This window comes from Silurus aristotelis (genome assembly GCF_946808225.1).
Source record: "Silurus aristotelis genome assembly, chromosome: 6".
Classification (NCBI taxonomy): Eukaryota; Metazoa; Chordata; class Actinopteri; order Siluriformes; family Siluridae; genus Silurus; species Silurus aristotelis.
In genome coordinates this window covers 6,232,654-6,293,601 of record NC_139579.1, presented here as the reverse complement: position 1 = coordinate 6,293,601, position 60,948 = coordinate 6,232,654, and the positions used below count along the sequence as shown (strand labels likewise).

General features: G+C 39.5%; 5 protein-coding genes across 8 annotated transcripts in view; all 5 read left to right on the top strand.

Moving 5' to 3' along the window:
* Positions 1 to 352: 352 nt before the first annotated feature.
* On the top strand, positions 353 to 15,564 carry clk2a (CDC-like kinase 2a). Of its 2 annotated transcripts, XM_083544336.1 has the most exons (13): positions 353 to 599; positions 4,908 to 5,101; positions 6,225 to 6,459; positions 7,325 to 7,415; positions 8,168 to 8,234; positions 10,034 to 10,150; positions 10,452 to 10,618; positions 10,707 to 10,801; positions 10,893 to 11,022; positions 12,410 to 12,492; positions 12,777 to 12,856; positions 13,642 to 13,732; positions 14,293 to 15,564. In XM_083544336.1, the coding sequence occupies exons 2-13, from the start codon at positions 4,908 to 4,910 to the stop codon at positions 14,482 to 14,484; spliced, it is 1,542 nt and encodes a 513-aa protein (XP_083400462.1). In that variant the 5' UTR covers positions 353 to 599; the 3' UTR covers positions 14,485 to 15,564. The 2 variants fall into 2 exon arrangements, with proteins under 2 accessions (XP_083400462.1, XP_083400463.1); XM_083544337.1 differs by lacking the exon at positions 7,325 to 7,415 and having other exon boundaries at positions 410 to 599.
* A 1,820-nt stretch (positions 15,565 to 17,384) lies between these two features.
* Positions 17,385 to 20,853, top strand: LOC310727763 (uncharacterized protein). Of its 2 annotated transcripts, none has more exons than XM_083544503.1 (4): positions 17,385 to 18,205; positions 19,410 to 19,647; positions 20,433 to 20,520; positions 20,634 to 20,853. In XM_083544503.1, the coding sequence occupies exons 2-4, from the start codon at positions 19,439 to 19,441 to the stop codon at positions 20,784 to 20,786; spliced, it is 450 nt and encodes a 149-aa protein (XP_083400629.1). In that variant the 5' UTR covers positions 17,385 to 18,205; positions 19,410 to 19,438; the 3' UTR covers positions 20,787 to 20,853. The 2 variants fall into 2 exon arrangements, with proteins under 2 accessions (XP_083400629.1, XP_083400628.1); XM_083544502.1 differs by having other exon boundaries at positions 17,385 to 18,212.
* A 3,241-nt stretch (positions 20,854 to 24,094) lies between these two features.
* hcn3 (hyperpolarization activated cyclic nucleotide-gated potassium channel 3) lies at positions 24,095 to 38,949 on the top strand. The gene is made up of 7 exons (XM_083544283.1): positions 24,095 to 24,702; positions 34,553 to 34,985; positions 35,148 to 35,309; positions 35,910 to 36,128; positions 36,311 to 36,457; positions 37,596 to 37,836; positions 37,924 to 38,949. Exons 1-7 carry the CDS (start codon positions 24,218 to 24,220, stop codon positions 38,172 to 38,174), a joined length of 1,938 nt encoding a protein of 645 aa, XP_083400409.1. The 5' UTR covers positions 24,095 to 24,217; the 3' UTR covers positions 38,175 to 38,949.
* Positions 38,950 to 41,309: 2,360 nt separating this feature from the next.
* Positions 41,310 to 52,955, top strand: ndufv1 (NADH:ubiquinone oxidoreductase core subunit V1). Its single transcript, XM_083544344.1, has 11 exons — positions 41,310 to 41,433; positions 44,008 to 44,173; positions 44,789 to 44,871; positions 45,852 to 46,022; positions 46,157 to 46,340; positions 47,138 to 47,327; positions 49,691 to 49,903; positions 50,170 to 50,336; positions 52,218 to 52,299; positions 52,501 to 52,646; positions 52,740 to 52,955. Exons 2-11 carry the CDS (start codon positions 44,015 to 44,017, stop codon positions 52,815 to 52,817), a joined length of 1,473 nt encoding a protein of 490 aa, XP_083400470.1. The 5' UTR covers positions 41,310 to 41,433; positions 44,008 to 44,014; the 3' UTR covers positions 52,818 to 52,955.
* A 2,299-nt stretch (positions 52,956 to 55,254) lies between these two features.
* kmt2ba (lysine (K)-specific methyltransferase 2Ba) overlaps positions 55,255 to 60,948 on the top strand; it is a 38,654-nt gene continuing 32,960 nt past the window's right edge. For both annotated transcript variants that reach the window (XM_083544226.1, XM_083544225.1), the window contains exon 1: positions 55,255 to 55,798. In XM_083544226.1, coding sequence (XP_083400352.1) covers positions 55,286 to 55,798 — 513 coding nt within the window. In that variant the 5' untranslated portion in view covers positions 55,255 to 55,285. The remainder of the gene's footprint in view (positions 55,799 to 60,948) is intronic.

The window sequence follows — 60,948 nt, the reverse complement described above, 5'->3', positions numbered from 1 at the left end:
AAGAAGAAGAAGAAGAAGATGAAGAAGAAGAAGAAGAAGAAAAAGAAGAAGAAGAAAAAGAAAGAAGAAGAAGAAGAAGAAGAATAAGAAGAGAAAGGGAAAAGGAAGAAAAAGAAGAAGAGAAAGAAGTAGAAGAAGAAAAGGAAGGTAAAAAAGAAGAAAATGAAAAAGAAGAAGAGGAAAGAAAAAATAGAAGAAAAAATAAGAAGAAAAGGAAAAAGAAGAAAAGGAGAATAGAAGAAGAAAAAGAATTAAAAAGAGGAAGAAAAATAAGTAGAAGAAGAAAAAGAAGAAAAAGAAGAAAAATAAGAAAAATAAGAAAAAGAAGAAGAGGAAAAGAAAAAAAAAAAAGGGGGGGGGGGGAGGGGGGGAGGAGATCGTACTTCCTGTGTAGTTGCACTAACTAGCCAGTAGGGCGCATTCTTCTGAGTCTGGATTTGGGACACGGCCTCCTGAGTGTTGGTGTTGCTGAAGAAGGAGGTGGACTCGCCGCTTTAGCTTTGCTAGTCGTCCAAAATTCAGCCGAGCGAGAAACCTTCCGCTTGAGCGCCAACACGGATTTTCTTTGGGATAAGCGCACAGGCCTCGCTGCTAAAACGGTAACAAAGCAAGTTTTAGTCTCACTTTAAAACCTTTGAGATTTATGACAGGTTTTTTTTTTTGGCTCCCAGCTCGGCTAAGCTAACAACCTCATCATGCTAAACCCTCCTCAAGATGGCGGCTCGATTGGAGATTAAATGTATCTACACAGGCTAACAGCTAAGCTAACACCACTATAGCACACTGCAGCTAACTGAACATATCTGTATTATAGTGACACCTCACAGAAAACGTCTCGAGCACTGTGACGGGTGAGGAATTAGTGAGTTATTAATGTTTAATATATGCAAATTTATGTGAAAAAAACCCTGATAAAAGTTTGTAGTACGGGGCATGTTAATGTTAGCAAGTCGGCTAGTTCAGGTTCGAGTTGGAGCTGTTTAGAGTAGGAAGGCCTGAAGAAGCACATCAGGGATGTGTGTGTGTGTGTGTGTGTGTGTGTGTGTGAGAGAGAGAGAGTGTGTGTGTGTAAATATATATACATACATAAATGTACCCTAAATAGTCATTAATAAAACCTATATATATATATATATATATAATATTTTACTATCTACATACATACATACAGAGAAAGATAAAGTGATCTTGACACACAGTAACTTACAAAAGTAATTGCACCCCTCAAATTTCAGCAACCTGTGTAGTATCATCTAAAGAACAATACTATAGAAATGAAACTTGGATATATTTTAGAGTAGTTAATGTGCAGGTTGTGTAGCAGTACAGATTTACTGTCTAACATACAGCGTTATTGTCAGAATAAATGGCAACAGAAGTGAGTACCACCATGTGTAAACGTGCAAAGCCTATTCATCGTGTTGATGTTTTCGTCAGGATTGTGCAAACGTGTGTATCTTGTATTAGAGAAGTTACAATTTGGTGCTTTGAGTACATTTCTCTCATACTGACCACTGGATGTTCAACATGGCACCCCATGGTAAAGACTCTCTGAGGATTTCAGAATTGTTGCTCTTCACAAAGAAGGCTATAAGAAGATCGGTGAACACCCTGAAACTGAGTTACAGTACAGTGACCAGGGTCATACAGAAATTTTCCAAGAGGATTTCACTCAGAACAGACCTCGCAAGGGTCAAACAAAGAAGTTGAGTCCTCGTGCTGTGCATCATGTGCTGAAGCTGCTTCAAAAACAGATGTATGAGTGTAGCAGCGTTACTTTAGATGTTGCAAATGGGGAAGGTCTTAAACCGGACGCCGTACACTGCAAGTCGGATCCTGGAACCATATCCTGCTGTCTGATGAGATTAAGATAAACTTGTTTGGCTCAGATGGTGTCCAGCATGTGTGGAGATGCTTCGGTGAGGCGCACCAAAAAATTAATTTGCCTACAGTTAAGCATGGTGGTGGTAGCATCATGGTCCGGGGCTGCATGAGTGCTGTTGGTACTGGGGAGCTGCGGTTTTATTGAGGAAAACACCTAATCCAACGTGAAATTCTGAAGCCGAATGACCTGAATCCTATTGAGCAAAATAATTGGGAGTATTGTGGACGGCTTCTCCAACCACCTGTTTTCATCTGCGCGTTCAAAGTGCTATTGCAGCGTTCTGACACCGATCCACAATAAACACCAAGAGCTGAGGCAATCCGTTCCACACCAAGAACAAACAAACAACAACAAAAAAAACCCCCACACACCAGAGTCTGATTTAAACAGACTGAACACTGCATGCATGAGAAAACACCCAGAGGGCACTAAGTGTGTGTGTGTGTGTGTGTGTGTGTGTATGTATGTGTGTGTGTGTGTGTGTGTGTGTGTGTGTGTGTGTATATATATATATATATATATATATATATATATATATATATATATATATATATATATATATATATATATAAAGGTAGATTTCTTGCTGCACATCAACAACTACAATGCAAAAAAAAAAAACACCACCACAGCTGAAAGCCATGGTTTCTTCATTAATTGACTGAAATGTGAAAAAAAAAAAGCACAGTTTATTACACAATAAAAAATTTTGTGTTTTGCATCTATCTACTATTTCACATTTTTCTGTTAGTGAACGAGCATAGCTTTATTATTCATCTGATGTTTCTGTTTATTTTATAGTATACTTTGTTTAAAAAAAAAAAAAGAATTAGCGATTAATTGATTTCAGTCATTGTTCTCGCTAAGCATTTTCATATACCGTATTTTCCGGACTATAAGCCGCTACTTTTTCCCCATGCTTTGAACCCCACGGCTTAAACAACGAAGTGGCTAATATATGGATTCCATGAGTTTTTCCCGGTTTCACAAACTTCAAGCCAAAAAACCAAATTATTTTGCACGCTGAAAACAACCGGGCATGAAAAACGCACTTCGCCTGTGTTCTGAGCTGCACAGCATCGGGAGAAAAGCTTCACCGATGCTGATTTTTAAACGCACGACGATGCCAAAAGATAAACTCTCGAGAGAAATAGTTGTGAAAGGAAGGAGGAAGGCAGCGAACAATGACTTTCTTGGTAGGCTACTGTTTAGATACAAGCCGTTGTAACGCATTGAGTCTGGGTGAAGGGAGAGCTCGCTAACTCCAGTTGCAACAGAAATCATATAAGCACAGACAGTTTTCCAAAACTAGTGCTTTTTTATTTTTCTTGGCAACAGCGTTACGGGTTAGTCAGAGAAACTTAGAAATGAGCATCAGAAAATTATATGGACATATTCCTCGGTCTTGCACACATGCAGTAATACCGGAAAAAATGCGGTGGCAGGCTATTCCCAAAATACCGCTCTGCTCTTAAAGGAGCCACAACATATTTCAACCCTTACACCGTGTAACAGACACTGTTTGTTAAAGCTTGTGTAAAGTTCATTAGTTTCAGTGTAGACACCTGCGGCTTATAGACAGGTGCGGCTTATTTATGTTCAAAGTAAAAATCTTTGTCAAATTCAGTGGCTTATATATGGGTGCGCTTAATAGTCCGGAAATTATGGTATATAAAATACATTTTCTTACCCTAGTGTTGAAATGTTTTCCATTAAGTATTTGCCAATACTTTTTTGTTTTTGTTGATCAGGTGCATTACTTAGTCACAATGTAGGCCATCCATGCTTTTCCCCAGGCTCGTGATCAGTTTTAAGGATTATAAAATATATTTCTTTTGTATGTAAAATGTTCTTTAATACCTGCCAAATGTCACAGTTGAATTACATTTGGATAGAATCACACACATTAAAATAGCTTTTGTGGTTTGTGCGTTAAATGTGAAAAGTACAAGTGAAATGTAATCTTTTTTTTTTTTTTTTTTGCTTTTCCGCTCGAGATATTCGAATGCAATGCATAAAATTCACATATTAATACTGTGTCTGCTGCTCTACCTTTTTAACCCTGTCTACAGAATGTTCTCAGAAACACATTTGAAGTTTTTTTCCTGCAGGTCGACCGATATTGTTTTTTCTCTGGCTGATGTCGAATGTTTAGAAATCAGGGCAGCCGATATATGATGTCAATTTGGTCGATTTTCAGCATAAAATCAAATTCTTCATTATTAACACGTGACACAGAAAATTGCTTAAATTAAATGTTTATTAAACAAGGAACATAATTTCACTTATTCTTGCTTACGTCTTGGCAACTTAAAAGACACGATTGAAGCTACACAAATCCGTTTAGAAATGATCACGGCAGGTGGAAACGCTGCTTGTTTTTCGCACTTCCTGTTTCCCTGTTTGGATGCCGAATATGGACTGCCGCCACCTACTGGTATGGGAGAGTTATGTTGTCCCACACAAGCACAGAAAGTACACGCACGGCTTGGTGTGTCAGATGCACCTGCCTAATAATCAGCCTAATTTTGTAGCACAATCGGCCAATGCAGAATCATTAAAAACTGCCCAAAACTCGGGCGACCTCTCTTTTTTTTGTTTTTTTTTTAGGGAAGATTAGTCATGTTTTTATCAATTAGTTCTCAAACAGTTCGGTGCTGTTGTTCATAAATCAAAGTGTATTAAAGTCGTGACTGCAACCAACCTCATCGCCGCCATCTTGGATGCTCCTTGGATATATTTAAATGGTTGTTATTTTTGGAAGCTCCATGCTCAGGTTGTATTATGGCCCATCGTGTCTGATTGACTGACAGGAACACGACCATACTTTAAGGACCAGACTGACTTTTCTCAGCGAAGTCGGACACTTTTGCTGCAGTTTTGGTTTAAACCTTGTTTTATATAGCTTTCAGGTTACTCAAACAACAAAAAAAGGAAAGGGTTGCCTTTTTTATTATGCATATTATAAGGTTCATTTCTTTCATAATTTAAATCCTTTTAAAATATCTGTGTTTGCGATCAGATGCCCCATTCTCGGCGGTATCCGTCGTCGGAGCGGGTCAGCCGCAGCAGCTATCAGGACCGCTATCGCGAGCGTGACCGAGATCGCGGGAGAAAGCCTCGACACCGGCGCTCACGATCCTTTTCCTCGATCAGCGACCGAGAAAGAAGGGGACGTGGACACAGGCAGGATGGAACCTATGCACGATCCAGGAGGTAAACAAGAAAACTCTATGATTGTGATTACCTGGGAAAGTTATATTCAATATTGAATAATAATATTATTGTGTTAACAAATAGCCGTGATAACGCTGTTTAACTTGGCATAAGTTTATTCAGAACAAAAGTATTCTATTTTTGTCTTCTGAGCGTTCGCTTTGAAAGCGCACAAACGCTTTTCCCCCCAGATGTAGTAAGTTGTGGAAGGGGTCAGCTCAGTGCGTAAGATGTTGGACTTCTGATCGGAAGGTCATGAGTTCAAATCCCAGCACCACAATGCTGCCATTGTTGGGGCCTGAAGGACGGCTCCTAACCCTTAATTTCTCAGCTGTATAATTGAGATAACTGTAAGTCTAAGTAATAACTGTTAGTATTTGATGTCTGATCAATGGTGTAAATGTAAATTGGAATAATATCAAATAGGGCTTGAGTAAGTCGAATACAAAAAAGCATTGAGGCAAATTATTTCCCTCGATGCTTCATTTAGTCCATTTAACTACACACAGAGCACTGTTTCCTTACGGACCATTATTACGGACGCACCACCCGCTTAACTCTGGACCGCTTCGACCAATTCAGACCAAAGAATACAACAGAAGGTTTCCAAAGTTTGGGATCATTTCAAACTAAAACATGAAAGAAAACACTGTTCATTGTGTTTACCTTTTTTTTTTAATTTATTTATTTTTTATTTAAGTCATTTGAGGAATTGATTTTTATATTTTTATTTAAGACTTTTAATGACTTTTTATTTATTTATTTATTTATTTATTTATTTGCATTTTGATGTAATATTGCAATTAAATGCACTAAAAGGGTTTAGTTTTCGCAGATTGCAATTTTATCAATAGAACTGTTAATTTTTCTTAAAAGGAAACAAACGACTTGTTAGTTTTTAAAGACGCGTCTTGTTTTCTCTTGTATTTTTAATATTGCTCTTCAATGAAGAAAAAGTACCGATTAATCGGTAGAATACACGATTACTAAGAAAATCGATAGCTGCTGCACTAATTCCAAAAAATAATTTGATCTTGAAGATTTATAAAAAGTGTATATCACTGGCCAGTTTTCTTTTTCTTTTTGAATAAAAATTTGTCTGTATACCTTTTTTTGTTTCCAGTTACGACAACCGTTCTATAGACCGGCGGCCGTTCGACAGGCGCTATGGCGAAGGCTATCGGCGGCAGGAGCACGAACGAGACCGTGAACGTGAGCGACTGTCCCCGGATGGCTACCACTCACGCGACCCTTCGACCAGTTACGACTACCGCCGCACACACCAGCGCCACAAAAGCAGCAGGCGTAAGCACAAACGAAGGCGGCGTAGAACCAGGTCCTATAGCCCATCCTCCTCGGTGAGTACTTCCCAGCCCAGGCCTCTCTCTCTCGCTCTCTCTCTTTCTCTCTCTCTTGCTCTCTTTCCCTCTCTCCCTTTCTCTCTCTTTTTTGCTCATTAACATTTTATTCTCGACAGCTCCAGGACTGGGTAAGTATGAACTCTCTTTTTGTGTTTTTTTTTTTTTGGTTGGTTGGTTGTTTTTTTGTTTGTTTGTTTGTTTTTTTTTTTTTTATCCCCTTTTGATTTGTTAGTATATATTTAAAAAAATAAATAAAACCTGCCCATTTTTCTAGATCTTAAGTTATCTTGCAGTCATCATATAACAATTATATAAAATGATTCGTTTTAATATACCGTTGTTTTTGTATACATACCACCTCTTTATTTCTTTATTTTCTTTCTTTTATCGCTTTAGAAAAAGTAAAAAGAGAGATTATTTAATTAAAAGTAGATCTGTGTAGATTGTTTTCCTCCATTGATTGCCTTATTTTTATTTTTTTTTCTCGTTTGGTATCAACTTGTGTAATGTCATGCTTATGTGTTGCTCTTCTATACAAAAAAATGTTTATGATGCAGGTTTTATTTTTGTCAGAGACACTAGACAGAAGGTTGAGGGGAGGGGAGAACATGTAGAAAGCAAGCAAAAGGGACAAAATGTGATCTTTGACTTGTTCCCTTGCACTATATCCCTATCGTTATATATCTTCTCACGTGGTGTCATACGAACCACCCCATGATCACCTACGTACACCACCACCACTGCTCCTCATCATCGCCGTGGCTACGGCTGCCCCTTCTACCCTCCCCTCTCGGCCCACGCCCCTCCTGCTTTGGCGGTCGTGTGGTGACTCGTGACCCTGGTCGGGGGGGCCGAAAAGCAGCGGAGTGCCAGCGGGACGCGGCCGCTATGTGTGAGGGACGACGAGGAGGGTCACCTGATCTGTCGGAGTGGCGACGTCCTGCAAGAGAGATGTACAAACTGCCACTACTACTCCTCTACTCTTATATCGTAACCTTTCTCCCTATCAGTAGGAGCACAGAGCATACACACTCACATGCGAGGGCAAGAGGTCATGGTGTTGTTGGCTTTGATTGTTAGAACAGACCAGAATGTTATACAGCACGATAGAAATGTTACGCTTTTTCATTATACTCGTACGCATTGGTATTTTATTTTTTTATAGCCGTGAACCAGCTGCATTACAGGGATGTTTAGAAAGCTTTACAGCTTTTTATATCCTTGTCCTTTAGATTTTCTTGATTTTAATGTCTATATGTAGCGACTCGGGGTCCTGTTTATTTTTCAGAGAACATATTATTAGATTTTAGTTTTGCTACCTATGCATTAGTCTCAATTAGACCATTTAGTTATTAATTTAGTTTGGGGTGGGATTGAGCAGCTCCCTGTTTATTGTTTTTAATCCATTTCCCAGCAAATTCAGCGATTTCGCAGAATGATGTTTCACTCCAGTAGTTTTTACAGTATTTTCAGGGTTGAATACTTTTACTTGTTTGCTTACCTTGTCGGATGGACGGTGTGTGAATCGGTTGAGCATTTTAGCCTAATTTGTAGTGACTAGTCGGGTTGAGTGATGCTAGGGCATTTATCGCCTGCCTATTTGGTTCTTTTGGTTCTACCGTTTTTGTTAATATTGTTTTCTTCCCTTTTTTTGTCTTTTTTATTTTTTTAAATCTCTCCTCCCCCTCCTTTATCTCGCTCTCAGATGAAATTGTCGGCACTTTAGGGGAGGGCACGTTTGGACGTGTGATGGAATGCATTGATCATCGGAGGTAAATTTGTAAATTTCTTCAGTTCTAGCGCTCTCTCGCTCTCTCTCTCTTGCATATATATATATATATATATATATATACACACACACACACACACACACACACACACACACACAGTGGTACCTTGACCTACGAGTTTAATTCGTTCGGTGGACGAGCTCGTATCTCAATTTGCTCGCACATTAAATCAGTTTTCCATATTGAAAATACTTAAAAGGACATTAATCCGTTCCAACCCTCAAAATGACACCCCGTTTTTATGTTTCATGTTATTAAATTGGAAAATACATTTCTAAATAACAAATCTTGTATAAAAACATAATAGAAAGAGTATGTAAAGATATAATACGGTTTTATTCAGTGTGTTTTCCTTGGAGATGAGACGACTAACGAAAGCGCCGGGTGTGTGTGGGTGTGTGTGGGTGTGTGTGTGGAGGCGGTGAGAAAACTAGTTTTTTACTATCACTCCTGTACTGTACGTATCCCTAAACCAGGGGTGGCCAACCCGCGGCTCGCGAGCCGCATGCGGCTCTTTGACTGGTTTTATGCGGCTCTTACGTTCATATCGAAGTTTGTGTTTGTTTGTTTTTTTTAATGTGCATGTTTGCTTCGCTTGAGTTCAATACGGTATTTTAAGACTTAAATGAGCTTGCCCCTACTGGGAAACTTTGCGGTATATCAGACGAAACACAATTGTAATGACACAATAGAAAAGCGCAACCAGCACACGGTTATCTGGATAAGAGCAACATGTCTGCGGTGTGCGAAGAGTGATTTGCAAAACATGCAATGCTGATATTTCAAGAGGAGGTGTATCTGCAAAGAGTTTCTCCAAGTCAGGTTTAATTTATCACCTGAAATCCAAACATCCCGATTGCCATTCTAAATATGAGAAGAACGCGGCGCAGAAAAGTAAAGTCAATCCGAGCATGCGCACTCCGTCTGTAGAGGACGTTTTTGAAAAGGCAGGAAAGTTTTCCAGTAATGGTGCCGAGGCAAAAGACATAACACAAAAAATTATGGATTTCATTGACTTTTGCATTTCGGTGCATCTCTAAAATATTAGCGTTGGTGTGGCCCTCTGACACAATTCAGGTTTCTCATGTGGCCCCTTGTAAAAATTTATCAATCAAATCAAAGCATCGATCTGTTCTGACTGACACACATGTGGAAGAATTGCTTCGAGTGGCAACAACGGAATACGAGGCAGATTTGAAGGGGATTGTTCAAGGCAAGGAATGCCAAAAGTCCCACTAAGTAACATGCATAGTAAAAGAAAAACACTATTGTAAATTATTAGATTTTTGTTTGTAGACTTGGTTAAACTAAGAGTTTGTGTGTGTGTGAGACAGTGCAATGTTCATTGTTGAAAATGACTGTCCTGTGGTCTTAGAACTGTAGAAATCAATTGCTGTCATTATGTTGGTGTGTGACATTTACAATAAATCTGGCTGTGCGTGTGTGTGTGTGTAAAAATCGAACGAGTGACCACTCCTCCCTCGGAAAACTCGTACATTAATGCACTCGTAGGTCAAGTTACCACGTGTGTGTGTGTATGTATATATATATATATATAATGAGTGCAATTTGCTTTATTCAGTTACCTCCAGATTTGGTTCTTTTTTTTATTAGACTATGAATTGTATTTTTGATTGGAAAAAAAAGTATATTGTTTTTTTATACACACAGCAAAAAAGTAAACCTTACTTTTACAGGGACAGCTGAATGAATTAGATGTTTTAGTTGGTTGTAAGATTTCCTTTTAACATTATTTTACTTTTTTGTTATTATTATTTAAGAGGTGGAGCCCATGTAGCTCTGAAAATCATCAAAAACGTTGAGAAGTACAAGGAGGCTGCACGACTGGAGATCAATGTACTGGAGAGGATCAAAGAGCGAGACCCTGAAAGCAAACAGTAAGGAGACTGTATTGTAAGATGGACCCAGGGGAAAAATATATATATTTTTTTGTAATGTTTGAATAATATCTGTATTTATTATGAAAGCAATTAAAATTGTTCTAAATACCAAAAAGAAACAATGTGGTGATGTTATATCCCATAACATACTTATGACCAGGTGTCTGCAAACATTTGGCAATATAGTGTACTAACATTTAGTTTAATTAGAGAATTAATGACACCAGTTGGGAGACACTCTGGTTATTTTACCTCCTGCCTGGCCTACAAAAAAAAATAAAAATGTCCTGTCTTGCAGTCTGTGTGTACGGATGTTCGACTGGTTTGATTACCACGGCCACATGTGTCTCAGCTTTGAGCTGTTAGCAGTCAGCACCTTTGACTTCCTGAAGGAGAACAATTACCTGCCTTATTCCATCAGTCAGGTCCGACACATGGCCTACCAGCTCTGCCTCGCTGTTAAGTGTGAGTACGGCAATAAAACCAAATCCTAAATCTATGAATGGAGTTTGTAAAAAGCATTGCCATTTATTTTTTTTTATCTTCTCTACAGTTCTGCATGACAACAAGCTGACACACACAGATTTAAAACCTGAGAATATTCTGTTTGTCAACTCGGATTTCAGCATAACGTACAACGTAGAAAAGGTGAGCGTGTGCCCCCTCGCATAAAATAAAATATACATCTGGATCGTTATAATGCTACGTTCATATGGGTGCATCGTGTTTTTTGGTTTAGAAGAGAGACGAGCGGATGGTGAAGAGCACTGCAGTAAGAGTAGTCGATTTTGGCAGTGCTACATTCGACCATGAGCACCACAGTACAATTGTCTCCACCAGGCACTACCGCGCACCTGAGGTGATTCTCGGTAAGTTCTTGTATTCAAGTCTCAAGCTCTGTTTCTCTCAAAATGTTCCTGCTGTTGTCGTGTTTGGTGTCATGAACCTCATCTCAAAATCCCAAAATTTGAGATGGACCAGAACGCAAAACAGCTCAGAGGTAAAACTTCGAACATTCATAGGAAATACTATGAAATCTGAGAGAGGAAAATTGTTTTCCTTTTTATTCCATCAGTTAGACATAAAATAGTTAAAAGATGTAAAGTTGCCCATGCGCAATTAATGTAAATGCATTCACATGTGATTCCCGGTGCATTTCAAAATACGGACGGTTTGCTTCTGTGCTTGCAGATGTGATTATTATGGTAATTTGTAACGAAATCCCTCCCCCCACCCCCACCCCCCCTTTCTTTTTCTAAATAAAGTTTGGGACCCCTGATTCAGTGACATAAACCAATTACCACTAGGTGGCTCTGTGCTTCTAGGAACTGCTTTGAATGGTCAGCATGTTTTACTCTAGTTTGTTTGTGATTGATTGATTGAAAAATGTTCTTTTGTGTAATTGCACAAAGCAGATCAAAATGTGACAACTTGTTGAGTTTCTTTTGCTTCGATTTCAACTGAGTTTTAAAATGTATGTAAATTAATGCATATTCAGGACAAGAGTAAACTAGATTTTACTGATGCCGATAGCTCGGTTGGATCATACTTGACGAAACCCGATCTGTTTTTAAAAGGCGCTCTCCATGCAGCGTGCAGTCTAGCGTATCAAAATAGCACGTTGTGTCAGTGATTTGCCTCTAGAGGCCGCTCTCGTACTGAATAATGACAGCAGACCTTTTCAGCCGCTCCAGCAACCGACGCAAACTGGAAAAACCATCCATTATGTAAATTTTTTTTCTCAACATAATCTATTAACATAGCTAATTATTAGCAGCTCATTATATTTTATTACCCAAAGCTTGTAAAATCTACTCGGATGTGTGCTCTGTGGTAAACAACAGTAGATCATTTTTGAAGTACGGGTTTCACTTTCTTAAATTAAATCTCATTTACGTTGTAAAAGAAAGCAATCATGTGAGCAGTGAAAGAGAAGGAAAAGATGTTTAGTGAGTGTAAGGTTTGAATTTGGTACCAATATGTTAATAGGAAAGTGTGTCACAAAACACAATCCTAAAGCTGTTTGTGCAGTGTATTCTGCCTGGGAATTACATTGTTCAGTATGATGATAGCATGGCGATTCCCAATACTGTCATTAATTGTCCCAGGCATCCTTGATATTGTATTTGTTTATTTATTTTCTTCTATTCATAGTTTGTTTTAAAATGCTCTTAGAATACAAGGTCATGCATGCATTGTTTTATGTATAGTCATGGGGTGTGTTATTGATGTATATGCGAATGTGTGTATTTGCAGAGATGGGATGGAATCAGCCTTGTGATGTGTGGAGTATTGGCTGCATCCTCTTCGAGTATTACCTTGGCTTCACACTCTTTCAGGTGTGCAACTGTTTTTTCTACTTTTTTTCATTCATTATTCAGTGCTGTAAAAGTATTTGCAGATTTTTTTCTCGAAGGTCTCAAAAAGTAAAAAAAAAAAGCACTGTATTTGCAAGTCATTGCAGCAGTAGCTATTCACCATGAGTACAATTTGGCTTGAGGTCAGATGTCGAATTAAAATTAATTTTTTGTATTGTAGAACAATGTAATCTTTTTCATTTAGTCCCTCTAATTGCTGCAAGTCGGTTCTTCTGTAACTGCTGGGACTGACTTTTCTTTTCCAGACTCATGATAACAGAGAGCACTTAGCCATGATGGAGAGAATATTGGGTCCTGTCCCTTCCAGGATGATTCGCAAAACGAGGTAAATCATTGATCATTTAAGCAAAACATGTTAATACCGTATTTTCCAGACTATAAGCAGCTACTTTTTCCCCACGCTTTGAACCCCGCGGCTTAAACAATGAAGCGGCTAATTTATGGATTTTTCCTGGGTTTTTTCCGGTTTCACAAACTTCATGCCAAAAAAACTGAGCCCCATAACATTAGACGTATGAAATTGCCGAACGGGTTCAGGTGAACCAATGAAATTCTTTATATTAAATCAGATGCACTCCCACTGAATCGGGCCGCACCACATCATAAATATGGATGATGTTCCTCGAAATTTGACCTGCAGCTCACTGGGACATGAACGCACTTCACCTGTGTTCTGAGCTGCACGGCATCGGGAGAAAAGTTTCACCGATGGTGATTTTTAAAGGCACAACGATGCCAAAAGATAAACTCCCGAGAGAAATAGTTGTGAAAGGAAGGAGGAAAACAGTGAACAATGATTTTCTTGGTAGGCTACTGTTTAGATACAAGCCGTGTAACAGACACTGTCTTTCATTAAATCCTGTGTAAAGTTAATTAGTTTCAGTGTAGACACCTGCGGCTTATAGACAGGTGCTGCGTTTCTCATGTTCAAAATAAAAATCTTTGTAAAATTCAGTGGGTGCAGCTTATATTTGGGTGCGCTTAATAGTCCGGAAATTACGGTAGTTGATTTTGCACATGCTCCATGAGTGAGTGTACAAACCGTTATTTTTGTGGTTGAAATGACAATAGAAACGGATTTAATGTGATTTGGAATTCTCATCTCAACAGAAAACAGAAGTACTTTTACCGTGGACGTCTCGACTGGGACGAAAACTCCTCAGCAGGAAGATATGTCCGAGAGAACTGCAAGCCCTTACGAGTGAGAGACTGCATTTATTCTTATTAATGCTGTTTTCATTATTATTATTATTATTTTGGATACAAGAATTTTTGCTAGATTTTGATTTAAATCTTTGATTCCGATTCTCTCAAATAACAAATCGTACCCAGGCAAATGACCTACAATGTTAAATATGAATTCGTACACATTCGTATTCATCAATGTGGATTTGAATAAAACTTGAATTAAATGTTCAGTGCAAAGGTCTATAGATTTCTGGAAAGCTCGTGGTGTGGCCATGGATAAGAGATGTCAAAAATAGCTGTTTTTGACAAACCAACAGGTTGATTGATTGGTGTGCTGTGTTGTTTCGCCTGTCTGTAACGGGACCTTTTAATCCTTAAAAGTGTTCAGCTAATACGTTTTCAGCAGGCGTTGCACACCAATACTGATCAGTATTTTCATGCATGTTCGCGTTATTGATCTAGATAAGTCCGGAAAATCTGCCCACATGGAGGCGTTATCTTTTCAGCGTGCCAAGACTTTTTTTGTTTGTTTGTTTTTGTCTCACTGATATCTGTTCTGTCCGTGTTGTTCAGCGGTACATCCTGTCTGAGGCTGAGGAGCATCACCAGCTGTTTGACCTGATCGAGGCCATGCTGGAGTACGAGCCACCGAAGCGCATCACTTTGTCCCAAGCACTTAGGCATCAGTTCTTCCAGAATCCCATCATTGCTAGCGAACAGACATCAGGAAAGCCTTGGGAGGCCAATCGCGACATTAGCCGGTGACATTAGTCTCTACCAGCCTTAGGTTTTTTTTTTTTCTCTTTTTTTTTTCCGCCACCCAAAAAAAAAAAACCCTACACATTTTTGAGTTGTGTTGGTGTGCAGCAAACGGGGATCACCTGGTGATATCAGTCCTTTTTTTTCTTTCAGGCAAAGCTCACTGACCCAGTAGTTTTAAGGTAAAACGTGTTGTCGGGTTACACTGCCATGTCTGGTTGAAAGTGTTTAAGGGTGACCGAGGACTTTGCGGAAACCGCTTACAGTAGTTTCCTGCTTACAGAGGCAGTTGGTAGAAACGTCCCAGGATAAAGTAACTCGGTTACTCGGACACAAAGTCTTCCACACATCAAGGACAAGACGGAAAGAACTTTATCCAGTTCTATAAAGCATGAAAAGAAGCTCAAAAGATTTGATGGTGGTGTTAAATATAAATCCATCTCTAATGTGGAAATGAGTTAAACTGGGAGAAATGGTTTGTCTTGTGGCGTAGAAAAGCCCCAGCAAGTGTTTTTTTTTTTTTTTTTTTTTTTTCTTGTTTGTTTGTTTTTTATTTCTTTTTTTTCCCATAGATTTTTTTTTTCCTAGATATTTTTTATTTCATTTTTTTTAAACATGAATGTAAACATGAAAAAAAATACCCAACTGGCTGTTTTGCATTGGATACCATCATAATTGGACAGAGTTTGATCCTCTATTACTCATTTTTTATTGGACAGCAGTAAACGAACAGATGTTTCGGCATGGACACACTCCTTCATTTTAGATCCGTCAGTCTCGTTGAAGCTACTGTTCTATGTAGCTCGGTATTTTTTTTTTTTTTTTTTTTTTTCTTTTTCTTTTCCTCTCCAATGTGAATGCTACATACACACGTTTCACATATTTTCTATCAAAGTCTTTTGTTTGTTATCAGGCACAGGCCTTTTGTGCTCTGTGTCCTTCCTGCCAGCACAGGTTTACAGTATTTATTTGACTCAGCATTATTTTTGGTTCCTCGTGTTTTTATATGAAGCTAAAGGTGTATATGTGTATATACAAATATCTATGTATCTATAACTGTATAGAATAAAGGCTCTGTCTGTCTGCCTGGTGTTTGTTGAAGTCGTGGAAGCTTCATTGGCAGAAAAAAAACCGGCAGCTATCTCGTCATGGAGTCAGTATCCAATGAGTGTGTTTTTCTCAATGTTTTTGCCCAGAAAAGAAACCGTACATATCATTTTAATAATTATTAATTAGCATTACAATTTCCCTTCATTTGGCCCAGGAGACTCAAACCTTTTCTAACATGTCAAAGTGCACAAAGCCTGCTCCATGAAAATATAATGATCTTGAGTTTAAGTGGATCTTAAGTGGCCTCCTATAGTGTTCTGACCTTCTTCTACACCTTCATTGAATAATTGGAACTGCACCCCAAGGCCTCCTCCACTCACCCACATCAGTACCTGACTTTACTAACACCCTTGTGGCTGAATGCTCACAAATCTCAAGTGCACTCCAAAATCTAGTGGAGCATCTTCCCAGAAGAGTGGAGGTTATTCTAACAGCATATGGAGATAATGTAGAATGGGATGTTCAGATGGCACAAAAATTGTATGGTCATATTTTTTTTTTTTTTATGAAAATCCCAATTTTGCTAAAATTTGGGGTAATTAAAAAAAATCATGGCAGCATTAGTGTTCTATTGGATATTGTGCTATAGTCCAGGAAGCCCCTCCACGTTCTCGTTTACCAAAACCTGAGTTGATCTCTTCACTGACATCTTAAAACAAACATTGCTGTTCGATGACCTTTTCAAATTGATCCAATAAGCTGCAGGAAGCCTTATCTAGTCCCCACATGGAAGGTGATGACATGGGGAAGATTTAACTCCACAGCACCGCCCTAATGCCGTGTTATATGTCGCTTTGACAGCAGCTGCACGCAAGAGACGACCACGTGGCCAATCGCATTAAGAGAAACACGTGACTTTGTACTTGGGTAGTAATACAAATACTACTCTGGTAAAAGTGCTCCTTCACATTTCTATTTGAGGAAGCATTTAGGTATCAAAAGTGAATCCAAGAATACTATATTTGAATAATTTGTGTATAAAATCAGTTTAATTTTCTTTATGCGTTATAGTGTTTTTATCCATTGTTACAGATGCACAGTAAGAAAACCTTTACTGCACTGTCTCTTGTTTAACGTGATTTATGTGAGAGGATCGGCATGTTTTGAAATCTAATGGAGTAAAAAGTCAGATATTGCAGGTTAAAATATAGTGAAGCAAAAAAAAGAAATGCATCCCTTCTTCACTCTAAAATCCTGTGTTTATCTCGTGATCTCATTTCTTTGGTTGAGCAGTTGTTCACCTTTAGCAGTTTAGCATTGCTTGTGTTTTGACTAACAGCCTTACAATTATTAGTAGATCAGTGTCTTAACCATAGAGCTAAATAGCCTGTCTTTCACATTTCCGCCACTAGGGTATTGTTTTCAATGGACAAAATGATTGGGTTACACTTTTTTAGCCGTATGTGGTTCTTCCCCAAACTGTTACCACAGAATTGAAGGTGCACAATTGTACAGGATGTATTTGTTTATGGTAGCATTAACATTTTCCTTCGCTCGAAGGAGGAGACCCAAACATGTTTTAGCACGACAATAGCCATGTTCTAAATAATCGGCTCCATGAAGAAATGCTTTACATCAGTTAGAGCGAAAGATTTGAGATTTATAAACCCTATTGAACACCTTTGGGATAAATGTGAACGCTGACAGCACCCCAGTACCTGCTTTTACTAACGCCCACAAGCACACTACAAAATCTAGTCAAACATGGGAATGTTCCAAAAGCACATACGATCCTTATAGCCAGGTGTCTGCAAACTTTGTCCATGTAGTTTGTTGTTATTAGTCCCTATAAAACCTCCACACATTGATGGACTGTATAACCATAATCATAGATCATGTTCATGATTTTATACCAAAGTTCACTGGCGGTTCTCCCAATCAAGTGCCTTCAATCATTTAAAAAAAGAATTAATGAATGAAATGAAATACATTGGTCTCATCAACCATCTAGAGATGTACCAGCACCATTTGTATTCCACCCCATGTAGAGTTTTGACATTGGACCTCCTTGAGTGTTCAAAGGCTCTGGCATGGAGAAGCTGGTGTTGGATCAATGATGATCGCAAATGTTGCGCTATTTTATAAGTTGCTCAGTAGCTCCTGGTCCACTGACTGTATTCGACTGTAGGAAGGACATTAATAATAATCTCACCCTCCAGTGTTCTGTATTGTTTAAAGAATATAATCACACTCTTGATGTCCTACAAATGAGGATGGGTTCCCCTTTTGAGTCTGGTTCCTCTCAAGGTTTCTTCCTCATAACATCTAAGGGAGTTTTTCCGTGCCACAGTCTCCACGGCTGCTCATTAGAGATAAATACACATCGTTCACCTTAACTCTTAATTTCTGTAAAGCTGCTTTGAGACAATGTTGTAAAAAGCGCTATAGAAATAAACTTAACTCATCAAGCACTTCCTTGTGATAAACATTGTTCAGTGCTCAGGAACTGAACTCGTTTTGATCCTCACTTGTTTACTTTTCTCTGCTCGGGCTAAAGAGATTACAGGGTATTATGTTGTTTAGGAATTAGTCATCGGCGTTCAAAAAACGTGACACTTAAGACTTTTGAAGCCTGGGGAAGCACTCTGGATGTGATTGTGACTAATACAGACAACAGGTACGAGGTAGGTAAATATTATGATCTGGAATTGTTCTAGTTTTTTGTAAAGAGCAGTTATTTGGGTGTTCTTGATAGACATTCAAACATGTCCTAATGACAATTTTTTCATCCCATAAAGCAGCCTCTGGTTATGAAGCTTCTTCAGTGCAAACTCTGGTGTCTGCTGTTCATGATAATGAGTGACTACTATCAGTCTGTGCAGTCAGTCTGGTTTTTTTATCTGTTTAAGGCTGTTCGGACACCAAGTGGAAATTCGTTCCACCACTTAGGTGCCAGCTGTGTCCACAGTAATGCAATAAATCTAATTTGTTTTTTTGCATACTAAAGTATTTCCATTTAGTTAGACTTTAACTTCTCTGCATTTCAAAATCGAATGTTTTACTTACTCCATTTTGCGAAATAAGCCGTTTCTTTTCATGTATTAGTGGATAAAAACGTAACTGGTTATTAATATCATTCTATTAATAGGTTGATGCATTAAGAGTATTTTAAAGCATAAACTTTTTGAGTTGATTAAGCGAAAGTCTTGTGAAAAAAATGACTAGAACATTATAGACATGATAAATCACAGTACTTTGGAGGCAAACACTTTTTTGTAATTTTGCTCAAGTAAAAGTTTAAAGAAAGTTATTTTACCTGGTTTATTTACTTCGTCCATCACTGGGTGCCAGAACAAAGAAGAGTCTGGAAGCATGTCTTCCTTGTACCTGGAGATATGGTGGGAGCATTTGAGCAGTGGTTGAGGATGAAGGACAGAGTGATGCAGTACAGGGTGAAATAAGTACTGAGGTAGACCAGTCCTGGGCCGTTTTTGGTTTTGTAGGTGAGCATCAAGGAAAAACTGGAGGAAGCATTGCAGTGAGATGGGAGAACTTAAGAAGGTTGGAAACAAGTCATGGGACTGCTGATCAAGCTAAGAAGTTAAATGTTTTTTTTTAGAGGTAGAGCTTTTAGGAGAAAGCTGCAAAAGGTCAGTGCTGAAGTGATCAGGGATGGAACAAGCACCTGAGCGGCATTAGAAACGGACAAATTCTTCTGATATTGTAAAGGAGAAAATGACACCCATATTTTAGAACTGCAATGTGAGGGAGAATGATCGCGACGTGGAGATAAATCACCTGAGAAATATGTGCAGTCTGCCAGTAGAACATGCCGTCTTTTGTCCTGAAGTGAAGTAGTTTGTTCTCATTGTGTTTTTCAGATCGTGATTTGAGCTTTAGCTTTATTTGCATGGACAGAAGAAAGAAAATCCCTGCCAGTGTTGAGAAAATGGACGCCATAGTTAAGAAATCTCTGGCCAGCTGTGTCTCAGGGTGGAAGGATGGATTTGGTGAAAAAGAGAAGGCTGTGAGGAGAAAGAGTGCACCTTGCTGTCACTCACACATCACTTACGACTCGTCCTGGATCAGAGCCTACCAAGCAGAGCTACACAGAGAAAGGCAAGTGTCGCTGAAAAGCTTTGAAGGATGACATCATGAACAGAGCAGAATGCGCATATAAACCACAAGCATCAGAGAAAATGCAAACATCACTGTTTTTTGTATGGCTTAATCTTTTTTTCCCTCTGTTTCTAAGTACCTTGTTATTAGTGATCCCTCAAACTCATCCATTACCACCTCCTTCCAAGTACATTCTCACAATAAACCACTTCTCCACCCGTTACACCATTAAAGAGGCTTTTGTATGTGCTTTTCTGAACATCTCCATTCCATATTTAATCCCCATTTGCTGTTATAATATCCTCCATTCTTTTGGGAAGATGCTCCACAAGATTATGGAGTGTGCTTGTCTTTTTTTCCCCCACACAATTATTGCCTTAAATATATTCATTCATTCATTTTCTCCCGCTTATCCGTAATTCGGGTCGCGGGGGCAGCAGTCTAAGCAGGCCCCCGCCTTCGACTGCTGCCCAATCCTCACAGCACCGTCCCTTACGGTCCCTCCTGCAGGGGGTGAGCCCACTTGATATTTCCCTCGTAAGGGACCCCCGGAGCATAGAGGGTTAAGGGCCTTGCTCAAGGGCCCAAGAGTGGCAGCTTGGCGATACCGGGGCTCGAACCCCAGACCTTCCGATCGGCAACCCAGCGCCTTAACCGCTGGAGCCACCACTCATCTATTATTATTATTATTGCCTTAAAGCTTAAAAAAAATGTTAACCCAGTCTTTGACAAGTTTTCCCATAAACCATGAACGTAATAATGCTCAGAGATGTATCTCCGTGCAGGAAACTGAGACAGGGCGTGTTAGCACAGAAGAAGGCAGAAAGAACTGTTTTGAAGGCCCATTTCAGGAACCCACAACATTACAGCAAGGTGAGAGTGCAGATGTTTCCTCCATGTGCTGATTGTAAGATAATTCTTTGAGCCTAATTTACAAAGAAACAAATAGGAACCTTCTTTCTCCCCTTTGTGCTTTTTTTTTCCAGACCCCACAGGACAGGAAGCACTTCAAAACCAAATCGTCCCAGAAAAAAGACAACTCGCTCTTTGGTGCCTTCCAAGGACTCAGTCTCGATATGGACGCCGTCCGGTATTTTAAACCCACAGCGCCAAGTGCAGAGCAGTGTAAAGTCATGTAATAAAAGCAGCAAAACATGTTCCTCCATAATATCCTGCACCTCTTACAGAAACAAAATGTATATGTGTCAGTCAAATCATTCATTCTGAAATAAATAAATAAATCAATGAAACTGGTTTTAAAACTAAAATGATTCCCCTTTTAAAGTGGACCTTTGGTAATGAGATGGGTTTAAGTTAAACTATTTATAGAAATAACATCCAGGCTAGTAAATAACCACTATAAAGAGATGACATGAAGCATAAGTAATTGGACACTACATGGTCGGGTTGAATCCCCCAGGGCGGACCGTGTGGACCCCAATCGTTTACCTCTTGTGTGGCCTGCTTTCTTAGGAGTTCATGACAAAAAGTCTGGAGTTCCAAGTGTTAATTATGCATTTGAATGCACCATCATTAGATTGGAAAAACTAAATCTGGAGGATGGAGGATCTTCATCGTGCTCTTGGACATAAGTTCCAGATTGTCCACTAGAGGGAGAACAAAACATGGGAGATGTTTCCGTCAGCAGAACAGGGAAGTCTTGTGATTGTCCTGTAGTTAGTGGGCTGCAAAACACTTTTATGATGTCCCAGAAATCTTGTTGTTGTCTTTAGTATCTGCATTTATTACAGCCTGTTGAGTCACTAGAAAACAGCACTTGATAGCCAAAGTTCTGGGTATTTCCCTGGATTTATCACTACATAAGTAGCAGTTCAACAATTTTGTAAGACACTATATATATATATATATATATATATATATATATATATATATATATATATATATATATATATATATATATATATTACAATATATTATAATACATAAGTATATATGTTTTAGTCAGTTGTGAAAATGCTGTAAAGTAACCCAGCCATTAGGGTTGCACAAGCCAGTGCACTCTTAGTGCCGGTCCCAAGCCCGGATAAATAGGGAGGGTTGAGTTAAGAAGGGCATCCAGTGTAAAACATGTGGCAAATCAAACATGCGGATCACAAATCAGACTTTTATACCGGATCGGTCGAGGCCCGGGTTACCAACGACCGCCACAGGTACTGTTAGCCAACAGGGCAAGACTGAGCACAGCAAGACACAAGGTAGTTCTACTGCATCAGCAAGGTCTCTCCCTGACAAAGATTTCAAAGCAGACTGGGGTCTCAAGATGTGCTGTTCAAGCTATTTTAAAGAAGCACGAAAAATGATGAGGACTGTTGTATTGGTCGAACAAGAAAACTGTAGGGAATAAAAAACAAATCATGTTTACTCCCCATCAACATTAAAGGATATCCAGCAGTGCCATTAGCAAAGAACCAGCAGAAACCAGAGGGACCCAGATACACCCAGTTAATCTATCTAGAAGTGGTCTTCTAGACATTAAACATAAACTAAGAGTAAACCTGATAAAGTGTGATTAATATGAGGTAGACGTGCAACGCGTAATGTAAGTACAAGGGTAAAGTAAAGTGCAATTGCACAGTCAGAGGTGATGACCGGACGTCTATTGTAAAGTCCCTGAGTGCAGATGTGTGTTAATGACCATTGAGTGACCATTAATGACCATATCTTTTTAGCAAAGCCTACACATAACACGTCTCACATCATAACCTTGTGCTCCAGAACATCTGATCACATGCACATTATCAACTTGTGCTGCTAATATCATGAACAGCAGCTACGCTAATTGCTCTCCACTGCTTCTCTTTCTCTCCCCATCCCGAGGCTTCCTGAGGTTTGGCCAGCTCCAGTCACGTCCCACCTCGTGAAGATTATGGACTTTAAAGAAGTAGATGCCGAACTCGCAAACATCCTGTACCATCTAGAGACGTACCAGTGCCAATTGGCTCCCACTACATGTGTGGAGTTTTGACATTGGACCTCCGGGAGTGTTTAAGGGCTCTGGCATGGAGAAGCTGTTGCTGGATCTGTGATGATCACAGATGTTGAGCTCAGTAGCTCCTAGTTTTATACCAAAGACTGTAGAAAAAACATTTACTTATAATCTTACACTCCAGTGCTCATGTTAGTTCTCTCTCTCCAGTGTTCTGTATTGTTCAAAGATTTATGATCAAACTCTTGATGTCACCCAAATGAGGATGGGTTCCCCTTTTGAGTCTGGTTCCTCTCAAGGTTTCTTCCTCATAACATCTAAGGGAGTTTTTCCTTGCCACAGTCGCCACGGCTGCTCATCAGTGATAAACGCACACCATTCACCTTAACTGTTGATTTCTGTAAAGCTGCTTTGAGACAATGTCTGTTGTGAAAAGCACTTTATAAACAAAAAAACCCTAATGTCCTCAGGAGGTGAAGGCAAGGTCATGGGTGGCACCGGGGAGTTCAGGGCTCTGACAGCTTGGGGGGCGAAGCTGTGGCAGAACCCTGTAGTGTGGATCCTGATATTTCGTACAGACTTTTGTAGGGGTAAAAGGGATCCTTCACAGTGGTAGAGGCTCTGCATGAAGGATCCCTGCATGAAGGTTAAGTGACTCAACTGCATGAAAACATAACACGGGTGCAGTAGCAGCAGGTGCTTTATTGTGGTGAGTCAAAATCTGAAATATGTGTCTGTAGCAGGAGGCAAGTTGTTTGCTGAAGGGCAGGAGAGTGGTACAATACAATCCTGAAAAATCATAAGCATTTATATATATATATATATATATATATATATATATATATATATATATATATATATATATATATATATATATATATATATATAAAAAAAAATTATTTATATTGTTTAATTAAAACATATAGTATAAAATGTTATAATGGTTCTATTTTTATTTATTTATTTATTTTTAGAACACTTTCTTGATCCCAAGGGGAAATTATATCTTCGCATATCGCAGAAAGATCGGCTGTAGGAAGCTGGGATTTTATTTAAGTATTAAACACAAATAAATAAAAGCCAATTCAAGAATTAAAATCGAGGTCATTTATAGAATGTGCTTGGCGAGCATTTCACAGAATCCATAATAACTACCAGATGGAAATCACCAGTGTACACACTCTACTACCATCTGGTTTAAAAGCGCAGGTGAGTCAGACGCTCATAATCTCAGTAGTGTGTCTTCTGGAGCAAACCATTTTTAAAAACTGGCTAGTAAAGTTCATAAATATTACAATTTCACAGGAAATACAGAATAAATCGCGTTGTAACATTTGAAAATGAGTTACACAGATAGAGAACAAACGTTTTAAAAGGTACCAAGAGCTACACAGAGACTGTGTCCTACACTGTCACTCACAGAGAGAAAGGTAACCTCTGACAAGCAGATTACACTTCACCCTGTGGATTTTCTCCTTCCTATTGTGTGCACTATGGAGAGGACGAGAAACTTATTTCTACTCAAGCAGTCTCTTTATCAATGATTTTAATCTCAACAGGCTCTTTTTTTTTTAGGTTTCTCTGTTGAGTTCTTGTTCAAACCAGGCTACAAAAACTATTGTAATGGAGAGCTCATGTGGAGCAGCAGGCAGTGAGAACTTTCCTCCTCCAAATGGGGACTCCAGAGCTCGTGGCAGGTTCTCCTTCTCTGCTTGGCGCTCCTTCTCTCTGGCCTCAGCAAACGCTCCTGGGGCTGGGGCTGGAGCTGGAGGAGATCTGAACCGGAGGCTACTAAGTCTTGTTAGTAATTACCACGAGAGAGCTGGCCCAGCCGAGTTTAACACGAAACCCACAGAGGTGACAGTGGAGGGCGAAGGCCTGACCACGGGCGTCCCGGCTCCAGGGACCTCCATGCTGGCTCCTAACATGGAAGAGTGCGAGTCCAGTGAGCAGTCTACTTTCCTCCACAAGCAACTGAGCTCTATGTTACAACCCGGAGTCAATAAGCATTCCCTGCGCATGTTCGGCAGCACCAAAGGAGTCGCAGCTGAGCAGGAGAGAGTGCGTTCGTTTGGAGTCTGGATCATCCACCCATACAGTGACTTCAGGTAAGGAACTTGCCATGGGATCTTTATATACCAAAAAAAAAACTGTAACGTTGTAATGTTACATTTACATTACATTAACATTTTTAAAGTTACATTATGATGTCATTGTTATGGTATTGTAATCACTTTGCAAATTCTCCTGATCTGGAAGTTGAAACACTGCATTTGAGTGATTGTCCCAAAGTGGAGTCAGAAAATGATGGAATAATGTCACTCCCAAAACTCACATATCTAAAAGTTTAATTTCGTTCAAAAAAGAGGGAGAGAGAGAGAGAGAAAACGAGGGATCAACAATGTTACAGTTTTGTTACATTATCAGATTCGATCCCTGTTACTTGATGGCACACAGCTTATAAACAGTTGCCTTAATTAAGTACAGCATTTTGTCTTGCTGCTTGTTTTTTGTTTTGTTTTTTAATTATGAAGCAAATACATCACAATAAATGTTTGAATATGCAATATGTGTTTGAGCATTTATTTAATAGAATTAAGAAAATGTAAAGTAGTTATATAAAGTAATAGTATGTTTTTGGAAAAGAGTAAGTTTTATGTATTAAACAAGCTTAAATCACAGTTCATCAGTTTACATAAGGTTAATTTAATGCATTCACGTTAACTGAAAGTGATGGTAAAGCTTAACTAAATCCTCAATTTTACATGATTTATGTGATTTAATTGAATGGAAATATTACATGTGGATAAAATACAAATTTTACTTTTGGGGTTAAATTCTTTTGTGTGTAGACATTTTAAAATGTATGAGCTGGATTACTCAGATTTTGTTATAGTATAAATGTAAATTTATAATCAAATTGAACAATTATTTGAAAGATAGATAGATAGATAGATAGATAGATAGATAGATAGATAGATAGATAGATAGATAGATAGATAGATAGATAAGAGCACCCGGAGTGTTAACGCGCATAGTTTACAGTATGTATTACAGTGCAGAACAGTGAAGAATATCAGCCCGCATAGAAGAGGGCACTGACCAATTTATTGGGAAAACCTGTATACTTGGTCAGTTATGAATAAAAATCACCACAATAAAATACATGAAGTTAAGAGCTTATCTTAGTGACTTGCTGATTCGATGTAACAATTCCCAATACAATTCCCACTCCACACCACCAGAGGGAGCCATCTCTCAAGTTCTAAACACTACTGGGTCAATGGTTACTTCCTGTGTTTACGCCTCATAAGCCATGCTAACGATATGCTATGATTTTAAATATTGTGTTTTTTTTAGCGCATTCCGAGCCGTTTCTCTATTGATGGTTAATTGCTTTATTGGGCACTGACCTCGCTATTGTTTATGACCACCGTTTTGTCTGCTATTTGTGATTTATCAGATTTGTTTGCCTCATGGATTGCCTTTTTATGTACTGAACTATTGCTCTGCCCATTGACCATGTTTTGGCCTTACATTTGGATTATCTGTGCTGTTTCTCTAATAAACCTCAAATGTATTTGACACAGCCTGGGTCTAAGCCTGCTGAGTATGCTGTAAAATTTCGGACACTCGCTGCTTAGATTGGTTGAAATAATATTGCCCTTCGTGTCATGTTCCCGCAAAGGCCTGAATCCCACCCCACAGGCTAAGATGGCCTGCAAGGAACCCATGCGACGTCTTAGTTCTAACTCTAGGTCAGTTATGTCTTCAACTCCAGCTATGCTTCTACTGTGGCCAAGCTTTTCGTGGAAAAGAGGGATGTGGGACTAAAGCCCTGCATTGACTACTGTGGCCTGAAAGCTGTTACAATACGGTAGACATACCCGCTTCTGCTAGTACCAGCTGCATTTGAACAGCTATGGGAGGCACGCTATTTCACCCGACTAGATCTCCACCACACATATAACCTGATCTGGATCAGTGAGGGGAATGAATGGAAAACTGTCTTCCATTCCACAAGGGGCCACTATGAGTACCAGATAATGCCATATGGCCTGACAAATGTGCCCAGCTGCGTTCCAAGCCCTCATGAATAAAATTTTTCGAACCTACTAAACTCTTGTTTTTGTATATATTGTTGACATCCTAGTATACTCCAAGGCCTATGACCTCCATGTCCATCAGGTATGCACAGTACTAGAAAGGCTGTTGTAGCACCAACTCGTAGTAAACGCAGAAAAGTGCAAGTTACACAAGAGTTCTACCACCTTCCTGGGGTATGTGATCAGCTGAGAGTGGGTGGAGATGAACAAAAGTAAAGTGGAAGCAGTCAGAGCACTGCCACAACCCTTGAGTTTTAACGAATTTCAATGGCTCCTAGGCTTTGCAAACTTTTATCGGTGATTTAGTAGGAACTATAGCACCGTGGCAGCCCCACTAACTGCCTTATAATATGGAAATCGAAGAAACTGCATTGGCCTCCTCACACTCAGAAAGCATTTGAAGAACTAAAACAATCCTGCAACACCCAGACCCTAGCATCCATGTAGAAGGGGTAGATGCCTCCAGCTGCAGTATTGAAGGCATACTGTCCCAACGTCATGGCAGCCCAGGAAAACTCTTCTCATGTGTGTACTTTTTTCAGAAGTTAACCCCAGTGGAAAGCAATTATGATGTGGGGAACTGGGAACTATTTTTATTAAGGAGGCACTGGAGGAGTGGAGACATTGGTTAGAGGGAGCCCAGCACCCATTCCAAGTAATCACCGACCATCGAAACATAGAGTACAACGGCAAAAGGGACTGAATTTCTGTCAAGCTCGTGGGCTTTATTTTTCTCCAGTTTCAACTTCACTGTAACCTACTGCCCAGGCAGCACCTAGGACGGCTAATAAACACTGATGCCTGAACCATCCTGCCATCCTCAGTAGCAAAGCAATCACAAGCAGATGAACCCGATCCACCGAACTGCCCACATGACAAGCAGTACGTCCCCGTTGAACTACGCCCCAGAGTCCTTGAATAGATCTACCCATCGCTTGACACTGGACACCCAGGGATCCACCACACTACTCGCCTTGTCCAAAATGCATTCTGGAGGCCGTCACTTATAAACAGGCGTGAGAAGATAGTCAACACTTGCCCATACCCCACACTAGCTACCATATGGCTTGTTGGAACCACTCCCAATCCCTCTCCGACCATGGTCCTACATTTCAGTAGGCTTCATCACAGGGACACACCGCCATACTGGGAGCAGTGGACCATTTAAAAAAAAAAAAAGCTTTTATACGCCTTAAGAGTCAGCCAGGCAACTCTTGAACCATGTGTTTAAAAACTATGGGCTACCCGAACACACAGTTTACCTCCCTAGTGTGGCAAGCTTTTTGTCACCCCCCACTATGCAAGATGGTTTAGCTATTCACACACAATATCAAACTAATGCTACCATGTAAAAAAGGTCACAACGTAAAAGAGAAGACTTCAATATTTGGTTGATTAGGAGGGATACGACCAAGAGGAGCAATGTTGGATCCTTCTCTGACCGAGGAATACCACCAAAACCCCTCCGATCAGCCAGCACCTTGGCTCAGGGGGCACCCAGAAAGAAGAACACCTGGAGGAGTTCCTAAGTAGTGGGGGTCCTGTAACAATTCCCAATACAATGTGAGGAGAATATTCAGAGATGATAATAAGGCTCTGTTATGTCTAATAGCACCAGATATGTAGTGATGAGCTACAGCAGCAGCACATAGATTGACTAATGCAAAGTATGTGGAACACGGTGTATAAAACATTTTAGAGGTCTTATTTATAACAAGATAATACAGTACTGTGCAAAAGTCTTTTTTTTTTTTTTTTTTAGAACATGTTTTGTTATAGATTATTTGTTATGTATATTTTTTTTTGGAATTTGGGATTCTTAATTCAAAAAACATTGAACATTGAAGTGCATTTTAAAGTAGAAATATTTGTCATTATTTTTTAATTTGTAACAATTATTCTTTACACCATTTCAAAAAGACTTAAGACTTTTTTCCACACTATAGTATAATATATGGAAATTGCGGAAGGGGTGCACAAGAAACAACCAGATGTGTGTATATGGATGTGAAAGGGTAAAGTGGATTAGAAAAAAATATTAAATGGCTATATCCATGTCGCTGAGCATTTCTCTGTCATGAGAAGCAGAACTGTTATCCATCCTAGGAACTTTTGCAGAACACATTTTTAAACAAAATCGTCAAAAATTTGTGATTTAAGCCAATTCTAATTTTAGTTATGTCCATTATATGGACAAAGGTTTGTGGACACGAAGATTTCGTCTTTGAGCATGCCATCCACATTTAGTCCCCATTTGCTGTTATAATAATCGCCACTCTTCTGGAAAGATGTACTAATAGATTTGGGCATGTGGCTATGGAGATTTATGCCCATTCAGCAACAAAATTGTTTGCAGGTACAGATGTAGGGTGAGGAGGCCTGGGGTGCAGTCAGCGTTCACATTAATTCATTGGATAAGATTGAGGTCAGAGCTCTATAGCAGGCCTTTCAAGATCTTCCACTCCAGCCAATGTATATCATGCTTTGCCCAAAGTCATCCACAAACTGTTGGGAAAGTCAGAATTCCCAATATTTTTTCCATGTGTATGTTGAAGAATAATGAAATAATCTGTAAACTTTGGTGGGCAGGTTGCATTGGCCTGAACTCTTTTGAAATTTTGAAATAAATAGAATTAAAATAAACAGAATAAATAACAGGTCCCTTACGAGGGAAATATCAAGGTCCGTGACGTCGGAGTGACGTGGGGCCGCCTTCCCGTGGGCTCACCACCTGCAGGAGGGACCGTAAGGGACGGTGCTGTGAGGATTGGGCAGCAGTCGGAGGCGGGGGCCTGCTTAGACTGCTGCCCCCGCAACCCGAATTACGGATAAGCGGGAGAAAATGAATGAATGAATGAATGAAGAATAAATAACACTCTAATGTAATCACCTTTCTGTACTGAGCTTACACAGGTTGATGTTCTGGGGTATTAGTGTGCAGGAAGTATAAGTAGAGATAAATGGATAAAGGGATTTGACACTGAGAGAGAGATGTACACTGCAAGAACTCGCTACTAATACAGTAGCAAGCATCCAATGCAGATTTGAAAGCTATAATTTTTTTAATGGATGCCTGGTATATTATACATGTAAGCACTTTGGTCAAGTTGTAAAATCTGTTTTTGCTGTTAAAATACTTGATGCTAGAATGATGTTAGAGTGATGTTAGAATAAGTTTTCGAATTTGTTCTAACTAGAGGTACGTAGTGGCATAGCAGGAAATGTATATATATATATATATATATATATATATATATATATATATATATATATATATATATATATATATATATACACGGGTGATTCAGATGCTGCCACAATCAACCACCTCTCCACCTGCATCTCGTCCAAATGTGGCCAATCCAGCCAGGCTGTCCATGAAGCTCACAAAGACATCAATTAATCATGACGACTACATGATGTGAAAATAAAAATGCGGCCTCTAATTGGTGCCTACTCAGGAGTTTGAGCAGACTTGTTTAGATCAGAACAGAAAATTTATTTATATGGAAGAAGGTTGTGAAGGTAAGAAATGTGCAGGCTGCCAACTTATAAATAGGTGTCCAATGATTCATAAATAAATATCTGGTTGCTGATTATTGTACCCTAATTGAAGTAGCTGTTTAGTAGGATCATGATTCAATTGCACGAATGTCTGGCTGACACATAATATATTATTATTATATTTATGATTAACAATCAAATTATTAATTTGTTAGATATTAGTTACTATGAATGCAGGTGCCATCAGTCGTCTTCTTATAAATGACTTGTTTGTCATTGAGTCAGTGTTACTGATGTAAAGTAGCCCTTCGTTACTAAACACCAGTGGTGGGCGGTCAGGGCGAGCAAAGCCTTCTCTGCTGGCCTAAACACTATCAGAAACACTGACCTACATTTACAACCTAAATTCCAATATTTGTTATATTTGTTATAATATTTTATTTTTAAATTAAATAATTTAATATTTTATATTAAAATACATTTTAATGTATCTTTGCCCAACCCTAGGCGCCATGATGAAGAGTTGTTCACTTCACCACTCATAATGTTGTAATGTTATAATGTTATGCCTTCTTCTTCTTCTTCTTTCGGCTTCTCCCATTAGGGGTCACCACAGTGGATCATCCGTCTCCATACCCCAATGTCCTCTACATCTGCCACTTTCAACCAACTACCTGCATGTCATCCCTCACCACATCCATAAACCTCCCCCTTGGTCTTACTCTTTTTCTCCTTCCTGGTGGCTCCATCCTCAGCATTCTCCTACTGATATACCCCATGTCCCTCCTCTGCACATATCCAAACCATCTCAGTCTTACCTTCCCATTACCTTGTCTACAAAATGTCCTACATGCGCTGTCCCTCTAATAAACTCATTTCTAATCCTGTCCATCGTCGTCACTCCCAACGAAAACCTCAACATCTTCAGCTCTGCTACCTCCAGCTCCACCTCTTTTACTTTTGTCTTTTACTCAGTGCCACTGTCTCTAAACCATACAACATCTCAGGTCTCACCACAGTCCTATAAACTTTCCCTTTCACTCTCACAGATACTCTTCTATCACAAATCACTCCTGCTACTCTTTACCACCCACTCTACCCTGCCTGCACTCTTTTTTTCATTTCTCTAACACACACTCCATTATTTTTTACTGTTGACTCCACCTCTTCTCCCTGCAACTGCACCACTTCACTGTCCTCCCTCTCATTCACACACATGTGCTCTGTCTTACTCCTACTGACTTTCATTCCCCTTCTCTCCAGCACATACCTCCACCTCACCAGGCTCTTCTCAACCTACTCCCTACTCTCACCACAACTTACAATATCACCCACAAACACCATAGTCCACGGAGGCTGCTGTCTAACCTCGTTCGTCAACCTGTCGATCACCACTGCAAACAGGAAAGGGCTCAGAGCCGATCCTTGATGCGGTCAAACTTCAACCTTGAACCAGTCTGTCGTTCCTACTGCACATTTCACTGGTGTCAATTCTACAATTCCTCTCTCGGCACCCTGTCGTATGCTATCTCTAAATCCACAAACACAAACTCCTTCTGACCTTCTCTATACTTCTTCATCAACATTCTTAAAGCATAATAATGTTATGCCTGATCGATGTAAATGTACTGTGTAATGTGTCAGGTTGGAAGTCCTGGTAATTTCATTGTCTCTGTAAATATATTCTTAAAGGACAGCTACTGTGAAGCAGAGGTGTAAAGAGCACATGAAAATCATACTTGAGTAAAAGTATAGATATCTTACTGCAAATCTTACTCCATTACAATATAACTAATCCAATATCACTAATTTCAATGTGACTTGAGGAAAAGTTTCAGAGTATCTGATTTTAACTGTACTTGACTCAAATTGAGCGTAGGCTCAAAGATACACTTGTCCTGCACTAAGACAGGTTAGTGAAAAGCCAAAAACACCTGATTTTCTTTCTTTATTATTTCCTAAAATACAAATCAAAATGTACACTTAAACATTGCATTAACCAACAACACACCAGCCTCTTCAACAGGCATCCGGCAAGATTTTAATTTGCCTTCATGTTGAGTAGCTTCATCTGGCGCAAAAAGAGAAATTTAATCTGGTACATTCAGTACTATGTTGATAGAGATGTCATCTCTTCTGCAGAATAAACGAGCCACGGCAGAAAAAGCTGTTGTACAAAATGTAATTGTAATGGTGGTTGTCAATTAAAATATAGTGGAGTAAAAGGTACATGTATTGTATCATAAATGTAGTCACATCGAGTAAAATTTGTTTATCTTTTTGACACGGTAAAACTAAAAAGAAGCCAAAAATGACTTAATTACTGTAATGAAGTACTTACATTATTGACATGGTTACACATTAGCAGAGACCATGTGTTTGATCAAAATATATTTGATTATACATTGAATCCACATATATTTAGATGTGTACAGCAACACTGTCCTAACATGTGACTGTGAATGACAAGTGTACGTACAGTGAGGAAAATAAGTATTCGAACACCCTGCTATTTTGCAAGTTTTCATACTTAGAAATCATGGAGGTGTCTGAAATTGTCATCGTAGGTGCATGTCCACTGTGAGAGACATAACCAAAAAAAATAAAAAATCCAGAAATCACAATATATGATTTTTAAACTATTTATTTGTATGATACAGCTGCAAATAAGTATTTGAACACCTGTCTATCAGCTAGAATTCTGACCCTCAAAGACCTGTGAGTCTGCCTTTAAAATGTCCACCTTCACTACATTTATTATCTTAAATTAGATGCACCTGTTTGAGGTTAGCTGCATAAAGACACCTGTCCACCCCATACAATCAGTAAGAATCCAACTACTAACATGGCCAAGACCAAAGAGCTGTCCAAAGACACTAGAGACAAAATTGTACACCTCCACAAGGCTGGAAAGGGCTACGGGGAAATTGCCAAGCAGCTTGGTGAAAAAAGGTCCACTGTTGGAGCAATCATTAGAAAATGGAAGAAGCTAAACATGACTGTCAATCTCCCTCGGACTGGGGCTCCATGCAAGATCTCACCTCGTGGGGTCTCAATAATCCTAAGGAAGGTGAGAAATCAGCCCAGAACAACACGGGAGGAGCTGGTCAATGACCTGAAAAGAGCTGGGACCACCGTTTCCAAGGTTACTGTTGGTAATACACTAAGACGTCATGGTTTGAAATCATGCATGGCACGGAAGGTTCCCCTGCTTAAACCAGCACATGTCCAGGCACATCTTAAGTTTGCTAATGACCATTTGGATGATCCAGAGGAGTCATGGGAGAAAGTCATGTGGTCAGATGAGACCAAAATAGAACTTTTGGGTCATAATTCCACTAAACGTATTTGGAGGAAGAAGAATGATGAGTATCATCCCAAGAACACCATCCCTACTGTGAAGCATGGGGGTGGTAGCATCATGCTTTGGGGGTGTTTTTCTGCACATGGGACAGGGCGACTGCACTGTATTAAGGAGAGGATGACCGGGGCCATGTATTGCGAGATTTTGGGGAACAACCTCAGTTAGAGCATTGAAGATGGGTCGAGGCTGGGTCCTCCAACATGACAATGACCCGAAGCACACAGCCAGGATAACCAAGGAGTGGCTCTGTAAGAAGCATATCAAGGTTCTGGCATGGCCTAGCCAGTCTCCAGACCTAAACCCAATAGAGAATCTTTGGAGGGAGCTCAAACTCCATTTTTTTTTAGCGACAGGCCAGAAACCTGACTGATCTAGAGAAGATCTTTGTGGAAGAGTGGGCCAAAATCCCTCCTGCAGTGTGTGTGCAAACCTGGTGAAAACTACAGGAAACGTTTGACCTCTGTAATTGCAAACAAAGGCTACTGTACCAAATATTAACATTGACTTTCTCAGGTGTTCAAATACTTATTTGCAGCTGTATCATACAAATAAATAGTTAAATCATCTAATGGAGTTTTTCCTTGCCACTGTCGCCACGGCTTGCTCATCAGGGACAAACGCACACCATTCACCTTCACTGTTGTTTTCTGTAAAGCTGCTTTGAGACAATGTCTGTTGTGAAAAGCGCTATACAAATAAACTTGACTTGACTTGACTTGACTTAAAAAATCATACATTGTGATTTCTGGATTTTTTTTTTAGATTATGTCTCTCACAGTGGACATGCACCTACGATGACAATTTCAGACCCCTCCATGATTTCTAAGTGAGAGAACTTGCAAAATAGCAGGGTGTTCAAATACTTATTTTCCTCACTGTATATACGTGTCATGAGTTAGAGAAACTAAATCTTTAACAGATAACAGTGTGAAAGACGGACAATAAAAAAATGTATGCCTACTGTTCTCTCTTTCTCACCTCAAGATTCTACTGGGACTTGGTAATGCTCTTTCTGATGATGAGCAACCTGGTCATCCTGCCATGGTGCATCACTTTCTTCGAGGATCAGGACACAGTGCCATGGATGATGTTCAACATGGCCTCCGATACCCTGTTCCTGACTGACCTGATCTTAAACTTCCGCACAGGAATCCTGGAGGACGATAACTCGCATATCATCCTCGACCCAAAGGTGATCCGACACCGCTATCTACAGGGCTGGTTTCTTGTGGATTTCATCTCTTCCATTCCAGTGGATTATATTTTCTTAGCTGTGGACCTGGAGGCTCGGCTGGAGTCAGCAGAAGTCTATCGCACCGCTAGGGCATTGAGAATCGTCCGTTTCACCAAGATCCTCAGTCTGCTTAGGTTACTTCGTCTGTCCAGGCTTATTCGCTACATTCACCAATGGGAAGAGGTATAAAAATGTATTATATCATATTATAGTTACAGCTTGTCAGACACCATGGGGTTAAAATTTCATTTGTATATCTGGTAGAAGATGCAAATGATGGCTATTTATTATATTCATAAGAAAGCAGAATCATTATTTAACTCTCATTTGGCCCCATTCTTTTAGATCTTTCACATGACATATGACCTGGCAAGTGCTGTGATCCGAATAGTCAACTTGATAGGGATGATGCTTCTTCTGTGTCACTGGGATGGCTGTCTTCAGTTCATGGTGCCCATGCTCCAGGATTTCCCCAGAGACTGCTGGGTCTCTAAAATCAACATGGTGGTGAGGAAGTTAACTGACTTTTACTTCATTTTCTCCAAAATGCAGACACAAATTTCAGTCGAATACCTAGTTTTCCCTCAACACAGCATAACCCACCAACTATGGAAAGGGCAGGGGATAGGATATACTATATCTGAGACAACTGAAACCAGATATTAGTATTGGTTAGTGTTGCTTTGACTGACAGGGAGAGCTTTTTATTAAATGAAACCATGATTCAAAGATTGCAGATGTTTGCTGTATGGAGATTTTGCATTGCTTGTCTCAAATTCGGTGTCTCCAAGAAGAGAAGAATTGAATCTGGTTCCTCTTACAGTTTTTTCTTTTTTCATGTTGTCTCACCTCTGTCTGACATATTATGGAAGCAAATAAGTCCATATATAGATTTCTGTCAAGCTCTTTAAAATTATTTTAAAGTATGAAAAACGAATTAAATAGAATCTTTTTTGAACTTCAATTATTGTTGTTTGGTTGTGCCACTTGGGATCCCCATGGGTTTGCAATACAGTGGAGGTTCTTTATTAGAAACAAAAAGCATCGCAGTTACTAACAATTTAATTTCTTAGCGATCACCATTTCCATTGTCGTTATTACTGTCAGAATGCCACTTGGGAGGAACAGTACTCATACGCTCTCTTCATGGCCATGAGCCATATGCTGTGCATTGGATACGGTGCCCAGGCTCCTGAGAGAATGACTGACGTCTGGCTCACCATGATGAGTATGATTGTAGGTGCCACTTGTTACGCCATGTTCCTGGGCCATGCGACCAACCTGGTGCATTCACTCGATGCCTCACATCGCCAGTACCAAGAAAAGGTACTTGTGTATATCTCTCTATATTCTTACTATGCCCTTGTTGTGTAATGTTAAACAACTTTAATGCCATACTAAGCTTATTAATCAACCTCAAATTGCTTGAAAATGAACACCTATGAAGCTATGGCTTCAGTTAGGTGTCTCTGTCTGTTATAATTTCCTCTCTTTGTCATCTTTCACAGTACAAGCAAGTGGAGCAATACATGTCCTTTCATAAGCTGCCTGCTGAAATGCGACAAAGAATTCATGACTATTATGAGCACCGGTTCCAGGGGAAGATCTTTGATGAGGACAGCATTCTGGGAGAGCTTAGTGACCCGCTTAAAGAGGTTGTTATGTCTAGATTATATTTTTACAAAAGGCTATAATTTTGGTTGGACATATCCAGTTTCACGAACATTGCCAAAATTGCCTCAATTTCACCAAACTTCCAAAAGGTGTATTCCTTCATTCATTCTTTTTCTGAACTTGTTTTATCTTGGACAGGGTCATAGTGGACCTGAAACCTTTGTACGTATATTCACACTAGAGTAGCAGCTGCCATGTTTTTTAAAGTTTACATTTTCACATCAGACCCCCAAAAGAATCCAGATAAATTTGCTGGTTCTTCTTGAGGCTAGAAATCCAGTTTGACAGATTGCAACAGTATAAAAAGAAGACACATAACAATATGACATTGTAACATAACGACTGTTGAAGTGATTAACACTGATTATCTCTTCATCATGGTACTGTTAGTAGGTGTGATATATTATGCAGAAAGTAAACATTGTGTCCTCATAGTTGACGTACTTGAGTTAGAGATTTACTCCGTGAAATATGACTCCAGTTAAAGTAAAAGTGCCCTGTTTAAACTTTCACTTGAGTAAAAGTACAAAAGTATTTGCCTTCAAATGTACTTAAGTATCCAAAGCACTATGATTTATTATGGCTATAATGTTCCTATTATCATTTTATCACAAGACTCTTTGCTTATTCAACTCAGTTTATGTAAAAAGACTCTAATATTAATCTTAACACACCAATCAATTAATTAGAATGATATTAATGAGACAAACACTGATTAATATCTATTAAAATGATCATGAACCCAGAAGCTTCTTTTCAAACGATTAAAAAAGGAAAATCACGCAAATAAGACCACAGTTGTTGTGGTGAGTTCGTCAGAAGTTTCTTCCATCATTTATTCTCTAAATGTTCTGCTTGATCTCCTGATTGGTGGGTTTTATCCACTCGTAAATAAAAAAGGAACGACCGATTTTGCAAAATGTAGTCGAAAAAAGAGTCAAATATTCGACTTCGAAATGTAGTGAATTTAAAGTAAAAAGGAAAATGGAAATACTTATTTAAGTAGCGAACAAGCTACTTAAGTACATTTACTTCGTTACTGTCCACCAGTGGGTTTTTTTTATTTTTAAATTAAAATCCTGACCTGGTTTCAATTTTCATCCTACACTTTCTTCACAGGATATAGTGAGCTTCAATTGCCATGAACTTGTAGCAAACATGCCACTGTTCGGCAACGGCGATCCACACTTCGTCACTGTGCTCCTGACTAAGTTGAGGTTCGAGGTCTTCTTGCCAGACGATGTCATTATCCGTGAGGGCACACTGGGCCGTAAAATGTACTTCATCCAGCATGGCTGTGTCACTGTCATCACCCGGAACAAGAAGGAAAAGAAGCTCAGCGATGGCTGCTACTTTGGAGGTGAGCACTGCTTTCACTTGTTTTGGGGAACATGTTTTTGCTCATGATTTGTTTATTCTTTATTGAAGAGTCCATTGCGTTTCTCAGAGATTTGTTTGCTGACCAGTGGACGTCGTACTGCCAGCGTCAAAGCCGACACCTACTGCAGACTCTATTCTCTCAGCGTGGACAGCTTTAATGAGGTATTAGAAGAGCACCCCATCATGAGGAGTGCTTTCGAGAGTGTTGCCATTAACCACCTTGACCAAGTAGAGAACAGCACTGCATATAACGACACAACTTCAGGAACAGGCGCAAAGGAACTAACGACGGAGAAAAAAGACAATAACCTTTTATAACATCTTGTTTCTTTTTTTTTTTCCTTTTTGTCATTCACAATGTTTAGTGTCATCACCATCCTTAGACACTTAGACATCTTAAGCCGAAAAGGATTTATTCCAAGGATCAACGGCCTGAAAGACTTTACTGGCTTATGCAAATATTATGTGCACATGGTAGTCAGATAGCAAGTACGTTTATTGCTGTTTACATAACAACATTAACCTCCCAAGGTTCCAGGCAAGTGAAGCAGTAGGTTGACTGACCTTTGCTAGGATGGATCACTTGCACAATTTAAGCTATGATTCCAAATCGAATCACATTCTAAACTCTCTGAAAACTGAAACTGGTACTCGTATATGTCTATCATGCTCTGGGAAGACTATGGGTACAAACATATTATTAGTTCCTTGTTTTAAAATAGCTTTGGCTATCCTGGAGAGCTTGTTGGCAAGTATTACACAGGGTGATTCATCTGCTTAAAGTGATTAAACCTGTCTTACTTCACAAGTGGAAACATGGACTTGTCAGGGTCAAGCAGGACAAAAAGTATTGGAATTCAGGCATGGTCAGGCATGTCCAAACTGGAGGATAAAGAAAAATGGCTGACCGAGGCACTAGGTACGTTAATGATGGCAAAAGTTGATGTGGAATTATATGGGAATTAAACCTAATTGTGTTTGAGTATTTCCAAATGCTCCACATTAGATTCATTTTCTAAAATATCCAATGAAATTGAATCACTAATAGGACTTTGGTCTTTAATTACTCGTCTGTATTTTACTTGTAAGAAAAAAAAAAAGTCAAGATGTATATTTTGTCCTGAATGAAGCAGTGTTTATAAAATGTGGTATCAGAAGTACAATGGAGAATTTTTATTACACACGCAAACCACAAAGGCAATTCCATGCGAAAGTCTAATCTTAATGCAGTGAAATTACGTTGTGGACAAAGGAATAAAGAAAAAGGTCCACTCATATCTGTTACTTCTATTTCAACCTTTTGAATGACTATTGAATGATTTATTTATATTTTATATTAATTATGCACAGTTTTTTTCTGGATGATGAATTCCCAAAACTGTTCAAGTCTCTTACATGGTACACATATAAATCTTTCTGACATACTTTTTAAAATATTTGTAGAGTTTTGTGGACAAAAGTATTTGTATATTACATTTCCAAAAGCAGTATTACTGCCATTAAAAAAACATCATGAGTTCAGATTCTGTAACTTGCTGTTGGCTTTTTAAAGTTATCCAGCAAATTACATCAAATCAACATGGCTGCTCCCAGTATGAATGAAGAGTAAACGAAGAAAGCATATCTTTATATATATACACATACATTCATTTTTTACTATCTATCTATCTATCTATCTATCTATCTATCTATCTATCTATCTATCTATCTATCTATCTATCTATCTATCTATCTATCTATCTATCTATCTATCTATCTATCTATCTTTCTTTCTTTCTTTCTTTCTTACATCAAGAGTGGTGGTAGCTTGAGCAGGGCCCTTAACCCTCTGTATTATGGCCGACCCTGCACTTTAAGTCCAGCTTCAAAGCAAGCTGGCATATGCAAAAACACATTTTACTGTGCTGTAATGTATATGTGACAAATAAAGGCTATTCTATTCTGTCTATCTATCTATACAGTATCTCCAAAAGTGAGTACACCCATTACATTTCTCAACGGACAATACTATAGAAATGAAACTAAAATATATTTTAGAGTAGTCACTCTGCAGTCTGTATAGCAGTACAGATTTACTGTCTCCTGAAAATAACTCAACATAGAGACATTAAGTAGTCTAAGTAGCTGCCAACAAAAGTGAGTACATGATAAGTGAACATGTCAAAACTGTGGTCAATGTGTTTGTATTTTGTGTGAGCACCATCGTTATCCAGCACTGCCTTAATCCTCCTGTGCTTGAAATTAACCAGAACTGCATAGGTTGTTGCTGGGAACCTCTTCCACTCCTCCATAATGAGATCACGGAGCTGCTGGATGTTAGACACATGGCGCTTCTCCACCTTTCACTTGAGGATGTCTGACAGGTGTTCAATGGGGTTCAGGTCTAGAGACATACTTGGCCACTTCATCACATTGACCTTCAGCAAGGTAGTTGTTATCTTGGCCGTGTGTTTAGGATCGTTATTATGTTGGAAAACTGCCGTTCAGCCCAGTTTCTGAAAGGAAGGGCATCATGTTCTGATTCGATGTGTCACAGTACGTGTTGGAATCCATGTTTTCCCTAATGAACCGCAGCTCCCCAGTACCAGCAGCACTCATGCAGCCCCAGACCATTAAGCTACCACCACCATGCTTGACTGTAGGAAAGACACAAGTTTCTTGGTTCTCCTCACCAGGGCGTCGCTACACATGCTGGACACCATCTGAGCCAAACAGGTTTAACTTAGTCTCATCAGACTACAGCACATGGATCCAGTAATTAATACTCTTGGACAGATTGTCTTCAGCAAACTGTTTGCTGGGTTTTTTGTGAGCAAGCTTCAGAAGAGGCTTCCTTCTGGGACAGACATGCAAATTGTTGTTATGGTGTATGGTCTGAGCACTGACAAGCAGACCTTCTGCTTCTGCACCCTCTTAAACAATGCTGTTATCACTAACGCATCTGTTTTTTAAAGCAGCTTTTGAACCTGATGCACAGCACGAGGACTCAACTTTTATGATCGACCCGTTCAAAGCCTTTTCTGAGTGGAACCCATATTGGAAAGCCTCTGTATGACCCTGGCCTCTGTACTGTAACTCAGTTTGAGTTTCATCCAAAACATTTCAACATGAGAATTTGTACAAAAACATTCCAAATCCACAGAAAAAAAACATAATGAATAGAAAAATGCAAAAGAAATTGCACTGAGGGTAATATTGATGCTTCCGCTAGAGATGATGTATGCAGGTAGAAGACTTGTTGAATCGTGTTCATTGTGCTATCAACGCTTGATAGTGCTTGGGCTTGAACCCCTAACCTTCTGATCAGTAACACAGAGCTTTAATCGTTGAGCTACCACTGTAATCAGTGCACATACATATTTAGTTTTGAAAATTTATATAAGACAGGAGGCATCCATGTTTTTCGCAACTTCCCAAATCCCTACATTATAGGTTCCACTAGATGGCGGTGTGCCCTCACGGGTTTTTTGCAGCAGCTGCCGAAGAAGAAGCGCAATGACGTATTTCCGGGTGCACTCGGTAATGTTTTCCGCTCTACATTTGCAGTAAGCTAAGATCCAGGGAGCGTTGTTTAAAGGTAATTATTTGCTGAGTTCTGGAATAAAGTTGACTTGGTTGCACTTCTGCAGCTGCTCTGGAAAGCTAACAGTTGGTGTACAGTGTGTGAGCAGCCGGAGAGCAGACATGCAGCGCATGTTATTGTAATGATTGTGGAGGTCACCGGGAGAAGCGTCTATAGTGTCGGTCCGGCTGAATTACAAATCACGCTGTAGTGGTTATGTGTAGTACACTACATAGCATTTATGTTCTACCCTGTGTAGTGTACATGTGTAGGGAGGAAGGTGATAATTTGGATTACGGCTTAGTTCGCTGGGTAAGGAACTGTAGCCGGAAAATTGGGCTTGAAATGATAGATAGATTGACTGATAGATTGACTGATAGATAGATTGATAGATAGACTGACTGGTAGGTAGATTGATAGATTGATAGATAGATAGATAGATAGATAGATAGATAGATAGATAGATAGATAGATAGATAGACTGACTGGTAGATAGATAGATAGATAGATAGACTGACTGGTAGATAGATAGATAGATAGATAGACTGACTGGTAGATAGATAGATAGATAGACTGATAGGCAGGCAGACAGATAGATATAGACAGACAGAGATAGATCTAGACAGACAGACAGCTAGATAGATATGATTCATATGTGAAAAATAATATTTAGAGAAAATATAATGTAAAGTTTGTGTAAGCATATGTGTAAGGTACAATATATGTACAGTCAGGTCCATAAATATTGGGACATCGACACAATTCTAACATTTTTGCCTCTATACACCACCACAATGGATTTAAAATGAAACAAACAAGTTGAACAGGATTTAATTTGAGGGCATTTCATTTTCATCTTCTCCCGCTTATCCGTAATTCGGGTCGCGGGGGCAGCAGTCTAAGCAGATTCCCCAGACACTTCTTCGTGTCCAGGGATCGGGCTGTCAAGGCCCCCGCCTTCGACTGCTGCCCAATCCTCTCAGCACCGGTCCCTTACAGTCCCTCCTGCAGGTGGTGAGCCCACGGGAAATAATTTGAGGGCATTTACATCCAAATCCGGTGAACAGTGAAGGAATTACAACAGTTTGCATATGTACCTCCCACTTGTTAAGGGACCAAAAGTAATGGGACAGAATAGTAATCATAAATCAAACTTTCACTTTTTTAATACTTGGTTGCAAATCCTTTACAGTCAATTACAGCCTGAAGTCTGGAACGCATAGACATCACCAGATGCTGGGTTTCATTCCTGGTGATGCTCTGCCAGGCCTCTACTGCAACTGTCTTTAGTTCCTGCATGTTCTTGGGGCGTTTTTGCAGTATGCTTTGGGTCATTGTCCATCTGCACTGTAAATCGCCGTCCAATGAGTTCTGAAGCATTTGGCTGAATATGAGCAGATAACATTGCCCGAAACACTTTAGAATTCATTCGGCTGCTTTTGTCAGCAGTCACATCATCAATAAATACAAGAGAACCAGTTTCATTGGCAGCCATACATGCCCACGCCATGACACTACCACCACCATGCTTCACTGATGAGGTGGTATGTTTAGAATCATGAGCAGTTCCTTTCTTTCTCCATACTCTTCTCTTCCCATCACTCTGGTACAAGTTGATCTTGGTCTCATCTGTCCATAGGATGTTGTTCAAGAAATGTGGAGGCTTTTTTTAGATGTTGTTTGGCAAACTCTGATCTGGCCTTCCTGTTTTTGAGGCTCACCAATGGTTTACATCTTGTGGCGAACCCTCTGTATTCATGCTGGTGAAGTCTTCTCTTGATTGTTGACTTTGACACACATACACCCACCCCCTGGAGAGTGTTCTTGATCTGGCCAGCTGTTGTGAAGGGTGTTTTCTTCACTAGGGAAAGAATTCTTCGGTCATCCACCACAGTTGTTTTCCGTGGTCTTCCGGGTCTTTTGGTGTTGCTAAACTCACCGGTGCGTTCCTTCTTTTTAAGAATGTTCCAAACAGTTGTTTTGGCCACGCCTAATGTTTTTGCTGTCTCTCTGATGGGTTTTTTGTTTTTTCAGCCTAATGATGGCTTGCTTCACTGTTAGTGACAGCTCTTTGGATCTCATCTTGGAGAGTTGACAGCAACAGATTCCAAACGCAAATATCACACTTGAAATGAACTCAGGACCTTTTATCTGCTCATTGTAATTGGTATAATAAGGGAATAACACACACCTGGCCATGGAACAGCTGAGAAGCCAATTGGCCCATTACGTTTGGTCCCTTAACAAGTGGGAGGTACATATGCAAACTGTTGTAATTCCTACAGCGTTCACCTGATTTGGATGTAAATGCCCTCAAATTAAAGCTGACAGTCTGCAGTTAAAGCACAACTTGTTCGTTTCATTTCAGATCTATTGTGGTGGTGTATAGAGCCAAAAATTTTAGAATTGTGTCGATGTCCCAATATTTATGGATATATATAACAATATACATGTTTCATGTATGTATGATTGATGATGGATAGCGAATTCCGTTCAAAAGCATTAACGACTCGGTGTATTTCGAACGTTCTTGTCATTTGTATCACTCATCAGACTTCAGCAGACTTCGGTTACATGTGTTTCCAACAGAAAAAGGATGCTGGCTTGTCTTGGCTGTCCTGGCCTGAGCCGCACCCTCAGCTCAGGGGTGCTGCATTTGCCCAACACTTTTGTGACTCGCACTTCCTCAATCTCTGCTTCGATCAGCCGTGGAAGCCAAGTGGCATTAGCTCGCTACAACAGCACAGCCCAGCAGGTATATTCCCCCTCTTTTTAAATCTTTTGGTGTTTTTTGATTTTTAAACTGATTTTTTATAAATATGCACAGAACTCCAGCAGATACACTATTTAGACAAAGATTTGTGGACACCTGAGCATCAGATTTTTGTGTTTTCTGAGCATCCCATTCCCCATTTAGTCCCAATTTGCTTTTATAATAACCTCCACTCTTTTGGGAAGATTTTGTGGAGATTTTGTGGAGATTTGTGCTCATTCAAACACATGAGTGTTAGCATTAGCTGGGGTGCAGTCGGCATTCCAGTTCATCCTGAAGGTGTTCAGTAGGGTTGAGGTCAGAGCTCTTTATCAGACCACTCCACCCCATGTAAACCATATCTTTATTGAGCTGGCTTTGTGCACAGGAGCACTGTTTTAGTGAAGAGAAAATTGAATGCTACCTCATCCAAAGACGTCCTATACAATTGTGGGTCTCCAACTTTGTGGTAACAGTTTGAGGAAGAAGCACATATGGCTGGAAATGTCAGGTGTGCCAATACTTTTGTCCATATAGACAGCTGAGAGATGAATGGTTAGGGGGATGTTTTAAAAACACCAGTATTTCACTCACGTTTTGGTTTGGTTTGTCATCCAGGAGAAAGTCAAGAAAACTAAGTTTGGACCTTTGGCTGACCAGGACAGAATTTTCACTAATCTTTACGGCCGACATGACTGGAGGTACTGTAGCCTTTCAGCATTTTTTTTGATTGAGAGAAATTTTGTATGTATAATACATGTAAAAGGTAACGTGTTTGCATTTTTGTTATACTGTTATTATTCTTATAATGATGATTTATTGCTATAGTATAGCTTTTAGAAATGTCTAAATTAGATTTGATATAGTGACAAACTTATAGTGACATCACAATATAAAATTTTCAGAGATATGTCTGAGTCCTGAATATCTATTTTTATTTATATATATATATAATCACACACACACACACACACACACACACACACACACACACACACACAACATTCCCCCCTTTATCGCGGTGGTTCCAAAACCACGATAAACGGACACCACCCCAAAAATGCTTGACTGGCCAGCAAAAATGCAGATGAGCTGAAGGCCACTGTCAAAGAAACCTGGGCTTCCATCCCACCTCAGCAGTGCCACAGACTGATCACCTCCATGTCACGCCGAATCGAGGCAGCAATTAAAGCAAAAGGAGCCTTTACAAAGTATTGAGTACATTTACAGTAAATGAACATACTTTCCAGAAGGCCAACAATTCACTAAAAATGTATTTTTTTTTATTGGTCTTATGAAGTATTAAAATTTTTTGAGTGTTTGTGTGTATAATATATATATATATATATATATAAAATAGGTAAAGCTTACTCGTTACTCGAGTTCAAATCCCAGCCACACCAAGCAGCCATTCCTGGGCCCTCGAAGCAAGGCCCTTAACTTCATAGTTGCTCAGTTGTATGAATAAGATAAAATGTAAGTTGCTTTGGATAAAGACGTCTGCTAAATGCCAGAAATGTAAAGAATGAAATAACTTTGTAACTGTCTCTACTGTGTAAAAAAAACTGTCAAAGCTTTCTATAACAAGAAGAAAGGCAATAATGCTGGTTCAGAATTTGGCATGTTGCCTTCCTGTAACCTAAATATCACAGATTTGCTAAAGGTTTGCTTCTGTTTTTAGATTGAAAGGTGCATTAAGTCGTGGTGACTGGTACAAGACGAAAGAGATCTTGGAGAAGGGAGTGGACTGGATCATCAATGAGATCAAAGTGTCTGGTCTACGTGGTAGAGGAGGAGCCGGCTTTCCCACAGGGATGAAGTGGAGTTTCATGAACAAACCCAGCGATGGCCGGTCAGCTTCAATTTATTTACCTGAAACACCGAATGATTCACACTTTTTTTTCATTCAGTTTCTGTGTTGAGTTTTTCTATTAATATGACTATATTATGCTGCATCACTCTAACCTCATTCTCATTTCTCTTCAGGCCTAAGTACCTGGTGGTGAATGCTGATGAGGGAGAACCAGGCACCTGTAAAGACAGGGAGATCATGCGCCATGACCCACACAAGCTGGTGGAGGGCTGTCTGGTTGCGGGTCGGGCCATGGGAGCGCGTGCCGCTTATATCTATATCCGTGGAGAGTTTTACAACGAGTCGTCCAATCTTCAGGTAAGATCATATACCATTCATGTACAAATCTCCTGCTTGGGAAGAGCTCAATTTACATTTTACTTTAGATAAAGTTTACTTTAGACTCCAGTGTGTGTTCTTTTCCTGCTGCCGGTTGACCCTGTGCTGTCATTACGCGGGCGACTGTGTTATCTTGCCGCCACGATAAACTTGTAACTTGAGCAGCTCGACTAATTCATAACGGCATTCGTTATCGATTAGTTGTTGCAGATCCCTGCCCTGTGCTGCCACTGCTGCTCTTTTAAGCAAAGCTCAAAAACCTCATTTGCTCAGTTGTATAATAAGCCTCTGCCAAATACCATAATGTTCTTTAAAACTGGTATTATTACAGAAGGTTGGATTTGCAGGCCCTGGACTTAACCGTGTTTGATAAGTTATTGTTGATAAGTGCTGTATGTAATACCCTGGTGGTTGGGAGGGATTCAATACATAGACGAATATTAGGCATGAAAAAAAGGGTTGCTGATTTGATTGACACCTACAGGCCCAGGACAGGACAGGACAGGACAGGACATCAGCTAGTTTAATGCCGCTATTCTCCTTCTTGTGTGAACGAGTAGCAGCGATCATTTATTAGACCTCCTTCTTTCATTCACAACCTGCACTTGACCACACCCACAGACATGTTGTCACTGTCGGACATGTATAAAAAAACACTGAAATTGTTTACCCTAATTTTTTAACATGTATCTGCTACTGGAAAATATCTATAGGGACGTTACACTAAGTGATATCAAGGAGAATGGTCGAGTAGCCTTCTGTCCCTTTTTCCGCAGGTTGCCATTAACGAGGCGTACGGCGCAGGGTTGATCGGGAAGAACGCCTGTGGCTCGGGCTACGACTTTGACGTGTACGTGATGCGCGGTGCCGGGGCTTACATTTGCGGAGAGGAGACGGCTCTGATCGAGTCCATCGAGGGGAAACAGGGGAAGCCCCGTCTGAAGCCACCTTTTCCTGCTGATGTGGGTAAGAAATACATTTTGAATTAAAATTGCTGTCTGGAATATGAGTGTGGTTTATTACCTACAAATTACACAGTGCAGAGAATGAGACAGTCGGTCACATGACGAACCATAACCAAATACCTTTGGGTTACTACACATTGGGACAGTTGAGTTGTAAAACATCACCACTAGCATTTATCAAAAACATGCAGGATAGCCACACATGGCTAGAAAAGTTGTCCTCTTACTTTTTTTATTTACTAGCTTAAATACACATTTTTGCATTAGTTGTTTTTTTTTTTTTTTTACTTTTTAACTGCTTTAAAGTATGTGAGGGTGGTGCAGGACATGTATGAGGACAGTGTGACAGCAGTGAAGTGTGCAGTAGGAATGACAGACTGGTTCATGGTGAGGGTTGGACTACATCAAGGATCGGCCCTGAGCCCTTTCCTGTTTGCAGTGGTGATGGACAGGTTGACAGACGAGGTCAGACAGGAGTCTCCCTGGACTATGATGTTTGCGGATGATATTGTGATTTGTGGTGAGAGTAGTGAGCAGGTTGAGAAGAGCCTGGAGAGGTGGAGGTACGTGCTGGAGAGAAGGGGAATGAAAGTCAGTAGGAGTAAGACAGAGTACATGTGTGTGAATGAGAGGGAGGGCAGTGGAGTGGTGCGGTTGCAGGGAGAAGAGGTGGAGAAGGTGGAGGAGTTCAGGTACCTGGAATCAACAGTGCAAAGAAAAGTAAAGAAAAGAGTGCAGGCAGGGTGGAGTGGGTGGAGAAGACTGATAGCAGGAGTGATTTGTTATAGAAGAGTATCTGCAAGAATGAAAGGGAAAGTTTATAGGACTGTGGTGAGACCTGCAATGTTGTATGGATTAGAGACAGTGGCATTGAGTAAAAGACAGGAGGTGGAGCTGGAGGTAGCAGAGATGAAGATTTTGAGGTTTTCGTTGGGAGTGACGACGATGGACAATATTTGAAATGAGCTTATTAGAGGGACAGCGCATGTAGGGTGTTTTGGTGAGGGAGGCAAGATTGAGATGGTTTGGACATGTGTAGAGGAGGGATATGAATTATATTGGTAGAAGAATGCTGAGGATGGAGCCACCAGGTAGGAGGAAAAGAGGAAGGCCAAGGAGGAGGTTCATGGATGTGGTGAGGGAAGACATGCAGGTAGTTGGTGTGAAAGAGGCAGATGTAGAGGACAGGGGGGTATGGAGACGGAAGATCCGCTGTGGCGCCCCCTAATGGGAGCAGCCGAAAGAAAAAGAAGAACTGCTTTAAAGTCAATAAACTTAAACATCATTTGAGAGCAACAACGACCATAACAAGCTCTTTCCATCTCAAACAAAACATCTGGTTAAACCCTGCTTACACACACAGATTTTTAGGACAGTAGTGGATAGAGGACGACCGAGAATGGATTTTACCGATAGCTAGGTTAAACCGTACTTGATGATGACCGATTATTCAACCAAATCAGTTTTTAAAAAGTATACTGGATAGAAAAACAAACTAAAAAAAAAAAAAAAAAAAAAACGCGCCCCACTTTACGAACATTGACTTTGCGGACGTTCGCAGATACGAACAAACCTGTCCTCAAATAATTTCTTGGAAAAAATTCAAAACGGAGGAGAGCCGTTGGGAGATAATCGTCGACCCTAACGAGTATACATGATGCGCCCTGGAGTCGGGCCAATACATTTTCTTTTTACGTACATTTTTATACATAAATTAAAACATTTTAATTACATCATTACTTAATGCAAAATACTGTATACAATATTTTGATTTGTTTTAGTATATTCTATTGTTTTTTTTAATAGTATTTATAGCTCTTACATTATTAGGAGATATGCGTAGTCAATATCGAACACGGTAACAACTTACAAACAAATTCTTGGTCTGACCGGTCGTTCAGGACGTAACTCGTTCATAAGGTGGAAGCGTCTGCATTTTTACACTTAATTTAAAATAGTACTGAATCATGAAAATGTGCTAAATAAATATGAATTATATTAATTCATATTGCGAAAAATAGAAGACTCATTTAAACTGAAACAATAAGTAACACTTAAAATGAATAAAACCAGTTGCATCTAAAATGAATAAAAATGACACTTTAAATAAACAGCACGTGGTGTAGTGATTCGCCTCTAGAGGCCGCTGTCGTACTGTGAAACGCAAACAAAGAAAATTATCGATATGGATTTTTGCTAATATCGCATAGATCCATCAATCAACTGTGCAAAACCGATGAATTGGCCGAACTCTAGTAGTGGAGATAGCAGAAGGAAGGAGCACCCAGTTGCTGGAGGATGGCGCTCTGATCCGTGCTGTAGTTCATTGTTTAAACTTGCTATTTGTGATCCGTGTGCTTGCAGGCGTGTTCGGCTGCCCGACAACCGTTGCGAATGTAGAAACGGTGTCCGTAGCCCCAACCATCTGCCGACGCGGCGGGTCGTGGTTCGCCGGTTTTGGCAGGGAGAGGAACTCCGGCACGAAGCTCTTTAACATCTCCGGTCATGTGAACAACCCCTGCACTGTTGAAGAGGAGATGTCTATTCCCATGAAGGAGCTGATCGAGAGGCATGCAGGTAGGCTACAGGTTTTTCTTTACAAAAAAATACAGAAAATACTAAATTACCTATAGTTGTGTGTGTGTGTGTGATACTAAACAGCTCTTTAGTATCACAGTTTAGTATTTCGCTGAGGACAGGAGAACGAGGAGACCACTCCTGCTTCCCCAACCTGATGTGTTATAGCTTTTAAATGCTCTCAGTCAAATTTTCAGCCACTTCATCCAAGACAGCAGCCGAACATTGTAACGTTGGCTCTGTACGCTTCGTGACCTCTGCTGCAGGTGGTGTCCGCGGGGGCTGGGACAACCTCTTGTGTGTGATTCCCGGTGGCTCGTCCACACCGCTCATTCCCAAACACGTGTGTGAAGATGTTCCGATGGACTTTGACGGCCTCATACAGGCTCAAACCGGCCTGGGTACTGCAGCGCTGATCGTCATGGACAAATCGGTGAGTGTGAATATTAAAATCTCACAGTACGATATTATATCAGTAAAAAAAGTCCACGGTACGATATTTATTGATATTTAAACAAAGTGTCCATTAAACTGCACATTACAATGGTGTACAAATTGGCCCTGTCCTCATCTTTCCTTTATCCTCTAATCATAACTGTTGCTTACAAACTCCCTAATATAAAATAATTGAACCAGCTGGACCTTGATAAAGGAAATATCTATAATCTTTCTAACGCTCTCTATAATAGCAAAGCTCTGAGTAGCTTGTGAAGACCACCCATCTATGGTCCGCTTGTTTGAGGCTCAGTGCAACTTTAGCTGTTGTCTCTTTGTGAAGGTGCTAGTAATAAAGTTTGACTGAAGTGTGGCCGTCATGGGAAAAATGGCTGCAGGTCTTTGGCTATTCCATCCATCCATCCATCCATCCATCCATCCATCCATCCATCGATGGATAAATCTCTTCGATCGATCGATCGATCGATGGATAAATCTCTTCGATCGATCGATCGATCGATCGATGGATAAATCTCTTCGATCGATCGATCGATCGATCGATCGATGGATAAATCTCTTCGATCGATCGATCGATCGATCGATGGATAAATCTCTTCGATCGATCGATCGATCGATCGATCGATGGATAAATCTCTTCGATCGATCGATCGATCGATGGATAAATCTCTTCGATCGATCGATCGATCGATGGATAAATCTCTTCGATCGATCGATCGATCGATGGATAAATCTCTTCGATCGATCGATCGATCGATGGATAAATCTCTTCGATCGATCGATCGATCGATGGATAAATCTCTTCGATCGATCGATCGATCGATGGATAAATCTCTTCGATCGATCGATCGATCGATGGATAAATCTCTTCGATCGATCGATCGATCGATCGATGGATAAATCTCTTCGATCGATCGATCGATCGATCGATGGATAAATCTCTTCGATCGATCGATCGATCGATCGATGGATAAATCTCTTCGATCGATCGATCGATCGATCGATGGATAAATCTCTTCGATCGATCGATCGATCGATCGATGGATAAATCTCTTCTTCACACGAGCTGGATCTGTAAAGGCAGCAAAGACGAGAGAGAGTGAAGGAGACATGCAGGGCTCGGTGGGAATTCCCTCCGCTCCACTCCACTGGGCTGAAAATAAACCTTGCACTTATGTGCTTAGAAGGCCTATCGTTTCAGACCACGAAATCAATAATATCGTTATATCCCTATTGGATACTGCAGAACGTAGTTTTGATTTAATTTTCTTATCGTACAATAACCAATGAGTAGCTGTAATGTATTTGGTGTGGATGGAGTTGTTAATGTCTATAAAATTTGATATGTATTATGATCCTAAACAGTGACTCTGAATAAGGTTTTAGAAGAACCATTTGTTGTAAAAGCATTGTACAGAAGCAAATAAATGTTATTAGGTGCACCTAGGGTATGCCCAAACAAAAAGTGAATAAAAGCATTCTTTTTTTCTTTCATAAGTCGTGAAGTTTGACCAATTTAGAAAGTCTTCACCCTTTTAGATGCAAGTGGAATCAACAGAGAAATGTATTAAGTCGCAGCCATCGTGATAGAATGAGAATTAGGATCATTGTGAATTGTACAGCTTAAGGAAGGTGACATTTTGTGTGTGTCCATGCCATCCTGATATGGCCCTTTTTGTAATATGCCCCATTTCGCCTCTTTAAGTTTGTTTTTTGTAGATATGGGCTAACAAATTTTGTAAATGTTTAACATGCAGTCTACAGTCAGTAACTATACCGAAAGCCTCGTTAAAATGCCTTCAAATATTGTCTTGCTGAAACAGAGCAATGAAAAATAACAAAAGACCTTGTTTCGTTACAGACGGATGTAATCAGAGCTATCGCGCGGCTGATCGAATTCTATAAGCATGAAAGCTGTGGCCAGTGCACCCCCTGCAGGGAAGGTAAGGAACTACACTTCTGCGGAAGTAATGTCACCAGGAATTTCATTAAAAAATGTCTAGTCGTGCTGTTATAGAATGTTTTCCACACTCATTCGAAAGTCAATACGATCAAGAGGATATGTAAATTTCTTCGAATATAATACCCTGGTGATTGACCAGGAAATATATTTTAATATATGATTATTTATATATTTTTTCCAGGAGTGGACTGGATGAATAAGATGATGTGGCGCTTTGTGAAGGGAGACGCGCGGGCTGCAGAGATTGATATGATCTGGGAGATCAGTAAACAGATCGAAGGTCACACCATCTGTGCTCTGGGCGATGGAGCTGCATGGCCCGTACAGGTTTGTCACACATAACATAATACCTGATCGCCTAAACATAATCAATGCAGCTTATATTATTTGATGCCTTAAAACTCGATGATTTGTTTTCAGGGTTTGATCCGTCACTTCCGTCCCATTATGGAGAGCCGGATCTCGGAGTTCCAGCAAAAACAACAAGCTCAGGCTTAAAATCAGCGCCTCCTCTTTCCCTGTTTGCCCTCATATACTTTATTATTTAAGAATAAAAGTGCTCTTTAGCTCTGTTGTCTTGACTGTCATGACCATCAAGTCTAAAACTAACTAATAAAGTTCTAAGAGTTATAAAAACGAGTTGTTGTTTATGGAAATGTTGCATTTCATTACTACACTCACTCATTACAATACACTCCATCGGTCCTCAGTCAACACACAGATGTGGGGTTTTTTTCATCGTCTGTAAAATTATAAAAATTTAAAAGGAACTTTCCAAATCAGTGCTGACTTGTATACACTTGAATAAATGATCAAATTAACCCTTTTCTACCAACATTCTTTTTTCTTTTTTTATTCTCCAAGAACAAACTTTATTTACTTTATTTAATAAATTATGTTAATGTATTTTATTTATATCATTTATTTTAATAAATTTACTAAACCATTTACATTATATATTTTTTTTAACATGTAATTTAAACTTTAATTAAATATATTGTCCATAAAAAAATCTAAATGTATTTTTCATTGTTTCTATGCAAGTTTTATTTAAATCTTAATATATATTTTATATTAAAACATTATTTTATTAACAGTTGAACCAAAACCCAAAAAATTTAAAGTATTAAAAGTTGGAAACAAAAATATTTAAATATATTTGCGTGCTGTAGAATTAATAAATTCTCTATACTGGAACTAAGAGGCACACACCAGTTCCAGCATGGCCTTGCTGCTGTGCACAATATGAGCTCTGTGTAGTTTGTTGAGGAATAACTCGAGTGTCCTGCACAGAGCCCTGACCTCGACCTCACTGTACTTCTTTTAGGATGAACACTTTTTGAACCCCAGACCTTTTCACTCAACATGACCTCATTAATGCTCCAGTAGCTTAATGATCACAAATCCCCAGCATTGAACAGTAACAAAGTAAATGTAATTTGTTCCTGTACTTAAGTAGCTTTTTTTTTTTTGCATATCTGTGCTTTATTGAACTATTTCGATATGGGAAGACTTTTATCTTTACTACATTTCAAATTGGAATATTTTATATACTTTTTACTCGACTACACTTTTTCGAAATCAGTCATCAAAACAATCATTTTAACTTGTTTTGATTGCCGCTTGGCGTATCTACTGATCATCAACCTACGGTTCAGCATCTGTTCAACAGCAAGCACAACATTTAGAGAGGAAAAAATGATGAAATAATTTTTTTTGAAGTAGTTGAAGTGAAGGTTTTGGGTTCAGGATAACTTTTTTTTTTTTTAGATATCAATCAGTGTTTGAATCATTAATATCATTCTATTAATATTTTGGTGTGTTAGGAGTAAAAAAAACTCTTCCTAGAAGTGTAAAGATTATTGTAGCAGGAAACAGAGACTAAATGTGGAATGTTCAGAAAGCACATATGAATCTTATAATTAGGCGTCCACAAACTTTTAATCGTGTAGTGTATTTTGTTAAGAATGTGGGTGTCAAAATTGACTAAAATATTGACTTTTCATGCTAATGCACAGTAGATCCAGATCCAGGCAGGACTGAAAGGCCACATTCTTACATTTCCATATCACGCAGCCAAGTTAACTGGAATAATGGAAAGGTTATACTACTGTCCAGCACAGCACATACATCTGTTTCAAGTCATGATTTATTAGTGCAGAAAGTACAATTAATAATTAAATATAATGTTTGTTTGTGTCATCAGGCTTTTTTCTGTCTTATTACTGCACTCACACATACCCAGTGTGAAGTGGTGGATTATTAAATATATTATTTTCCCATCTGGTATTTTACTGCTTTTATAACACAGCATCATTACAGACCCCTAATGTACTTATGATTAACTGACATAGTGTGATTTTTAACCATTTCTAGGTACATTTAATCCTTACGAACCTTCATAAGACAAGTGCTATAACTTGGTATCACGGGATACCTGGTGTCACTTACCTCACAGCAGATATGTATGAAATCAAGCCACAATAGGTTACTAAGCAAAACTATAGAGCTTGTCATGTGACCAGGAATCCCTTATAATTTATGTTATAGCCAGAAGTTTTAAGTGATAGCTCAGAGGTCAAGGTACATTGGACTTCTAATCAGAAGGTCATGAATTTAGATCCCAACTCCAACCAAGATGCCACTGCTGGGCCCTTGAGCAAGGCCCTTACCCCTAAACTGCTTAGGTGTATTTTTAGATCATTGTAAATCATCACTGTAAGCATGTGGATATTGGAGTGTGCTCTCTCACAATCTATTCTTTCTTTCTCTCACTCCCTCTTTATGCCTTAGTTCTGCCTGTCTGGTCTGTCTGTCATAATTGATATATAATAATAATAAATAATAATAATAATAATAATAATAATAATAATAATAATGATAATAATAATAATAATAATAATATTAGATAATCGTAAAACGCAATGATTCAAAATATAAATAATTTCTATTTTTCGGAAAGCAGTATGAGAAAGAACCAGAGAAGTCAGGAACAAACAAATAAGAAAAATGCTAGCATTAGCAATAAGGGTACTGAGAAGAGGGAGGGGGAGGAACTCAATTTCCCAGAATTCATTTCGGGCGCACGCAAATTGCGCGCCTTTCCATCTTGTTCCTCCCCAAAGCGGAGTCGTTGTTGTTGTTCTGGGAGAAAAATGGCGGCGGCTGGAGGCGGACTGTCCGCCTCGGCGGTATTTGCGGGCGCGAATCCGTCCGCGCCGGCGCGGTGCCGCTTTCCCGGGCGACCGTGTCCGTGTCGGGTCCGTCAGAAGAGCGAGAAGAAGAGAGTTGCGCGGCCGGGGGTGGAAGCGGCCGAGGCGGTGGTAGCGGCCGAGGCGGTGGAAGCGGGCGGCCCCGTTGAGCCGAGGCCCATTGCGAACGCGCTAAAGGAAGACCCGACTTTACTCCACATGCTGAGACTCGGCGAGCGGCTCACGCGCCAGAACGAGGCGGGTTTCTCCACGAGCGGCAGCGACGAGGTCAGTAACCGCCATTAATATTCTGCAGTCTTACTGTGTGTTTTACTCGGTTTGGTGCAGTGGTTAGCTTTGTAGCTAGGTAACGCCTAGCACCGGAGCTAGCATGCACTGCACGAGCGTGTTCGAAGAGCCGATCGTGGATGAAGTAGTGTGTTTAATCGTGACGCGTGCGTGCGCGCGCGTTTGATGCGTGATGAATGCATGTGTGCGCGCATATGCATGTTTTATCCATGTGTTGCATGCATGTGTTTTCCTTCTCTGTGTTGGAAAGACACCACCGATCAACTTTGTCCTGCTCGATCACCGACTTCCTGGTGTCTGGACATCTGTCTTGAGATTTCAGAAGTCAAATGCATGGACACCAAGTCGTTTCACTGTTCGACTCTTTTTCATTACACACTGCTGGAGCGTGCATGCCGGATATCCCGTCAGAAACTGATCCTAACAAACCCTGGTGTTTATTTGCATGCATTGCATTGAGACATCTTCAGGTACAGAAATCGAAATAACGTTATAACGTGGTTTGTCAATCTAATAATAGTCTAATAATCTACAATGTCTGTGGCTTTGGAACAATCATTAACTGTCCAGTTCTAGGAGGACTTGGGTGTTCGGGGGTGCCATAACTTTTGTCACTGGGCCAAAATGTACATTTAAATACTGATTAGAAAACTGTGCAATGGTGCAAAATGCTAAAAATGTACGTTTATATTGTTTTATTTATCTCTATACCTCCATGTTAATGCATCATATCAGTGTATATAAACACAATGACACGTATTTGTAATGTGGCCAGATCGTGTAAAGAGTGCAGGCAGGGTGGAGTGGGTGGAGAAGAGTGATAGCAGGAGTGATTTGTGATAGAAGAGTATCTGAAAGAGTGAAAAGGAAAGTTTATAGGACTGTGGTGAGACCTGTGATGTTGTATGGTTTAGAGACAGTGGCATTGAGTAAAAGACAGGAGGTGGAGCTGGAGGTAGCAGAGATGAAGATGTTGAGGTTTTCGTTGGGAGTGACGACGATGGACAAGATTAGAAATGAGTTTATTAGAGGGACAGCGCATTTAGGACGTTTTAGAGATAAGGTGAGGGAGGCAAAATTGAGATGGTTTGGACATATGCAGAGGAGAGACATGGGGTATATTGGTAGAAGAATGCTGAGGATGGAGACACCAGGAAGGAGGAGTAGGGGAAGACCAAGGAGGAGGTTTATGGATGTGGTGAGGGAAGACATGCAGGTAGTTGGTGTGACAGAGGCAGATGTAGAGGACAGGGGGGGTATGGAGACGGATGATCCTGGAAGTCGAAAGAAGATGATGTTAACTGTGTTTGTTAATCTCATGTAATAATAATTTCTCATTTAACTCCATAATTGAGGCTGATGCGATTCGCGTCTTGTTGCATAGTCAACGACACGAGTCGTTAAAGATACATATGAAGCAGCTATTGATACGATATGTTTCATCCCTTTACCACGCGCGTGCGATCCGATTTCGAATTTGATTCAACCGAATGTAATGGAATAAAATATGACGCAATTCAATACGGAAGAAAGAGATCGCTTTTATTTCTTTGGTTTAGAGTCTAAATCTCATCTCATCTTTCATCTACATCTCATCTTTTCTCCTATGTTGTTTTGTGCTTGTGTAAGGGCCATGCGTTAGAAGTCAGTGGTAAATTTATGATTTGCAAATCATAAATTTACTTAAGCACCTTCTGACTTCTAACGCAATTAAAAGAGAACAGAGAAAGAGAAAAGATGAGATTTTTCCTGTTATGTCTACAGGAAGATGCAGCTCTACCTCTGCCATGTAAATCTGTATTTTATGTGACTCTCAGGACGCACCTCGGTCTCCGTAGTGTTTTGATGCGTCATATTTATGTAGCAACAGCGGTGCTGAGAGAACGTCCTCAAGAAACTGTTTAGCGTAGAGAAATCAATGTATGTTGCTCACTTTAGAAATAATAAAAGACACTATCTTGGTGTCTCAGTGTGTATATATAAAAGGGTGGCCAATGCAAGAGGTGTTTGTCATTAAGAATAGAGAAGTGGGTGACCTGTAAGAGAGAAACCTTATATACGGTTATCCACAGACCGTGTTTCTTCAGTTCGTTCATGTAATTATGTGGCAATGTTTAGGCACCACAAGCCTGGACTTTAGATAAATTTTTTCATGGGGACTCAATTTTTTATTTTGTGGGGACTTTGTTTTTTTGCGTGGACTTTTTTGAAAAGAAGATCTCAGTGTGAGATTTTATGAGTTGCTCAGTAGCTTATAGTTTTATAAGCACAAATGACGGTAAAAGACTGTGGAAAGGACATTACTCATAATCTTACACTCCAGTACTCATGTTAGTTCTCTCTCTCCAGTGTTCTGTATTGTTTAAAGACTATAATCACATTCTTAATGTCACCCAAATGAGGATGGGTTCTTTTTTTTTTTTGAGTCTGGTTCCTCTCAAGATTTCTTCCTCCTAACATCTAAGGGAGTTTTTCCTTGCCACAGTCTCCACGGCTGCTCATCAGGGATAAATACACATCTTATTTACTGTAAAGCTGCTTTGAGACAACGTCTGTTGTGAAAAGCGCTGTGGAAATAAACTTGACTTGACTTGCATTTAATTATTTCTCATTGGACCTCGTGTTAGTTTTCATGGACCTCTGTGTGATCTCACAGCCATGCGAGTGTCATGTAAATAAAAGGCAGAATGTCTCATATTATTCGAAATTATTACTTTCATTTGTTGTAAATGATGGATTTGTGTGGCTTTTTGCAATTATTGATTCGTTGATTGGCTCTCTGAACCAGTGTTCTGGTGTGAGAAAGTCTTTTCGATTGAGAAGTCAGGATGAGACAATATGGTAACGCTGACCATGTTTAGATATTAAAATTTTAAGGCAGGGATCGATTACAAATTACGATTGCAACAATTTGATCCGAATAATCGGAATTCTGGAGTCGTGATGACGCACTTTGAAGACCAAAATTGCGTCTTGTTTTGTTGCTCTAACCTGATGCTTGCTTGCATTATATGGACCAAAATATGTGCTTTTTGAACACCCCCTTCCACATTTAGTCCTCATTTGCTGCTCGAATAACCTCCACTCTTCTGAGAAGGCGTTCCACTCATTTTTTGGAGTGTGCTTGTGGAGATTTGCCAGCCACAAGATGCCTTCCTATTTACGATCTTTCACTCTAACCATGTAAAGCATATCTCAATGGGGTTTGCTTTATTCACAGAGACATTGTCATCCTGGAACATGTTTGGGTCTTCTAGTTCAAGTGGAGGAGTAATTCATTGCTGCTGCTGCATTCAAAGACGTCAACTGTGTACTTCCACCTTTTTTTGTAACAGTTTGAGGAAGAACCATATATGGCTGGAAAAGTCAGGTGTCCCAATACTTTTGTTCATATGTGTATCTGTTAGGTTTTTTAATTTTGTGGCATCTCCATTTCTACTTCTGCATTTTAAATTGTATTTTAAGGTGTCTTTTTATTTATTTGAACTTGAGTATAAGACTAGTGTCTAGAACGCTAAAAACAGAAAGGATGCAGAAGAAAGCGGATCTTTGAATTGTGTTCGCATTGTTATGGATGTAACGATACGATTTTCTCCTTTTTTTTTTCTTTCTTTTTTTTAACTAAAGATTAAAGGCTAGTTATAAATAATTATTAATTTCTTAGAAAAAATGCGCCACATCTCATATTAAATGACAATAAAATTTTTAAACGAATCCCCACACCAAATGAATGAACAATACAAATTAAAGAAGTCTTTACCTAAAAACAAACAAAAATGTGTTGACCTGTAGCGGAAATTCGTTTTCTTAGTCAGTAAACTGCGTCATTTCTTTTGCAATAAAAAAAACACCGGCTTGCTTGTGGCAAAATATATATTTTCTCCCACCTGCAGTATTTAAGTTTTGTCCTGTAGATCAAGTGTATAAGTTTTATTTTCAATGCACTGCCTGATTCTCCCTGCTACTCTGCTTTTTTGTTTTGTTTTACTCGTTTCCCTTCTAAATATAAACGAAAAAAGAAAGAGAAAATTTACAGACGTTTCGTTTTTTTTTCAGTTGGACTTTTTGTGTAAATGATGAAAACAAACAAGGAACTTTTCTGAACATCAACTGAAACTATATTTTATAAAAAAACAAACAAAAAAAAAACAGGCCAAGATATTGTTGTTGTTTCTTGTTGTATGTTCCTTTCTTTAATAATGAAGTGATATCTGTAGTGATTCTGGAGTGCTCTTGTAGTTACCGTGCATGAACCGCATGAGAAGTTTGCTTCTGACCTTTTGCCTGTAAATTGTTTTATTTTATTTGCCATTGTTGCTTTTGTGCAGTAGATACATAACATACATTTTAGAAATTTTCTTTCTTACTTTTTCTTTTTTTTTTAAATATTTTAAAGACCATTTTGCCGGAATCCCCTGAATAATTTTACTCTCCCGCAACCCACACACGCGAGTATTTTACCGTCTGCTCCCGCATTCACTAATTAAATCTTGTCCGGCGCCACATTCGTTTGCGTCGGGTCGTCTGGAAGTGTTTGTTTTGATACTGCATAATTTTTTGTTGTACTATTAGTTATAGGTCAATAATTTCAGATATCTATTATTTCATATATATATATATATATATATATATATATATATATATATATATATATATATATATATATATATATATATATATATATATTATGATTATTATATTTAATTGTATTTTTTTCGTCTCAAAATCTAACAGTTAATAAAAACTACATAAAACAGTTAGTAATGATCACATCAGTTATAAATATCGCTTGCTTTATTTATTCATTGTTCTAGCTCTTACTGTTTTAAAGTTTGGATGCTGAATACTGCCACCTGCTGGTATGGGGCAGTTTTGTTCTTTCACGAAAGTGCAGAACGTACACCCACGGTTTGGTGTTTCACATACGCCTGTGTAATAATCTGACTAATTTGCAGCACAAATGGCGAGTGCTGATTAATAAAGAAAATGCCAAAATTCCAGTATTAGTGAATATTAACATCTTTAAGTATTTAACAGTATTTGAGGCATCCTCAACATATACCCTCGTCGCTCCAATGTTTGCTGCTGTTGATCGCTGTTCTTGTGCCTGTAAATCGGGTCTCGATACA

What these genes read in the sequence shown, in the direction of transcription:
- clk2a (XM_083544336.1), top strand. Translation starts at nt 4,908, where the DNA reads ATGCCCCATTCTCGGCGGTATCCGTCGTCGGAGCGGGTCAGCCGCAGC. An exon ending in CCTATAGCCCATCCTCCTCG is followed by an intron (nt 6,460 to 7,324) that starts GTGAGTACTTCC and finishes GCCGAAAAGCAG; the next exon opens with CGGAGTGCCAGCGGGACGCG. An exon ending in AGAACTGCAAGCCCTTACGA is followed by an intron (nt 13,733 to 14,292) that starts GTGAGAGACTGC and finishes CGTGTTGTTCAG; the next exon opens with CGGTACATCCTGTCTGAGGC.
- LOC310727763 (XM_083544503.1), top strand. Translation starts at nt 19,439, where the DNA reads ATGGACAGAAGAAAGAAAATCCCTGCCAGTGTTGAGAAAATGGACGCC. An exon ending in GCAGAGCTACACAGAGAAAG is followed by an intron (nt 19,648 to 20,432) that starts GCAAGTGTCGCT and finishes ATCTCCGTGCAG; the next exon opens with GAAACTGAGACAGGGCGTGT. An exon ending in ACCCACAACATTACAGCAAG is followed by an intron (nt 20,521 to 20,633) that starts GTGAGAGTGCAG and finishes TTTTTTTTCCAG; the next exon opens with ACCCCACAGGACAGGAAGCA.
- hcn3 (XM_083544283.1), top strand. Translation starts at nt 24,218, where the DNA reads ATGGAGAGCTCATGTGGAGCAGCAGGCAGTGAGAACTTTCCTCCTCCA. An exon ending in ATCGCCAGTACCAAGAAAAG is followed by an intron (nt 36,129 to 36,310) that starts GTACTTGTGTAT and finishes CATCTTTCACAG; the next exon opens with TACAAGCAAGTGGAGCAATA. An exon ending in TTAGTGACCCGCTTAAAGAG is followed by an intron (nt 36,458 to 37,595) that starts GTTGTTATGTCT and finishes CTTTCTTCACAG; the next exon opens with GATATAGTGAGCTTCAATTG.
- ndufv1 (XM_083544344.1), top strand. Translation starts at nt 44,015, where the DNA reads ATGCTGGCTTGTCTTGGCTGTCCTGGCCTGAGCCGCACCCTCAGCTCA. An exon ending in ACCTTTTCCTGCTGATGTGG is followed by an intron (nt 47,328 to 49,690) that starts GTAAGAAATACA and finishes GTGTGCTTGCAG; the next exon opens with GCGTGTTCGGCTGCCCGACA. An exon ending in GCTGATCGAGAGGCATGCAG is followed by an intron (nt 49,904 to 50,169) that starts GTAGGCTACAGG and finishes CCTCTGCTGCAG; the next exon opens with GTGGTGTCCGCGGGGGCTGG.